At 50.7% G+C, this 70,739-nt stretch overlaps 2 protein-coding genes across 2 annotated transcripts; one reads left to right on the forward strand and one right to left on the reverse strand.

Moving 5' to 3' along the window:
* The first annotated feature begins 19,498 nt into the window (after positions 1-19,498).
* SNPH (syntaphilin) lies at positions 19,499-32,700 on the forward strand. The gene is given in 5 exon segments (XM_029222294.1): positions 19,499-19,793; positions 19,795-19,916; positions 20,591-20,698; positions 25,009-25,158; positions 28,279-32,700. Coding segments are annotated over 5 exon segments (1,620 nt in total). The 5' UTR covers positions 19,499-19,733; the 3' UTR covers positions 29,459-32,700.
* Positions 32,701-33,253: 553 nt separating this feature from the next.
* Positions 33,254-52,253, reverse strand: SDCBP2 (syndecan binding protein 2). Its single transcript, XM_029221344.1, has 9 exons — positions 51,893-52,253; positions 42,582-42,720; positions 41,848-41,914; positions 41,115-41,215; positions 37,221-37,379; positions 36,385-36,560; positions 36,134-36,305; positions 34,031-34,122; positions 33,254-33,772 (listed from the first exon to the last, which is right to left on the reverse strand). The coding sequence occupies exons 2-9, from the start codon at positions 42,633-42,635 to the stop codon at positions 33,718-33,720; spliced, it is 876 nt and encodes a 291-aa protein (XP_029077177.1). The 5' UTR covers positions 42,636-42,720; positions 51,893-52,253; the 3' UTR covers positions 33,254-33,717.
* Between the last annotated feature and the right edge of the window lie 18,486 nt (positions 52,254-70,739).

The raw sequence follows: 70,739 nt of genomic DNA on the forward strand, positions 1-70,739 counted from the left end.
CACAAATGCCCCTCTTCTGCACGGCCTCAATCGCTTCTCTGCCCACTGGGTCCCAACCCTTGTCCAGGTGAATGATAAGAGGGACACCACATACCAGGTGCAGGGATGTGTGACTTAGTGCATCCTCCTACCGCTCTGTGAGGAAGGTATTATTATAGAAGAGGAAATTGAGTCACAGAGAATTTAAGCAACTTGTCTGTTATATGCGGCCTAGCTACCAAATATCTGATTCCAGAGCCCACCTTCTCTCCACCCCTTTTTCTCCCTTTGCTTTTTCATCCTCTTTCTCTCCCTATTTCTGTTCTCAGGCCTGTGAGTATCCGTTCGTCCCTCCTCAGCACTTAGCTGGGCTCTTATGAGCAAGATCACCAGCCCTGGGCCTGATTGGAGTGAGCCGGCCTAAGAGCTAGAGAAAGGCATTTTGTTACTTCAGAAATGTCCCTAAGGGACCCTTGGTCCCATTCTATCCCAGGTCAGCAGTATACCTTCCACGGGCCTTTCCTTTCTACCTAAATTACTTTTACTCACCCCAGTTCCCTCTGCTTGAAATTTTCTTCCCACCACTACTGCTATCTCCCCATGTTCCCATTTGTCTCAAGGCCCAGCTCACATGCCATCTTTCAAGGGTCCCTCTTCATCAGCTCCTTCCCAGAGCCCAGGCTCCTAGTCACCAGACCAAGATCTGTGCTCGCAGAGGACGGAGAGCACCTGACCCTCCATGCCCTCCCATTCCCTGCCCTGCAGAGAGCAGCCCATGCTGGGCAGTACCCAGGGCCCAGCCTGGAGCTGTAGGACACCTTGAGCCAACTCTCTGTTTTGTGGCTTCCTTCTGGAAGGAAGTGGGTGGGGCCCGTGCCTGGGAGAGGATGGGCTTCAGAGTTTGTTAGGACTGGCAGGAGATCGCCATTGTAAGGAATCCCAGAGGTTAGCCTTCAGATGAAGGAGACCAGGATCCAAGCCTAGACAGCGTCAGACCCCTCGCCCTGCTCTCTGAGTGGTCGAGAACAGAGAGCATGGACTTTGCAGTTGGACATGCTTGGTCTCGAACATGGGCTTACTTTGTGACTGTGGGCAAGTCACTTGATTTCTCTGACCTTTTGTTTCCTCAGTAGTAAAAATGGGCATCGTAATCATAATCCCAGCCTCATAGGAGCAAAGCTGGGTAGAGAATTAAACTAGATTAGAAATCCCATATGTGTAAAGCCCCCAGCACAGGGTTTAGCACACAGTAGGTGCTTAATAAATGCCAGTACCCTTCCATGCACAGTTAGAAGGAAAGAACTTTACAACTTCTCTAGTTCTCCAAAGATCCGATACATCTTCAGTTGGTAGTGAGCTCCTCTCTCGCTGGAGGTCTTCAAACTGGGTCTGGGTGACTGCAGAACAGGAATGTTATTCAGAGAAGTGAAGCTTCAATCAGATGGATGTTGGGCTTTGAAACCTTCAGATTCTTTCCTGCCCTGAATTTCTGCAATTCTGTGAAGACTTTGACTCAGATCTCATTAGTCAGTTATTAGAAATCAGTTGGGGTTCAGCTTGGATGTCTGCTTAGCACAGATACAGGACAGAATCCGGCTGGAGTTGCGAGCTTTCTCCCAAGAGGTGGCGAGGCTAGAAACAAAATCGGGTCCAAGAAGAAGAGTTCTCATAGCTCCTGTGAAGGGAACCTGCCTGGTATATTTGGGGCATGAAGCTAAATGTTTAGGCTGAATTTTGGGAAGGCTTCCCCATGGCCAGTAGCATGAACTGCCCAGGGCAAGGCCTGTGTTTGATTTATCTCTGAATCCCCAGTGCCCAGCGCAAGCCAGGCACACAGGAAGTACTCTGGACGAATAATGAGCAAATGGCAAGTAGCCTTGGTGTTTCTCACAGATGGAATCCTGAGTTGAGAGACTCTTAGGACTCCCCTGGAGGCCAAGTGGCAGTTTCATACTCAGTGCATGTACGTCCGTGTGTCTGTGTCCAGGTCCCAGGCTTCCCAGAAAGACTCCTCCTGCTTCCTGCTGCCCTGCCTTCTTCTCTTTCCCCTGCCCCTTCCCCTCCTTCCAGCTTTATTGATGTACAGACAACATACATCAAGCTGCACATACTCAAAGTGTACAGTTTGGTCAGTTTTGACATAGTATGTAACCCATGAAACCATCACCACAATTAAGATAGTGAACACATCCATCAACCCCCAAAGTTTCCTCTTGCACCTCTGTAATTCCTTCCTCTCATGCCTCCCTCTCCCCTCCCTTGTCCAGGCAACCACTGACCTGCTTTCTGTCACTATCAATTACTTTGCATTTTCTAGAATTTTGTATAAATGGAATCATACAGAATATACTCTTTGGGAGGCGGTGGGGGTCTGGCTTCTTTCACCCGGCATGATTATTTAGGGATTCAAGTTGTTGTGTACATCAGTTTATTCCTTTTTATTTCTGAGTACACCATTGTATGTAAGGGTAAACCATGATTTGTTTTGCCCTTCATCTGTTGATGGACATTTGGTTTTTTTCTAGTTTTTTGTTATTATAAATAAAGCTGCTGTGAACAATTGTGTATAAGTCTTCGTATGGATATACCTTCCTGTTCTCTAGGGTAAATACCTAGGAGTGAAGTGGAGCGGCTAGATCATTTGGTAAATATATATTTAACTTTTAAAAACACTGCCCAAGGGTTTCCAGAGTGGTTGAACCATTTTACATTCCCAGCAGCAGTGTATGACAGTTCTGGTTTCTCTGCACCCTCAACAGTACTTGGTATGATCAGTCTGTTTAATTTTAATCATTCCAATAGGTGTATAGTGGTATCTCCTTATGGCTTTAATTTGCATTTTCCTAATGACTAACGATGTTGAGCATCTTTTTGTGTGCTTATTTGCCATCCATATATCTTTGGTGAATTATTTGTTCAAGTATTTTGCCAACTTTTTTTTTTTCTTTCTTTTTTTTTTTGTGGTACGCGGGCCTCTCACTGTTGTGGCCTCTCACTGTTGTGGCCTTTCCCGTTGCGGAGCACAGGCTCCGAATGCGCAGGCTCAGCGGCCACGGCTCACGGGCCCAGCCGCTCCACGGCACGTGGGATCTTCCCGGACCGGGGCACAAACCCGTGTCCCCTGCATCGGCAGGCGGACTTTCAACCACTGCGCCACCAGGGAAGCCCCAACTTTTAAATATTTAACTATTTGACTGTTGGTCTTAATATTATTGAGTTGTAAGAGTTATTTATACATACTCGATACAAGTTCCTTGTCAAATATATATTTTGCAGCTATTTTCTCCCAATCTGTGTCTTGCCCCAGAGAGCCCTGTGGGAGTTTCAGACTCAGCGTGCGTGTGTATGTATGTGTGTGTGTTTGTGTGTGTGTGTGTGTAACAGAGAGAGACTCAGAAAGAGACTGGCTTCCTGAGAGATTGCAGCCTCTGAATTCAGTCCTTCTCTACTATCATGTGGAATCACAGGACAGCACCTAGAGGTACTTAAAATTCACACATCTCCACAGCTTTCTTTTGCAAACAGGGGGCCTGAGTCCCTGAGACCATGGGGTGTAGCGTCAGAGCCCACACAGACCTCTGATCTCTAGAGGAAGAGGGCCCATGCTGGGTGCCTTGATGCCTTTGATTCCGGTGACACTTGGTGAAGCAGGTCACCTTTCTCCCTCACCTTGTATGTACAATGGGCACGGCACTGCCTTTCTGTGGGTGAGAGGCAGGTGCAGAGCTCTGTAGCTGACCGTCTCAACTCCAAGGACAAGGAGCATGTCAGCACCATCTATTGTCACAAAAGGCATTTGGGAGACAGAGGAGGAGGAGCCATATATTCATTAAGGAATATTTGTTGAGCTCCATGCTGGGCCAGGCTCGAGATGCACTGGCTGGAACAGTGCAGGGCAACCTTCTCTGCTCTGCTCTGGGTGTGTGGAGCCTGGTTGAGGGCATCACTACCTCTTCTGCCAGTGCCCTTTCACAGCTCGCCAGCAGTGCACATCGCTGCTTAAGCCAAACGCCTCTGTGTCTATGTGTCTGTGTGTCTGTGTATGTAGACTTAGAAACCCTCAAAACATGGAAGATAGTGATCCACAGCGGATGTGTGTAAACAGCCTGTGTCCTCCTGGTAAAACAAAAGAGCACGTGCAATGGGGCCACCGTGACGAGAGCTGTGAACTCTGTCTCCCGTGGAGCCACACATGGGCTTGGAAGAGAAGCAGGTAGAAGAAGCTTGGAAGGGCTTTCTAGGCAGAGGGCACTGCATAGGCGAACGCATGGTGAATCCATGAGGTGAATCAGTGAGGATATTTGGGAAGATGTGATGGCAGAGGCCAGGTGATCACACAGCTCCATGAGGTGGGGGCATTGTCTCCATTTATAGACGGGGACACTGAGGTACCAACTCAAAAGAAGGGTGCCCTCAGGCCTGTGAGTCAATGGCAGAGCTGAGCGTATAGGTTCCCAGTTCTGTGCTCTCTCTCCTGTGCTAGGCTGTGTCCCAGAGTAGATGGACAGTGGCCTCAAGGCCATTTTCCTGGTACTAGGTTGACTGTGCATGGGGTCCTCAGGTCCCAGATCACCTGGTTGGCTGCCTGACTTCCTTCAGCTCGTGTTTGCTAGCCCTTGATTCTGAATCTGGCCCTGCTTCTGGCACCTGGGAGACTGAGCCACTGAAGGCGTGATGCCCACTTCTCTTCCGGCCTCGCATGCTGGATGACAACTAGCCAGACTCTCAGGCCCGGTGCTTATGCTCACAGTACACAGGCCAGAACTGCTAGCGCCACTCTGGATACTGGTGTGTTTTAAGCTGGGTATATTGCCAACCCTGAACAAAAGTAGGGTTCTGTTATTAAGGGAGAAGGGGAGACGAACATTGGGTGGGCATCACCCCCACGTACCCAGAGGCCTGGGCATCATCACGGTTCTTCCCTCTCCCTGGTTTCCCACGGCCCATCTCTTTTGGTCCCTGTCTACTCCCTAAATTTCTCTCGAAGCCATCTTTACTTCTCTCACTTCCTTTCCTCTTCTCCCTTCTTGGCTTTCCTGGTGCCCTTTCTCATCTCTTCCAGCCCATTCTCAGCAGAGCTGGTACAGGGTTATCGTCTACAATCTAAACCTGACCTCGTCCTTCCTCTGCTCAGAACTTTTTCTGTAGGCTCAAAAGGTGCTCCCCCAGTGCCTGGTCTCCCCTCTGCTCCCCTTTGTCCCTACACTGTCTGGTCTCGTGTACCCAGCCCCTTGTATCTCCCCTTCTCCTGCATGTTTCTGTAATGTTGACCCCCCTTCCCTGCACTGAAGCTGGAATGCTCCTCCACAGACAGCTGTGCATCCATCTGCAGAAGCCTGCTCCTGAGTTCTGCAGAGAGGCTCCCTCTGTCCTCCGCCCAGCCCCTCCCTGACACACGCTTTGTTTACTGGGACTACTGGGGAGAACCCAGCGCACATAGACGCTTGGTAAACATTGACTGAAATGTCCCTGCCAGACCTGCCACACAGGTAAGAAGTACTCTGATTAGGAGAGAGGAGAAGCTTGAGGGGACCTGCTTTCAATCTTGGAGCTAGGCCACTTTCGAGCTACGTCTCTCCAGGAGGCCTCAGTTTCCCTCTTTGCCATGTGAGGTGAAGACACTTGTCACAAGGCCAAAGAGACACAGAAAGACCGTCTTTGGTAATTCCTGTTTTGAACTCAAACTCCTTGCCTTCAGGAGGCAAGGCTAAGTGCCTGTGGTTTTGTCAAGGGGAAACACAGCTGCTGTGCATATGTTACGGGGGGAGAATCAACTAGCAACTCAGCCCTTTAGAAAAGCAATTTGGCAGCATATTCAAACTTTTTGACCCTATAAATCTACTACTGGGGGTCCTTCCTAAGGAAATAATTCTAAATACAGAAAAATAATAATGCACGAAGATGTCTGTTGTAGCATTCTTTTTGATAGTAAAAAAGTCTATATGTTCAACAGAGGGGGATGTTAAGGTAACAGTGATGTACCCATGAAATGGACTATTATACAGCCCATAAAATACTTCTTATAAAGAATATGCCATTTCACGGGCAATTCATAAACCATGTTAAATTTTTAAAAAAGATATAAAGGTGCCTCTTACCATGTTTATAACTATGTAAAAATAGCAAAACCCACCTCCAAAATAGTTTTTCTTCTATGCTTAGAAAAAAGCTAGGAGGAGCAGCCGTCAAATTAATCAGTGGTTTATCTCTGAGTAGCAAAAATGGAGGCTTTTTTTTAAAAAAAAAAAAAGATGTGTGCTACTTTATAGCTATAATAACAACATTCATAAATAGAACTATATTTAACATTTAACAATTACCCAGTTGGAGCTAATTCCGTGACCTTCTTGGGGTGAATTATTCACTTGTCTCTGGGCCTTGGGTTATAACATAAGGGAAAGACATGACTGCTCATTGGGCAGTGTGTGCCAGGGCTCTTCACAAGCATTATCTGATTAAGTCTTCACAGTTGAAGATTGAAGATTTAATGTTGCAGATGAGGGAGCTATAGCCCATGGTCAGTCCTCTGCTGAGACCTAGGTTTTCCAGCTAGATTCTGCTCTAGGAAAAGCCCCTGCTCTGCGCACCTTCCCGGGGGCCCCTGCGATTACGAAGATCTTTGCCTGCTCAGGGGAAATGTCAGGGCAGAGGGACACCTGAGAGCCCTGTGTCAACAGAGCCGGGGAGGAGTTTATCTTACAGGGTGGGGGAGGCTGGTATTTGCCCGCAGGTGGGAAGGAGAGCTTTCTGCTGACTGCAGCCAGAGCTGCCGGTCTCTGCTTTACCTTTTGGCACCAGCAGCCTTTTCCTGAACAGGATTTGCCCCTCAGCCCAAGTCCCCCGTTCTGTGTTCCCAGCCTCCCTGTGTGTCCAGCACCCTGGGTTCAGAGCTGCAAGCGTTCAAATCTCAGCTCCACCAGTTTACCTGGGGCCTTGGGCAAGTGCCACCCCTTCCCCCTGACCTCAGATCCTCTATCTATAACATGGGATTGGACTAGACTGGAGATTCCAAACTCCAATGCCAGGCAGCTAACAAACAAAACAGCCCAGGTAAAGAGCACAAGTGCAGGTAAGAACTGGCAAAAAGGGGCCACTCCTCAGCCTCAGCCCGTAACTACCATGCAGGAATGCAGGCACAGAGCTGCAGGATCTTTGGGGTTAAGACAAGCTAGAAATCTGGGTTTCTTTAAGTAGGCAATCTCTCAAGTTATAAATGTTGACTGAAATTAAAATACACGTACATGCAGGCCAAAGGAGAGTGGTCTTTAGGCACGATACAGCCTATGGGCTGCCAGTTTGGGACCCCTGGAGTTGCCTGTCTCTGAGCACCTTCTGGCTTTGACCTGCTGGTCTCTGGCCTCCTGGCCTCCAGGTGCTCCTTGAGGCAGCGCTGGGCAGAGTGAGGCCCAGGCCTGCGAGAGCAGGGAGGCCAGTCTGCTAAGGAGGGGGAGGCCCTCAGTTTGGCTCTCCTGGTCCCCATACATGCCCTGTACAGATAAAAGGGCTGAAAAGGCTCTGTCCTGCTGCCTGCCTCAAGCCCTACCCCTATCCCTGCGCTTGGCAGCTTGACCTGCACAGCCCCACTTTACCATCGTGACAATGATTAACCTCACATACGCGTAAGGAAACTGGCCCTGATTATGACAGGCCTGCAGGCACACAGCTCCCCGCTGAGCTGGGATTTGAATCCAGGAGTGTTTGGCTGTACCCCCCGAGCTCCTGCATTTAGTCCTCACGGCCCCCCGAGGGCTCGGCTGGTGCTGGTGCGGATGGCAGTGTTGAGTACACGGAGCTGAGCACACAGCCGAGCGTGGTTGTATATGTACTTGTGCATGAACACGACCAGACCTGTTGTGTGCAGATCTGGGTGCTGGGCACCTGTGCTTAATACAGTCGGTTCTTGTTATTTGCAATAGTGATGCTCTATAAACCAGCTGTGAACCCTGAATTAGTACAAAACCATTGCTCCTGAGGGAGAATACAGAATTAGGCTCCTGGGAGCCTCTGGTCACAACATTTTCATCAACTGATCAATACATAACCTTGTTTTATTTATTTGTGTTTCTGTTTAAAGACACCTTTAATATACATTGTTGATACATTCACATTGAATTCGTGCCAACAGCACTATAACTCACACCTGGACGAACCTTATCTGACATTTATTTTCTCCATAAGGCACGTCACAGCCTTCCTGAGCTTAGGAACACTGGACAGCGCTTCAGCACTATGCTTGCGGGCCATTTTAAATAGCAAAATTACCCCTCCACACCAGCAAAGCACAAAATATGTTCAAAACATAGCTCTAAAGAGACCACAAAAAGGACACTTGTTTATAGTATAAGAAAGGAACCAAGCTAAGTGAAGTGTGTGCATTTTGGATAACTGTGTACTCCTGGAAACTGTGCAGTTTAAAATACTATTTTTTAAAATCAATTTTATTTAAAAAAAAAAAGAAAGAAGAAAAGAAATGAAACGAGAGGTTGCCTTGCTCCACTCAGCTGGGAACATGGGCATCAGGCAACTGAAAATTTTCACCGCTCTGTGCATTCCGCCCATGACTGTGAAGGAACTGGGTATTGATTTGGGGCTTATGAATACATGTTAGCAAGTAGATGATTCACAACTACAGAATCTGCAGACCATGAGGATCCACTGTAATGCTGTATCTTTCACTTTTCTCTGAGGGCTGCTGTCAGGATTTGGGGTTGTTGACACAACGAATTGGATTTTCTGAGTGCGGAGATGTAATTTAGAGGGGCAGCTGGAATCGTTTGAGTTCCACTCTGAGTATTACCACCTACTTGCTACGTGCCCTCCTGCAAGTTCGCTGGCCTCTGGAGCCTAAGCTTCCTTGGTGGTAAAATGGAGGGCACACCCCTAACGCGAGGGTGAACTGAGAGGGCAAATGTGGAACACCCAGGACAGTGCCTGGCGAGAGGCTGATTAAATGACAGCTTTCAAACTGTGCTTTCATGCTTTCCCTTAAGATGCAGTTTTTAAGGGTTTTGTACTCAAGACCCTGCTAGATACTAAGGATTCGGAGATGGATAAATCCCTGGCTTACCAATCTAGCAGGAGAGACCAGCCCACCTAAATAGGACGCCACGTGTGAGAAGGACTATAATAATATAAACTAAGTACTGCAAAGCTGCAAAGCTTTTCTTGCCCCTTTTTTTACTTGCTAAGAAGCCCGCACTTACTTGGGTAGTGATATCAACCCAAGTGAGTGCAGAACCACTTATTCATCCAGCAACTATTTGTTGAGGGCCTGTGGGGTGCCAGGTACTGGTCTAAGCGCTGGGAACTAAATTAAGAACTAAATGGGCAAATATTCTTACCTTCCTAGAGCTTATATTCTAGAGACAATAAACAAAGTACATAAATATATTAGGTGTTGCTAAGAACTGTGGAGAAAATAAAGCATGGGGAGAAAGAAAGGGACCCCTGAAGTACAAACTATTATAATATTTCAGATGAAGATTTTGGAGTGGAATAAAGATGTAACATATATGAACAACATTAAGAACAAGACTATTTAGGTGAATAAATAAATACTGTTTATGGAGTGCTTTCCCTATGCCAGATCCTTGCTAGGCATTTAGCATGTATAACTGCTAATCGTGACTGTACTTGTGCACAATATCTGTAATTAGCTCCATTTTACAGATAAGGAGACTGAGGCTTAGAGAAGTATAGTGGTATTCCCACTGTCATAAAGATAGTGGGTGGTGCAGTTTGGAATTCAAATCCTGGCATATTTGAGCCCAAAGCCATGGTTTCCTTTTGTTAAATTAGCCTCCCAGCAAAGGGGAAAAACTCATTCTGAGACAAAGGGATTTTAATATAGACATAGATTTTTGCAGAGTCTCCCTTTGAAAACATTTTAAAATGCTCATTTTAGCTAAATTAAGGGGTGGAGCAGCTTCTCCAGAGTAGGAGGCCTTTTGGGGAGAGAGGTTTATAATTACCCACCCTCTTTCAGCAAGTGTGAGCCGTGTTGGGCGCTGTCAAAGGCCCCAGATCTTAGTGAAGGCAAAAGAATTCAGCTTGATGGGGGAGGTGCCACTGGAAATCAGTTGGACAGGAATCAGCTGCTGAGGACAGCAGGGAAGCTGGCAGCTGGAGAAAGAAAGCGGGTCTGGGAGGAGAGGGGAAGGATGCTGATTTGGGATCAGCATGGCTCCTGGGCTAAACAGGAACAGTTGGGTGAGCTGGGCCTGTATCTCCATACAAAGCCCCCAGGAGCCTCAAGAAGATAGGTGAGACTTGGCTTCCAACAGGAGCAGCACGCCCACAGTGGCTGGTGGGATTGGAATCAGCTGGCCCACCTTCAGTCTCATGTCCCCTGTTCCTACAGCTCACATTGTGGCCTTTGGCAAGTCATCAGCTTCTGCTTAGAAAATGTGGCAGTTGGACTAGATTGTCATGAAATGCCAGGAGAGAGAGCGAGAGCGAGAGAGAATGCAAGAGACAGCATGAGTTTATGTGGTTCCCTGCTTTGGATTCCCAGGAAGATAGAGCTCTCTGATCTCAGATTGGGCGGGGGCTATCTCCATGGAAAGGAGCTGTGGTCCCAGGCAGATCAGATGACATCTGAACATCCCTTTAGCCCTTTGGTCCTTGTGTTCCATGGGTCCTTCAATCTCATGTCAGCAGAGCACAGCACATACAGGGTAACTTGGCTGAGCTCTGAGGCCACCATCTTTCCTTTATCTTGGGATCCTCCTTGCAGATTCACAATAGGCAGTCCTCTATCCCTACAGCAAATCACATGCAATAATGTTTCTTTCAGCATTCATTTTAGGGAGAGCTTTATGCCTCCTAAAGAACTAGTCTGCCTCCTGCTCTCCCCTAACTATAAGAACAAGAAGACTGGGCATAATTTCTCTTTTTGCTTTGATGGCCAGGAAGCTCAGAGTGGAATCTGAACCTCGTTATTGCTGCCACGTTTGCATGTGTGGTCAGCCTGTGGTATTCCCTTCTTCCCCAGGCCTCGGTTTCAATGTATATTTTACTGTGTCATTTGTGAGCTGCCTTAAAATTGGTGAGACTTCTGTTTTACCCTTGGCTTTCCTTCCATGACTTCTTTACTCAAAAAGCCGCCTTCTGTTCTTATTTTATCAGACTCCTGCCTGGATTCGAACAGGGGTGTGGGGTGGGGCTGCAGTGCAGAAGCTTTGTCACTAGAGTCAGGAGGTGAGCTCCCAGCCCAGGCTTTGTGCTGCACTTGCTGAGCAACTTTAGACATATGGCGTGCTCCCTCTGGCTTTCAGTTTCTGTCTGTAAAACGGTGGGCTGTGACAAAGTCTACCCAGCATTCTTTCCATTCTAGAGCTCTGTGAGTGTGTTATAGCTCCTGTAGGTACTTGGGATAAATGCAGGGGAGGGGTGCACCCTAACTCCAGGATCCTAAGAACCGCAGCAGAGATCTGAAGAAAAGAGAGTCCATGGGGTCATGCTTTAAAGCTGGAACCTCAGGAGGAGGCGGTGGCAGGAGAGGAGCCAGGCTGCGGCTTGACAGCTCTATCAGCCGGGAAGCCCAGGGAAGCGTATGCTGTGGCCAAGGTCGTTGAAGGACCTCCACCTGCCAGGAGCCACTTGCCAAGCAGCTGCCAAGCTGGGGCTATCACCAGGGCCCCTCTGTCCCCCACACCTCCCCATGGCTGTCTGCAGAGGGGCAGCCTTGGCACAGCTGTGGAGGGATGGAAACCACTGTTGCCCCTGCTGCCCCTCTCCATGTAGGAGGCTTGCCAGGCATTGGCCTGGAGAGCCACCCCAGGGCAGTCGGCTCGGCAGAGGGTGCCGGTAATTTCAGAGTCACCACCTGGGCTTGCTCTGACTTGCACTAAAGCAAGGAATAATACCTCTGAGAAAGGAGAAAATATCCCCTATAAGAGGTAGTGGTAGCAGTAGTAATGGCAAGAAATGTTCTGTCCTCTATTTGTCTAGAATTCCCCCGTTGCTCCATTCATTGCCTTGGTTGGATAAGGCAGGGTCAGGAGGGTGGTTCCCACCGAATGCATGAGGCAGCTGAGACTCAGGTCAAGGGTGCAAGGTCACCGACAGGGACCATGTGATGTGGCTTGAGGAGCTGAGGGTCTCTCAGTGCTGGGCTCGCACAGCACCGGGCTAGTGAGCAGGATGCAGCAGCTGTTGGAAGAGTTGAACACAGTGGTCCTCATGGTGAGGGCTTCCCCTTTGCCCACATGGCTGATTCTTGGAGGGACACGGAGAGACTTACACTGTTTAGGGAGAAGACACATGAAGAATTTCTTTTTGAACAATCTTCCTTGCTCTGCTCACCTCCTGTTTCTGTGATGTCCACTTGCTTTTTTTCAGGAATATATTATTTTATTTATTGTCTTTTTATTGAAGTATAGTTGATTTACAATATTGGGTTAGTTTCAGGTATACAGCTTAGTGATTCAGTATTTTTTTCAGATTATATTCCTTTAGGTTATTACAAGATAATGGGTATAATTCCCTGTGCTTTATAGTATATCCTTGTTGCTTATCAATTTTACATATAGTAGTTCGTAGCTGTTAATCCCATACCTCTAATTTGTCCCTCCCCCTTCCCTCTCCCCTTTGGTAACCACATGTTTGTTTTCTACATCTGTGAGTCTATTTCTGTTTTGTATATAGATTCATTTATATTAGTTTTTAGATTACACATATCAGTGATATCATATATTTGTCCTCTGTCTGACTTATTTCACTAAGCATAATATTCTCTAGGTCCATCCACATTGTTGCAAATGGCAATACTTCATTCTTTTTTATGGCTGAATAATATTCATTTTGTGTGTGTGTCTGTGTGTGTGTGTGTGTATATATGTATATATACCATTCCTTCTTAATCCAATCGTCTGTTTATGAGACTTGGGTTGTTTCCATGTCTTGGCTATTGTAAATAGTGCTTCTGTTGAATGTTGGGGTGCATGTACTTTTTCAAGTTAGTGTTTTTTCTGGATATATACCTAGGAGTGGAATTGCTAGATCATATGGTAGTTCTACTTTCGGTATATTAAGGAACCTCCACACTGTTTTCCTCAGAGGCTGCACCATTTTACATTCCCGTCAACAGTATACAAGGGTTCCCTTTTCTCCACATGCAATGTTCTGCTTTTATGGAAGCATGAGGAGCCCAGGATACGGGGATGTAACCCCCACATCTCCACCCTGGTATTTTAGAGTCCCCTGGGAAAGTAGATTTTTGCTTTTTCATGCAGCATAGAGGTATGTGTCCCAGTTCTCTTGTACTATGAGACAGTCATGATGCAGTAGAAATGCAGGCACTCGTGACCTAGACGTCCAGGTGTGACCTTGAGTGATCTCGAAAGCTCCACAGCTTCAGGTTTCCCATGTGTCCTGTGGATCAGTCTCCACCTGGCCTCCCTCCACAGGGAATTTGTGAGGATCAGATGAGGTTGGGGATATGCCAGACCTTCAAAGGGTCAGTCTTAGTCGCCTGTCTCCTCCAGGCTGACCCAGAGTCAGGAGGACCAGGGCAGTACCTGCCCTGGGCCCAGCTGCCTGAAGTCAGGTAGAGGCAGGAGGGCTGCTTCTAGTTCCTGTCCTGTCACTACTTGCTGAGCCATCCTGGGCCATTCCCTTCCCCTTCCTGAACCATGCCTGTCCTTTTACAGTGGTTCATTTTAAATATATATTATATAGATTATTTTTGTTTTTTATTGATATATAGCCACATACTATAAAATCCACCCTTTTAAAATGTACAATACAAAGGGTTTTAGTATATTCACAAAGTTGTGTATCTGTCACCACTATCTAACCCTAAAACATTTTCATCAATCCCATTAACAGTCATCCCCTCTTCCTCCTTGGCCCAGCCCTTGGCAACCGCTAATCTGCTTTCTGTCTATGGATTTGCCTATTCTGGCCACTTCATATAAATGGAATCACGATATGTGGCCTTTTGTGTCTGGCTTCTTTCATTTGGCATAATATTGTCAAGGTTCATCCATGTTGTAGCGTGTATTGGTACTTTATTCCTTTTTATGTCTAAATGATATTCCATCGTATGTATAGGCCACATTTTGTTTGTCCATTCATCCGTTGATGGACATTTGGGTCATTTCCTCCTTTGGGCTGTTGTGAATAGCGCTGCTATGGACATCCCTGTACAAGTTTTTGTTTGAACACCTATTTTCTATTCTCTGGGGGTGTATACCCACTAGTGGAATTGCTAGATCATTTGGTAATTCAATGTTTTACTTTTTGAGGAACTGCCAGACTGTTTTCCACAGTGGCTGTACCATTTTACATTCCCATCAGCAATACACAAGGGTTTCAATTTCTCTGCATCCTCGCCTGGACTTGTTATTGTCTGTCTTTTTGATTATAGCCGTCCTAGTGGATGTGAAATAGTATCTCGTTGTGGAAAATATATATTACTTAGATTTTTAACCGGCAAAACCCTTTTAAAAATGTAGTCTTACTTCAGACCTTCCATATGTAGAACAGGTACAAGAGGAGTCTCTCGAGATGAAATGGGGAAGGAGGCCTGAGCCCACCCCCTCATAGTCCCAGAGACAAGTTCTCCAGGTGGTTTGAAGACCACTGGCTCTTGGTGCCCTCCAGGCTCTGGAATCTGAGTCGAACCACCAGAGACTACCTGCATAGCAGACGCCTCAGCCCTCACGCCCATCCTGGTTGCCTTGGGAGCCCTCGCAACATTTGGCCAAGCTGTGGGTCTGCCCTGCGCTGTGCTGGGGTTGCCACAGTGAGAAGGAGTCCAGTGGCTCCATCTATGGTTCCAGCTCTGAGGACAGCTTGTGTAGCAAACAGGAAGCAAACTGGAGAAATGCCACCACTGCCCCCCTTCCCAAGTCTAGGAAGAAAGGTCCTGGTTTTGCTGATAGTAGAGAGAAGCATAGTGGCTGATGAGGTCGTGAAGCCAATGGAAGGTTTGCCAAACTCCTCAGCCATGAGTAGCCCTCATAGCACTGATCCTCTGAGGTCCAGAGAGGTCGGCTGGAACACTCCCAGGCCCGTCTTCCATGTCCCGCTTCCCTCTGCATTAGCATTCTAGGAGCACCAGGCGTTCTACTGTTTGAGGGTGGAATGTTCTGCATTCTAGTGTTGCCTTGGCAGAGACAAGATTCCTCCCAAGTTCTGTTCTATTGGTTGCATTGCTCTGCTTTCCACAATTGTGAGAGGCTTGAGTCATCAGACACAGATTGTTCTGTTCCTTTGGATTTTAGGATAGCTTTCTTCTCTTATTGATGGCTAATTCTTCGGGGAAAAAAGATAATTTATAGTGCATACAGGGACTTTCACTTAGCTAGAATATTAGATTAACCTAGTGCCTGGTTTCTCCCCCATGACTTGCTGATTGAGCAAAATGCCATAGTGTCTCTTTGAAGAATGCAGCTTCCTAGTTTTACAGATGTAGAAACTGAAATCCAGGAGTCCTAGTAACTGAAAGGGAAGAAAGCCTCAATTAGAACTCTATTTCATTTACAGCCCTAGAATCAGAGAATGTTGGATCCAGAGGTGTCTTTGAGACCATCTAATCCAACCCCTTGGTCTATCAAATGTGCCTGTTTAACTCATTGCGTTTCTAACAGTTGTGTGTTGATTGTGTTTATTTTTATGAAATTCCTCAGAGGGGGGTGTTCCCTGAGTTTCAACCTAAGGCATGGCACGCTAAGTGGTCAAGAGAGTAAGTGACGGGTGAAGTCCCAAGACGAAAGTCCTGTAGGGCAGAGCCTTACAGAAAGTGTGACGTGTGCATGAGGGCAGGGCAGGGCAGGGCAGGGCACGTGCTGTCGGCTGGGCAAACGGCCTTTGCAAAGATGTGGGAGCAGCGAACAGGGCTTTCCTCTGGGGTCAGCAAGCAGCTGAGAGCAGGTTGGAAAGGGTATAGACGAGAGGGCCTTGAATGCCAGGATCAAGAGTTTTGCCCTAATTTTTACTTAATCGGGGGCCTCTGATGAATTTTGAGAAGGCTCCAGGCCCCTTTCTCCATTGCTCCTGCTGCTGCCCTGACCCAGGCCCTTCTAATTTCTTGATAACCTCCTAACTGGTCTCCCTGCCTCTATTCTTGTCCCTTTCCAGCTATAGTCCACAAAGGCCCCCTACGCAGGGGCTTTCTAAAACGCAAGTCTGATTGTGTCTGTCCCCCTTTTAAGGCCCTTCCATGGCTCCCTGTTGCTCACAGGACAAGATCCTGGCTTTTGTGGCTCGGTGTGGCCTGGCCCCACCTTCCTCTACAGCCTCAGGCCCACTGTGCCTCTGCCTCCACTAGGCCCCCTAGTTTCCTGAGCAGCCATGCTATTGAATTACTCACGGCTTTTGCCCACGCTTCTCCATCCCTCCCGTTCACTTTCTCTGCCTGGTGACCTCTTATTCACCCTTTAAGACTTAGTGTAAATTTCCTTTTGGAGACGCTTTCCCTGACCCTCCTGAAGCCACTATTATGCCTTGAGTCTTTCTGTTTTGAAGCTCACATTGCATTGCAATTATCTAGTGCCAAAATCCTGGGAGTTCCCATTTTCGAGTGTTTATTGTGTGGTGGGCACTGGGCTAAGCCCTGTGCATGCATGATCCTGTGTTATTCTCACAGTAACCACATGAGGTGCATTCTGTTACAGCCCCACTTACAGATGAGGAAGCTAAGGCTCAGAGAATTGGTGTGGCTCGCCCACTGCCTGCAGCTGGAGGGTGACAGAGCTGGGATTTGAGCCCAGATATCTTTGACTATTTCTGACTCCTTCCATCTCCTGTTCCCTGGATCCTGCTATATCTCCTGAACCCCCACTGTTCGGTGTGTGAGGCACTAATCAAAGGGGTAGATGCAGCAGGGTTGCCATGGTGTGGGCAGGATCGGGAAATGGGGCTGGGCTTAACCTGGGGTGGAGGTGATAAGCAACTGTCAGCCCAGCTCCCCACAGCTAGGGGTTTCCTTTCCACCTTCCATTCCAAGCAGCTACCTGGGGACAGGCCTGCGGGACTCCAGGCCGAACAGGTGGCATGGAGACAAACGGCATGGCAATCTGCCTCCTCTCTGGGGCCCAGAGAGGAGGGAGGACCTGAGAGAGCCCAGGGTGCTCACTGACACTTCTGGGCTAGATCCTGGGGAGGCAACTCCCTTTGGGCCTGGGTGTCTTCTGCCCTCCCAGAGGGACCCCAGCCTGCAAGGTCCCGTCCCAGCAGGGGAAATGCCACTTCCACCTCTGTCCCAGATGAATGGCTGGCTTTGGCCTCCCAGGAGACTGTCTGCTCCAACCAGGTACAAATGCCATCCCCTTCCCACCCCCACCCCCCTGGCCAGAGAGGAAGGAAGAGGGAGCGAGAGAGGAGGGAGGCGTGGGGTTGCCAAGCAAGGTAGGAGCAGGGACAGCGACAACAAAGCCCTCATTGTATCAAGGCCACACGCAGCTCCAAGGCAAAGCAGGCATCGTTCCCGCCTCCCAGGACCTGGGCCCAGAGCTCCACCCGGACTTTCTGAGCTCCTTAGCAATGCTCACCAGAGCTGGCTTGGAACAGCGAGGCCCTGCCTCAGCTCTGAGTCCTGCCTCTGCTGAGAAGTCCTCCTGAAATCACAGCATCCTTCCAAAAGCCAGAAGTGGTGATGGGAGGATGGCCAGTGAAGCCAGGCTGGCTGGGGCTAGAAGCCAGGGTCTGTTGGACGTGCAGCTGTGTGACCTTGGACCCAAATGTGATAAAAAATCCTGCCTTGAAGGATTTTTATTTGAAGTAATGGACCAAGGCACATAAAAGCACTCAGCACGGTCACCTGGCCGCAGAAGTGTTCAATCAGTGACAGGTGATCCTTGAAGCCCTCGTCCACCCATGAGCAAGGACTGTCAGCCCCTCCCAAGCTGCTCCTAGTTGAGGCCCTCCTGTGCCCAGGAGGTGGTGAGCCATTGGTGGCCTTCCTGGCAAGTGTGGAGTAGCACTGTTGTCCCCTCAGCCCCTGTCTCACTGTTCCTCCTCCAGAAGCCGGCCTTGCAGTTCCAGGAGGCCCCGCCTGGGCAGTTGGGGCATGGTGGGTGGGATGCATCGCCAAGCTGGGGCGAGCAGCTCAGGTGACAGGTGGGGTGTCGGCGGCTCCTGTGCCTGGCACCTGACACCTCTAGGCAGACAATGCTGGCAATGTCCGAGCCCTCCAGGGAACACGCCACGTCTGTGTCACAGCCAGGAAACAGGCCACCTGAGTAGCGCCGTTGTCCACTCAGGACGCAGCCCCGCCCCTGGCCGGAATGACCGGGATCCCCAGAGGCCCTGACGTGGGAAGGGGTGGTGCCCTGGGCAGGGGCTCTGGGGTTTGAGACCCTAGCCCCTCAGCATCTGGTGTTGGCCTGGTTCAGCTGTTGGCCCTGCCACACTGGGGCTGGGACTTGGGCAGGCCGTTCCCTCTCGGGTTCCTCATCTGTAAAGGGACTAATCACAGCACTTCCTCATAGGGTTGTTGGGAGGAGTCGATGGCATAATGTACGTAATGTGGTTGGCACGGGGTCTGGTGTGGAGCAGGGCTTGGTCACTGCTTCTCTCCCCGCATGGGGGAAGGTCCAGCACACTGTGTCCTTGGCTGAATCTCCTGTAACCCAGGCTACTGTCCTTAGTTCTCGCTCTGAGCGTGGAAGGAGGGGACTAGGGTCTCTGGAGCTGGCACAGCACTAGCACATTGGCTGCAAAGAGCCCAGGCCTCTCCACCTTGGACTCCAGGAGTTCTGGGCTAATGCCCTGTGCAGGCCTCCTTCCACAGCAGCCAACACCAGCCCAGGATGGGGCCTCTCCCCTCCTTAAACTTCTGTAGGGCTGGCTGCCCTTGGAGCCCAAACCTCTACCCAGGAAAGGGGCCTTGGGATTCCTGGGCAGGAGGCCAGGTCTGAGTCTCTCTACTGATTTGTCAAGAGGGCCAAGGATGGATCTCTGCAGGCATGGTCACTTCCTACTGGGTCCAGCCTACAGAGACACCCCCTGGGAGCAGGGAGGAGTCCTCATCTCCCATCTGTCTCCTTCCTCATTTGCTTTGAGCCTGTGCCCTGAGTTCCTGGTGCACCCCACAATGAGCATGAGCATTTGCATGGTTGGGTGTGGGCATGCCTGTGTGCAGCGTGTGGGCAGTGGGGGGCGGGGCAGGTGAGGGCTGCATGTCCTGCATTGTGGGCAGGCCCCCTGAGCATGTTCACTGAGCCATGTGTGGCATGCCTTGGAATGGAGGGGACGTGGTACCTTTTCATATTCGCGTGTATCCATATGTCTTTCTACACGTGTGTGGTGTGTTGGTCTGTCTTATCTCCCCTGTAGACGGGAAGCCCCGAGCCACGCACCAGCAGGCACTGTGACAAGGTGACATCGAGACTAGCGCAGCCTAATCTGGGGTTCCTGGTCCTGCTCCAGGAGTCCTCCAGTCTGCAGCCTCCGCCGAGGGAGGATTGACCAGCGTGGGGGTGGGGGTCCGAGAGTCAGGGGTCTGGGGGCCTGGCTTATAGCTTAGAGGACTCAGTGCTGGGCCGAGCCAATTAGGAGGCCCTGCCCCAGTGTCAGTGACCTTGGGTGAGGCCTTTGTCTCTCTGGGGCACATTCACTCATGTGGAGGACACGGGGTCGGGCTGACGATTTCTGCCCGCCCTGAGGCTCTGATGATCATGATTTTACGTCGGGTGGTGGGGTGAGAGCCTGCTGCATTTGTTGGTGGAGGCAGCTGTGGCCTGAGCCTGGCCTGCCAGCCCCCAGCTCGGTCCTGGGTGTCCTGCTGAAGGGTGAGAGGAGAAGCCATGCCGGGCAGCGGCCCCAGCGAGAGGATGACGTGGCCGGGCCCGGCCCCCCCCCCCGGCCCCCCCAACCCACCCTCTCTCCTCAGCCCCGGGGACACCGCCCATCCCGCCCCTCACCCGGACCCACAGCCTCATGGCCATGTCCCTGCCAGGCAGTAGACGGGCCTCTGCTGGATCCCGCAGGTGAGTTTCCCCAATGCCCGGAGCCTTGGCCTCTGAAGGTGGGGGCAGGGAGGGTCTCTGTCTCCAGTCCAACACCGGCTTGTTTTTGAGCAAGTTGTTGCCCCAGTTTTCCCATCTTTAAAATGGGTTTGCTGACACTGGCCTCAGGAACTATTTATGGGCTCAAATGACACAGTGGGTATAAAAGTTTTCTGAAGACTTAAACCATTGGATCCCTGCCGTCACCAGTATTGTTGTTCGATCTTCACAGTTACTGCAGGGACGGCATGCAGCCTTCCACCCAGGCTCCCCTGGCCTCCCCGTGCGCCCCTCCTCCTGCCTGCCCCATTCCTCTCCACCTCTGTTTCAGTCCGTGCAGGGACCTTTCCCTCTGGGCTTGGGGGACCCTGGAAGTTGAGGACCCTTGGTAGGGGTAGCTGGGACCCCACCCTTGGCCCGCAGCCCTGCTCAGCCTTCTGGGGAGTCCTGAGGACCGGCCTCCTTCTGGTTTTCCACCTTGATTTGCACTGTCTGTTCTGTCACGCCTGTCTGTGCATCCCCCCGCCATGCTTCTCTCCCCGGCGGTGACCCTGAAGTGGGGGCCCTTTGGGCCGCAGCGGCCTGGCGGTGTTCGCCCAGTGTCCGCAGCTGCCCACCAGCCAGAACGAGCACCTGCCTCTTCTTCCTGCCTCCAGGCGCACCTCTCCCCCCGTGAGCGTGCGGGATGCCCACGGCACCTCTTCCCTCAGCAGCAGCAGTAACTCGGGCTCCTGCAAGGGAAGTGACAGCAGCCCCACGCCCAGGTAACCAGCTACTCCCTCCCACCCGGCCTGGCCAAGCTGGCTGGAACCCTGAGTGCCCTGGGGGGTCGGGGGAGGTGGGCGTTCTAACCATCCCCAACTCTAGCACACTTCCCCGCTGTGTGACCTTGAGCAGGTCACTTCTCTCTGAGCCTCAGTTCCCATCTGTAAGATGGGTGTGATCATACCCAGCTGCACGTAACCAAAGTCAGTAGCTGAGACAAACTGGGGATGATGCTTTCAAAACAAGGGTCCAGAGGCGGGCAGCTCCCCGAAGTGCCAGGGACCCCATCTCCACCATCCTTGGTGTACAGCTGGCTCCTACACCTCCAGGCATCAGGTCAGCATCCAGGAAGGAAGAAGGTGGAAAGACCAAAGCCCCTGAACCCCCAGAGACTCGTGTTTTTGAGACAGGACACGTTGCCCAGGAAATTCTGTCTATGCTGTGCTGGCTGGTGCCAGGTATGACTGGCCACAGGGAGAGTTAGTGGTTCCCAGTGTAGGGCCACCCAAGCAAACTGGGAGTTCTGTTGGAGAAAAGGCAAGAATGGATATTGGGAGGCAACTCACGGCGTCCGCCAGCCTGCTCTTCTAGGTGGTACACTGTGAGGGTGGCAGACTGGAGTTGTTCTAGAAAGTGAAGTGTGTTACAAGTGCAGCATGTGCTTTGGGCTCTCAGCAAAGAGGAAAGGCAGGATCGGGCTGGGGAGACGGGTAAGGAGAGCAGTGGGTCCTCAGAGACCAGGACGTGCAGGCTGTGATGGCGGCGCCCATCCTGCTTCCCAGGAGCGCGAGGGGGGAGCACGGGCTTAGGATGTGATTCAGTCTGAGTCTCCACTCCCTCATCTGTAAAGTGGAGCTCACAACCCGGAGGCTTCAGGGAGTTGATATCTGCACCCACCACACGCTGCTGCTGGCCCGTAACGCGTAACCGCTCTCATTAGGACTTTGGTTCAACTTGAGAATCGTAGGCAAGAGAAGGCCAGGAGACTCTGGCCTGCAGCTCCCATGGCCAGAGCTCCTCCTGGGAAGGCTTGTCTTGAGTGAGCGTCATTTGTGCGACCAGATCACACTGAGGCGGCAGTTCTGAGTTTTCCACCATGACACGCATGATGGGTGACACACATATGCCGGACCCATGACCCAGCATCCTGTCTGTAACTGCCCCCAGAACGGGGGTGGTGGTGGTGTGTGAGTGAGATTGATGATGCATTAATTTACCTTTTGAAAAGTGTATAGTTGGCAACTTTAATACTTTTTTATTGGTAGCAGATTTTTGCCACACATGTCATAACTGCAACCCATGGGGGCAGTCCCAACCCTGAGGCTGAGAGCTGCTTCCATGCAAGGGTCTCCTTGCCACCATCAGAGTTGCTGGTGAGCAGTGCCTCGGCTCTGCCAGGTGTTCCAAGGTGTGAATAGCTGAGGGACATGAATTGTAGTATACTTCTCTTCTCAGGTACGTATAGTATATATGTAAATATATACTATATTAAAAAATATTTTTCCCACAAAGAGCTAGTGACTAAAAATATATGAGTGTTAAATGTTATATTGAGAAGGAAAACTCGTGAAAGCATATGGAAAAAAGTTAAAATATTTACTTCCTTTATAATCCTCAGCTCTTACTAGTTTAAGTAATCCTGGTTCCTCTACCCCGGCACAGGGAAAAGGCCTCTTTTTCTCACCACAGCTCTGGGTCCCTCTCGTCATAGCCTTTGCAGGGCACCAGGATGTCTACTGGCGTAACACATGGGGCTCAGGGCCCTTGCTGGCTTCCTCTCTTTTGGAAGGAGATTTCTTAGAGCCCATCAGAGGGGACCCCAGGGTCCCACCCGACACCGCGCCTCTTCCCCTTGCCACACAGAAAACAAGCCAGTGTGTGACCTGACTTGAGTTAAACTTAGAGGCCAGGAGCTGAGTGAGTAGAAGAGAATCGTTTCTCTTTCCCTCCACTTCTGTCCACACTTTCTCTTCAACAGTTTACGATTTACAAATACTTTTTCCTCGGTAAACGTTAGACAGCTTCCCCAAAACTTTTAAAACTGCCTCCAACTTGGCTCCTTCAGCAAATGGGCCCCACCAAGGCCTGTCTTTTCTACATCCATAAAATGTGATTGCCTCTTGCTAGACCTGGGACTCCCTGTCCCCTAAAGGAACAGAGTTGGATGGCGGCAAGGCCTCTGCCAAATTGTGTGAGAACACGCCCAGGTGTTTAAGCCAAAATCCAAGAAGGTTTCTTCCCAAACGGAACAGCCGGCAGGAAGCTGTGAGTTGAGGTGGCCTGGCCGTGGTCTGCTGGTGGCATGGGGTGCTCCCCTTCCCTGGGTGAAAGCCTCGGCCCTCCCTCCTCCACTGGGTGGGAATTCTTCCACCTCGGCCCTGGTGGGACCAGGGCATGCTCACCACACACACACACACACACACACACACACGCGCGCGCGCGCGCGCACGCGTCTGCGCCACCCTGTGCTAGGGTGTTTGTGGCTGCAGGGTACAGCTGTGAACAGGGCAATGCCCAGAGACAGCCAGTGTTCCCGTGTGTGCTCACGTGTGCCCCCAGAGCGTGCACATGCAGATGGAAAGGGTCTGCCTGCGTTTGTGTGAATGTGTTCATGGGCTGCTGTCCTAGAGCAGTTGACCCTGGACCGACCAACAAGGGGGCTGGGGTACTGACCCCTCGTGCAGTTGAAAATCCGCGTATAACTTTTTACTCCCGCAAAACGTAACTGCTAATATCCTACTGTTGGCCAGAAGCCTTCCTGATTACGTAATTAGTTGACTGACATGTATTTGGTGTGTTATATGTATTATAAACTATACAGTAAGCCCCCTACATACAAACGAGTTCTGTTCCAAGAGTGCATTCATTTTAAGTCCAATTTGTTCATAAGTCCCAGAAAATTAGCCCAGGTAGCCAACTAACACAGTTGGCTCTATAGTACTGTACTGTAATAGGCTTATAACACTTTTCACACAAATAATACATAAAAAACAAGCAAACACAAAAAATAAAGAAAACATTTTTAATCTTACAGTACAGTACCTGGAAAAGTACACCAGCCATGTGAACTAACTCATGTGATTGGACATGGGAACACACGTTCATCTTTGAAAGTGTGCAACTTGAAGGTTCATATGTAGGGGACTTACTATATTCTTACAATAAAGTAAAAACCAGAGAAAAGAAAATGTGAAGACAATTATAAGGAAGAGAATATACACTTATAGCAATATACTGTATTTATTGATACTGTAAGTTTACATTGTTTTTAAAATGAGTCATCTATCAGTACATCAATATTGTCTTACATGATACAAAACACTGTAGCTGTTACATGTATTACTAAGACTAGACATCAAAAATGAAAAGATCATGTGAAAAAGAAATTCGTATTTATTTACAGGTATAGTGTGCATGCGTTGATAACAGAGAAGCTAGCAATGGTTGCCTAGCTTATCTAATGAATGAATCATTATAAAGGTTTTATGGCATGCAGTATTACAGTCATATTCAAAATATGGTATTAGAAACATTGTTACATTTTTCTAAAAACCTCTTACCTGTGATGATAGGCTGATAGGCATTTTCTTCAATTGGGAGAGAAAGGCATACTGTAGGGTAATGTGATTCTTTGAAAGCAAAGTTGTAGAACACTAAGAAAACGAACGCATTATTAATATTATATCAACTATCACCCACCTGACGCCAGTGTGAGGACAGGCTGCTGCCTTAGGACCAGTCTTGCACACAGTGTTCTACACGATGAATGCTGAGGCGGTAGTGATGGTGACAACACAGAAACGGCTCAAACGGTTGCTGCCATACAGTTACTAGATTTTCACATGAAATCACTCATACACATACACAGCAGATAAATCCTGGCCCACCATGCAGGCCCCAGGATAATTACACGGAGGGGGAGACCTCTCCCACCCTCAGCCTTGGTCTCTGGGTTGGGAGAGTGGACTCCTGAGCTCTGGGCTGCGGCGCTGGGACTGGGCTGGCGGAGGGGGCGCCACCCCGGGTGGCGCCAGGCTGGTGCACGTGCTCTGTGACGTGTCTCCCCAGCCCAAGCTAGAGGAGCCCTGAGCTCCCCACCCTGACGCTGTGCTCGAAAGAGCCTTAATGAAACCCACCTCCCAAAGGGGCTGCGTGTTCTCGTGCCCACAGGGGCCCCGTGGGGGAGGCCTGGCCTGCAGCGCTCCAGTGGCCAGGGGACCAGGATGGGTAGGCGGGGCCCCTAGCTCCTGGAGGCACAGTGCCTCGCCAGGCCCCTTCCTCCCTCCCTGCTGACAAGCGTCCCCGGCAGGCGCGCCATGAAGTACACGCTGTGCAGTGACAACCATGGCATCAAGCCTCCCACCCCGGAGCAGTACCTGACCCCCCTGCAGCAGAAGGAGGTGTGCATCCGGCATCTGAAGGCCCGGCTGAAGGACACGCAGGACCGGCTCCAGGACCGGTAAGCGGGTGGCCAGGGAGGGCCCTGCAGTATCCCTGGGAGGAAGGCGTGGCTGGGGGGCTCCTCAGCTGCTCCTTGAAGCATCAGGTAGCTGCTTGGGGCCAGGCTGGGAGCAGTTTCCCCTGCGAGGGTCTATCAGGCCTCCCACCCACGGCAGTGCTCTCCCAGTTGTAGCCTGGCAGCCCCATTTGGCCACTTCTCGTGCCCTGGCTCCTTTCTACCTGGGGAGGAGCGGCACAGGGCACTCTTCCTGGCTGACCTGTCTCTGTGGGGGAGAAACAACCCCTTAGCCCTCCTTTGCTTCCTCCCAGGGGGTCACCAGGGGCTCGTGACCCACCAGTTCAGGCCCCAGAAGCCTTCCTCCTCATCCACGTATAGATGATGTAAGATCGTGAGAAACCTTCCTCTGAGCTCCCACCCAGCCCAGGGGTCTCCCAGGAGCCCCCGTGGGCCCGTCTGAGCTCGTTCTCCAGACCTGATCCTCCCGGCCTCCCAGTTTCCAGACTGGCGGCTTCATCTTTATGATCGAAGCTTCAGGGCTGCCCTCTGATCTCTTCATCACCTACCCGTCTTCTCCAGACTGTGTCAATTCGGATACGCAGCCGACTGTGAGCTGGACAGGGTGCCGTGCAGGGCGCTGGAGGGCAGGCGGGGAGGCCACCACTACCACGCCTTCCTTCATCTTTTCTTTCGTTCGTTCTTTGTAATATAACTGCTTTATTGAGATGTAATTCACATACCATACAGTTCACCTATCTAAAGTAAACAATTCACTGATTTTTAGTGTATTCACAGAACGGTGCAACCATCAACAGTATCTAATTCTAGAACAGTTCCATCACTCCAGAAAGAAACCCTGTTCCCAGTAACAATCACGCTCCATCTCTCCCCAGCCACGCCGTCCCTGGCAACCACTAATCTTTCTGCCTCTGTGGATTTGTCTATTATATTCCATGTAAATTGGAGCACACAGTGAGCGTGACCGTGTCTCTCTTGACCAGAGCTCTGCCAGGTAGCTGATCCAGTTTGTATCTGTTGTGTTTTTGAACTTGGAGAGGGTAGAGGTGGCATTCTGTGGACCTCCTTGTCTGTAGAGCTAGGATTTCTATTTATATTTCCCACTGTCTTCTCACTGATGCCCTGCGTCTGCTTGGCCATTTACACTGATGTCCTCAGGAAGCAGACAGCCCATCTCCCTGCTTCCTTTCTAGGGCTGCCCTGTGGCTCAGAGCAGACAGTCTGCCCTGTGTGGTTTGGGCAGGACGCCCTGTAGTGGACACCGCCTGCACCTCAGCTCCCCGGCCTCTCCACCTGATACTCTTGTAGTACCTGTGGCCATTCTGTACTTGCTGTATTGTCAGCCTCCTCACAGGCTCTGAACATTCAGTCTGATACCTCTCATTCCCGCAGTAGCCTACTTCCCCCTCAAAGAAGGAGCTCTGCTTCTACACTCTGTGCTTTCATATATTGTGTCCCCACTTCTAAGATACCCTTTCTCTCATCTTGCTCCCTTGGAAAACTCATCCTATAAGACCCAGTTCAAATGTAACATCCTGCAGCCCCCTGAGACCTAGACAGGGCTGGGAAGCCATAGCTCTGGGGTCCTGCTGGCTCCCAGGAGGAGTGGGGCCCAGCTGAGCTGAGCATGCCCAGTCCCTCCTTTCAAACTCACTCTTCCTGCCAGGGCTCAGAGTCAGTGAGGAGGGTTATCCTAGAATGAGCCCCCCACCCTGAGGCAGGAGGAATGAACGCTATCCCCACACCTGTGGGGATGTCTCTTATCATGGCTCTTGAGCAGCTCCAGGTTCCTGCTGCCATCCCACGTCCATCACCAAGCTGTATCCTGTTGGGCAGCCCTTCCCCTCCTTCCCCTTCCAGTTGATGCCATTGCTGACCTTGTGGCCACTGCAGCCCTGCAGGCCCAGTCCCTTCAGTGTTTTGTGGAGTGAGATTCCTGGGCCCATTTCCTGAATTTCTAATTTGACTTTGAAAAGTGCATGGTGCTTGATCTGGGTTGGTCACTCTGCTGGACTCATAAAATCCAAAGTGATGGTCGTGCCTTTTGGATTTTATTTGTGTGAATGTAGGGTTTGGGCTGAGTGGCTGCGTGTGGGCCGGATCACTAAGACGTTTGCCGAAGGAGGAGCACCCAGGGTGGGAGTTCAGTCCCATGAAGGAGTCTCCTCCTTTCTCACTGCTTTTGGTCCATCCTGTTCAGTCTCACCCTGGCTTCACCTCTGGACTTGATGGCATCATTTTCTACTTCACCTCCTTCCGCTGCACCCCCTGGATTCATCTATGCCCCAGGGATTTTAAAAGCCTGTGAGTTTCTGGACAAGAGTCCTCTGACCGTCTCGTTTGCCTGCTCTTGCCTCTTCTTTCGGGAATAGCTCTGTGCCCTTTCCAGCAATCTTCTGGGTCTTCCCTCTCTACAGTAGATACAGAGAGGAAACATCTAGCATGGATAAAAGACAGCCACTCTGTTCTCATCATTCTCGTCTGACTCATCCACCACTTCTCATCCCTCCACCTGAGGGAAGATGTAAAATTATCAGCTACCTTCAAGGCAGCAATTCCTCTCATAAAAACAAAGTGGATCATCACTCTCTCCCCGGGGTCTCTGGCCGAGTAGCCCTCCACTGAAAATTTCCACCACCGGCTTTTGTAGGAGGCCACATCCATTTCTGCAGAGTAGAGATTTTAGGTTTAGTTTTTGTTGTTTTATGTTAAGATTTTTAAATGGATGTATTAAGTTTTTATAGCGAGCGGTAGCATCTTTAAACTGAGAATCTTTATCGTCTACTGTCTTCTCTGGGTAGTGGATATAAATGTGGACAGTTGTCTGCATTTTGGCTCTAGGGGGTGGGAAGGAGATGGTGGCTCATTCTTGTCCCTGAAGAGGAGGTCTCTCGTGTCCTGAGCCCTGGCCCCTCTCCCATCCCCACTGCTTCCCCGATGGAGTAAAGAGGGTGAGGAAGGAACTCTGAGTCGTTCCTTTGTTTTCAGCTCTGAGGGGCAGCAGCAAAAGGCCCTGTGTCCTTGGGGACAGCCCCCTCCTTGTCTGTCCTTGGTGATGGTGACAGGCCAGGCGGTGAGCATGTGTGTCTCATCTGCTCACAGGGACACGGAGATCGATGACCTGAAGATGCAGCTGTCGCGCATGCAGGAGGACTGGATCGAGGAGGAGTGCCACCGCGTGGAGGCCCAGCTGGCCCTGAAGGAGGCCCGCAAGGAGATCAAGCAGCTCAAGCAGGTCATCGACACCGTCAAGAACAACCTGATTGACAAGGACAAGGGGCTGCAGAAGTACTTCGTGGACATCAACATCCAGAACAAGAAGCTGGAGACGCTGCTGCACAGCATGGAGGTGGCCCAGAACGGCTTCGCCAAGGAGGACGGCGCCGCCGAGTCGGCCGGCGGGTCCCCCGCCCGCTCCCTTACCCGTAGCTCCACCTACACAAAGCTGAGCGACCCCGCTGTCTGCGGCGACCGCCTGCCGGGTGACCACCCAGGCGCCTCTGTGGAGGACGGGGCTGACAGTGGCTTCGTGGCGACCGACGACACTCTGAGCCGGACGGATGCACTGGAGGCCAGCAGCCTGCTATCTTCGGGGGTGGACTGCGGCCTCGAGGAGGGCTCCTCGCTGCACGGCTCCTTCAGCCTGGGCCCCCGCTTCCCCGCCAGCAACACCTACGAGAAGCTGCTGTGCGGCACGGAGGCTGGCGTGCAGGCCAGCTGCATGCAGGAGCGCGCCATCCAGACGGACTTCGTGCAGTACCAGCCGGACCTGGACACCATCCTGGAGAAAGTGACCAAGGCCCAGGTCTGCGGGACAGTCCCCAAGTCAGGGGACAGGTGCCCGGAGTTGGATCCCCACCCCCTGGGGCCCAGAGACCCCAACTCTGCAGTGGTGGTGACGGTGGGTGACGAGCTCGAGGCCCCAGAGCCCATCACGCGGGGGCCCACCCCACACCACCCCGGTGCCAACCCCAACCTGTCGGTGAGCGTGGCGTGCCCCGTGGAAGAGGAGGAGGCGGCCGCAGCCGAGGAGGAGCCCAAGAGCTACTGGAGCCGCCACTATATCGTGGATCTGCTGGCGGTGGTGGTGCCAGCCGTGCCCACGGTGGCCTGGCTCTGCCGCTCCCAGCGGCGCCAGGGCCAGCCCATTTACAACATCAGCTCCCTGCTGCGGGGCTGCTGCACCGTGGCCTTGCACTCCATCCGCAGGATCAGCTGTCGCTCGCTGAGCCAGCAGGGCCCAAGCGCCAGCACTGCTGCAGGCGGCAGCTCGCAGCTCTGAGGCCCCATCCCGGCCCGGGCTCCGGAGGCCTGACTACCGATTGTAGGGGTGCCGTCCTCCCTCTCGCACCTTCCCGTGGGGCATCATCTTATTTATTTAGTTTTGGGTTTGGAGGTGGTGTTTCCAGAATGGTAACAGTGTCAGGGGCTGGGAGCGGGGGGTGGGGGAAGGTGTCCCAAAAGTGCAACAGGAGAGAAGGGAAGAGAGACCAAGGGCAGGGAGGCACAGGGATGGGACACACTGCAGAGAAAGAAGGTGGTGAGGCCCCCAACCTGGCCCCCCTGCCCACCTGGCCTCTCACACAGGGCAGCCCCTGCTCAGGAAGTCTCTGGTGTGCTGATCTGGGGAGGCCGGGCTTAACTTGTGTGCCAAGCCTCCCCGTCCCCCACCCCCATGTCCTGTCCAGTTCCCTGCCCACCCCAAGCCTTCTCTCCCAAGCCACCCCTTGCCCTCAGCCCAGGCTTCTGGGCCGGTATTACCTCCTCAGATGGAGGCAGCTGCGACCCAAAGTACAGGCAACTGACCGGGACTCCGAGCGGGTCTGGAACCACTTGGCCTGGGCTGAGCTCCATCCCCTTCCGGCTGCTCCCCGCTTTGGGAGCACGGTCAAGGCCATGGGCTGGAGGAAAGATGGTGATGGGCAGAGGGCGGTGTGGGTTCTGTGTCTGTCTGTTCGTCCCAGAGCTTCCCCACATCTGTTTTCCTCCTGGCGCTTCTGAGTGTGTCAGATAATTTTGTGAGAGCCAGACAGGCGAGTGCCGGGGTGTGAACGCTAGCCTGAGCCCAGCTCCTGTCTGGAGACGCTGCCAGCAGGAAAGGAGGAGGCGGGGGCTGGCGGCTTAAGGGGGCAGCTCCGGCCTTCTGAGACAGGGCCCTGCAGCCTGGGAGGCAGGGCTAGACTCAGCAACCACCAGCTGACTGCTCCAGGCCTGGCTGCCCTGGAGCTCGCCCTGATTTATCCGGGGACCTTAGGACCGACTTCTGCTTTGCACTGTGTTCACTTTGGGGCTTGCTTCTCACGCATCCCAGGGTCTCCTGTGAGGTGGCTGCTTGCTTTCTAGGATGAGGATTCCTAAATCTTACACCTTTCTGCCTCTGAGGGGAATTCCAGCGGGATGAATGGCAAGATGAGGTTTTGAAGCCATGATGTCCGTCCAGGCCTAAGCAGGGTGTCCTGGGATGTTTCCCAGGTAGGGGGTGGAGTGGGGCTCCCAGCCCAAGCCCAGTCAGCCTGGGAAGGTTCACTGGCTCCCCCTCCTTCCCCGGGACCACATCTAGGTCCCTCTGCAAAGCTGCTGACATGTTATTTGCATTATTATTTTACAGAGTAAACCCATTCCTCTTCCTCTGCAGGGCTTATACCTATCTGGTCATCCCACCCACTCTTCAGAGTTAGGCCCTACATTGTGGCGGGGGGAGGGTGTTGGTGGGACCCTGTATCTCACTCACCCCTCTGGCCTAGGGGCCACTCTGGTTCTGCCAAGGTTGCTTGCCCACCCCCGCTGCTCCGACAGCTGTTGCCTGACGCATGGGCTCTGCCCTTCCTCTCTGTGCCACCTACTTGAGGGGGGATGCCTGCATGCACTGGGGGTGGGCAGCCGGCCCAGCCATCGTGGGGAGAGCCCCTCTGCCACGCGCTTTGTGCCTCCAAAGCTCCCCTTCCTCGCTCTGGGCCTCAGACCTGCCATCCTTTGTGGAGCACCCCTCCACCCCAGTCGAACCAAACCCAAACTCTGGGGGCCGGGCAGGGCTGCCCCACAGGACCTGGGGATCGTGACGTGGAGGGGCAGTGGAAAAACCCAATCCAAAGCCAAGCCAGGACTGGCTGCGGACCCCGCCTCCCGTGCCGCGTAATCACGGAGCTGCGTGGTGTCTCCTTAGAAATAGTCAAAAGCTTTGCCGAGAAAATAAATGTATGACTATTATATTTGACAACGTAAAATCTATATATTTTTCACCACTGGAATCTAGTCGAGCTGCGTAGCCCCTCTGCTCCGGTCTGCGTCTTGCTGTCTGTGGCCTTCCTACTGTGTCCTGTGTTTTGATGGACGTGGTCAGGGCCGGGGCTGTGGTCCGTTCTGTCCCTGATGCTGGAGGAGCCACTCGTGGAGAGCGTGGACCGAGGACTCTGGACAAGGTGAGCGGAGCTGGCACCGCCCTCTGCTCCTGCTGTGGCTCAAGACCTGCCTGTCTGGTCAGAGGGCCTCCAGCCCACAGTGTTGGGGGTGCCTCTCTTTTGGGGGGTCTGGTGGGACCTTGACGGGCTTTGCCTCTTGTCGGTGGAGGAGGCAGCTCTCTGGCCCAGGCCTGGGACAGACGCTGGGACCGTGTCGGCCAGGCCCCGGCTTGTGCGTGTGTGTGTGTGTGTGTGTGTGTGTGTGTGTGTGTGTGTGCTCGGTATCCTGCATCTATGCAAAAGGGGCAGCGCTGCCTGGGCAGCTCCCAGGGGCGGAGGCGGAGGCACAGCGGCCCACGGGCTCAGGCTCCAAGCCCTGACTGCAGGACACAGGATGTGGGACCAGGAAGCAAGGCCAGGGCCCGGGGGCCTCCCGCTAAGTGCTCATCCTCCAAGGCTCCCCTTTTCCTTCCTGCTTAATACCACCTCCTGCTGGGCTGTGACCTTTCCCTCCCGCCCTCTGCTTCTGCAGCAGAGATCTTTGGGGTCTCCCCTGTCCCCAGCCTCTGGCCAGAGCTGATTAGATCCTAAGGGACCATGTTCTCAGGAACCACCTTCTGGAACTGCTGGTCCCTTGGGGTCCCACCTCCAGAAGTGGCTTCTCCTAAGCTATAAGGTCCAGGCCAGAGCTGCTTTGCTGCTCCTCTCGTCCAGGCTCAAAGCAGAAATCAGTCTGGGGCCGGGACTCTGCTCAGAGAGCTGGCCTCAAATGGAGTTTAATCCCAAATATCTCCCAAGGGGATAACTTAGCTTTTCACTGAATACCCTTCCCAGTCGCCACTAGCACAGGGGTATCTGGCAGCACCTTGGGGGGTGGGGTGGGGGCAGATGACAAGGTTCTGGGGTAAAGGCCTACAGAGGGGCCTCTGCCCAGGGAAATCATTACCCCCTCTGACCTAGGAATCAGTGCACACAAGTCACAGTGCACTGCTACATTCAGCCATGCCCATGTATCAGGGGATACAGGAAGGGGGGAGGTGGGGAGGGGTCTTCACTTTTGTCTTCTTTGTCCTTTTGATCAGACAGAGTTGTACCTACAGCAGACAGCTCTGAATTAAAGCATGAAAACACAACAAGATCCTTGGCCTGTTTTCTTTATATTGTATCTTTTGGGGGTGGGGGCGAGGGGGATGAAGGGGGCTCACACTTGTCCCCACCTGCATGGGAGTCATAACACGCATCCTGGGAAAAGCTGAGCAGACAGATCTTCCTGAGGTTGAGGGAACCAGAGAGCTGCGTGCTCCTGACTCCCCTCCAGGGGGTCACTTGGCGCACCCCACGCCCCCCGTCAGACCCGTGGAGCCCTGTAAGTGCACGTGTTCCATCCTCTCCAGCACCCTTGAAGTGGTCCTCACGCCCGTCCTGCAGATGCGGAAGCCAGCTGCAGTCGCTGAGCAGGGGTGCGCAAGAGCCAGGGCCCCCTTCCAGGGCCCCACACTGTCCCCCTCTAGTCACCCATGCCCCGGACCGGCGGCGTGTGACGGTGGCAAAGCCCAGTCACTGCTCTCAGAGGCAATATGTAGCAAAGGCCTTGGTCTCACCACTGCTTAAAAGAAAACCAGCTCTGGCATGTCATGAGACAGAAGATTCTGGAATTTCAGTTACTTTTGAGGAAGGGATTTTATGTAAAATCAAATCTTTATTCAAAGACAGTGACGGGTTATAACTAAATACAGTTTGTGACAAAGAACAACTAAAGGAAAAAGAAACAATTCTCCCAAAAAAATGTATTTGTTCTCTCAAACCATGGAAATGTTTTACTGGTAGAGGCAAAAGTTTGAAAGGGACCCAGCTGCAACTTTAGGAAGTGTTTAGTCGGCCTGCCTACGTGCCCAGCATTTAAATCGGCTCAGAGAATCACTGCCTGTGGGCCCTGCCCCTGCCTTAGCCCAGTTAAGAGGCTGAGGCTCCAAGGAGGCCAGTGTGTATAAAGGACAGGCCCATGTGATCCAATGTTGCCCCACCCAGAACGCGCCCGCCTGGAGACAGCCCCGCCCCCAGGCAGAGGCCTCCTCAGTCTGTCCCCTGAGGACTCTCCCCTTCCTGCTGGAGGGTGAGAGGGCTGAGCTGCTCTCCCATGGCTTCAGATGTCAGGGATGGAGTGGTCCATGGTGTGGTGGAGCAGGGCTGGGGACAACCTAGATACAGCAACAAGGACAGTCGCCAACACTGGCAGCACCTTCCCCCATCCCCGCAAAGCCTGTGCATGCCTTGTGGACCCTCACTTCCGAGTCTAAGACCTTCAAATCACCAGAAGCCACTGGCTAGCGTGAAGGGAGGCAAGGGCAGGAGAGCAGAGGGCAGGCTGGTCTGGGCTCTGCAGGAGCCTTGAGGAAGCCGGGGTGGACGGGAGGTGGGGAGCTGAGGGGGGAGGGGCAGGAGGTGACCAGCCTTACTTTCTGACCATGTGCGCATAGATCACAGTGGGGATGATGGCCAGGTTGATGACGTTCCCAGCTGTGGCCAGAATCTCCATGACTTCTTTGTCCTGGAGAAGGGGTGAGTGAGCGGTCACCCCGGGGGCCAGGGGAAACTCTGAAGGCACCTCTGTGGAGAGGTCAGCACGGCCCCCGCTGAAGGATGCCACTGACATTCTGACATCAGGGACAGGGCTGCCCCTCAGGTGAACAAGAACGTGGGCCTCCCACCTAAGGCCCTGTCAGTAAAATGAGCGTGCCCCTCCCCCCCCCTCAGCTCGAGGGCCTGTGTGGGCCTGACACCTAACAGGGCCTCACAAACGTGACTTTCCCCAAAGAGCCCTGGGAATCTCACCAAGCACACATGTATGCCGTTTCCCAGGACCCCGTCACACTCGGGTTCTGGACCCAAAGCACAAAGAGAATAACCGTGCAGTGGGGGCACAGCAGGGGCTCCCCCACCCTCTTCCCTGGGCTCCTGTCAGCCTGAGCCGAGCCCATGTGGTACTTCTTCCTCTTACATCTTGTCGACTAGTGAAAAGAGAGGCCCGCAGAAGCCATTCAGATCATGGGGAGAACAAGAAACAAAAGGCGTCTACACAAAGTGTGCCAAACAGTCCAAAGACAAACGCTATGGCCATTAGAAGAGCCTCTGGCCCTTACTCAGACACCATGACCTTTACTTTACGCAGGTGTCTAACCCAGGTATGTGTTTTCTTAGCTGTTCCAGGATAAATGGGAGAAGATGTGCTAGGTGGGACTAGTGATGGCCACAGAGTAGAAATAGACAGACCTTTGAGAAGATAAATGATCTCAAGAAGCATAGCTATCTGGGGCCATTCAGCAAAGGGACAGGCCCAGTCCTTAGAGCCTTACGCCATTGTTTGGTAGGATAACTGATAAGTTCATAGTGAAGCCTTGAACCATCAGTGAGGACGAGAGAATCTGCAGCACATTTTACAAGGACTGCTCTCCAGAACAGTTAAGAACAAAGAACTGTCATGCTTTGAAAGGAGTGGGTTCACTAACACCCAGTAGAGCCAGCCACTCGGAACTGGTGTTACTGCACTCAGCCTTTTAGCTACAATGGATTCCCTTTGGATTGTCATGCCTGATCCCCAAGGAAGGGGAGAGATGCAGCAGGAGGGATGTCAGACAGACATTAGGAAGGACTTGCTGATCACAATGCTCATGAGCCAGCAGAACAAGCCTCCAAGGAAGGTGGGGAGACTGTCAAGCACAGGGAGGAAGATGTGCGACAGGAATGGTGATGGTGATGGCCCTTGTGAAGCGGAGGAGAACTGGCTTAAAAGACTGTGCCACCTGTGGAGTGAGATGCCACCGCCCAAGACACCTCTACCCGGGGAGCCCTACCTGTGAGCCCCAAAGCCCTGGCTGCAGCAGGGCAGGGACCCTCACTCTGAATCACAGCTGGGATTAAGAAGCACTCTTGGTCCTGGTGGTATCAAGTCGGGATAAACCACTCTCACTTATCCAGGGACCAGAAGCGGCGTGACTCATCCTCCTCCAGGGTCCATTCCCCAAAGGCACCCACCCCCGAGTCCAGGTCACAGCACTGGGCCTAGATCACTTGCTCCTTCTGTATTTAAAGATAAAACTCGCCACGCAAACCCCCTTGGGAGGGCAAAAAAAGGAGGTCAGAAATGGACTTCTGAAGAGCGATTTTCTAAGATATTCCTATTACTGAACAAGATCCAGGATACAAACAGAAGTGCCACACAGAGTAGGGAGGTGTCCATGCAGCCAGGAGCCACCTGGGCACCTACGTCCTTACACAGGTCATCAACTCCACCCCCACCCCCACCCCCCGGCTCCCTGTCACACCTCTGGCCTCCACGTGTAAGTAACAATCGCTTGTATTTACTGAGCAATTACTTTGTGCATGCGCTGTGCTCGAAGCTCTGTGCACCTTGTCACATCGAATCCCTGTAGCAGCCTTAGGATGAGGAACGGAGGCTGGGGTGGGGGCAGCAGCCCACCCGCAGACACGAACCTGCCCACCACCTGGCGTGTCCCAGCCCCTGACGTCCCGGGACAGAGCCACTGCTCTGCCTAGCTTACCTTCAGCCCAATGACGTTCTGCCCATTCACCTCGCACACGTAGTGGTTGATGAGGAGCCCGTTGCGGGCCGCAGAACTCCCTTTGACCAAAGAGATGATCTTCCCCTTCTTGATGACGAAGCCGATGTGGCCTGTGCTGTCCTTGTGCATGGTGACGGTCCGCTGGAATGGCCTGGCAGGGACGGACAGTGAGCTGGGCCTGGGGCGTGGCTGGGGGTGGACAGAGAGGCTCCTGGGACCCAGCTACTCACCTGTCCCGAACAACCATGACAATCTTCTCAGCCGACGCCTTCTTCACCACCCGGTGGGCTTTGTCTGTGCTCCACCCGACACAGTTGCGCCCATCAATCTGCAGGATCTGGTCCCCAAAGCACAGCCCCACCAGGGACGCGGGGGTGTTGGCCTGGACCAGCTGCACAAAGAGCCCCTGGGGGAGGCGGTCCCCACAGTCAGCTCTCCCGGCCCACCATGAGCCCAGCTCCCTCCTCCAAGCTGCTGTTTGCCTCCCGATCCTCCCAGAGCCTGCAGGGCACTGGGACTGCAGCTCTGCGCAGCAGACAAGGGCAACCCCATTTTCCTGGCGAGGAAACACTCCAGGCCACACAGCTAGGAAGCAACGGAGTCAGGAATTCAACCCCAACTGGAGGCTGCACCCCCAACCACTGGACTACAAGGCCTCTCACACTGGCATCCAGGGCCCCCAGCTTCCACTGTCTGCAGACAGCCGCCCAGAAGCCAGATCCCTTTGACTGGGGGACAAGGAGGCAAGGAGCCCACGGAGGGGCAGGTAGAGGATCCCTGGCGCAACCCAGAGCCAGCCCTCGGGCCTTGTAGGAGCGGCTTGAGAGGAAGAGCCTGGCCTAGGGGTCAGGTGGGCCTCGGCTCCCAGCCCGCGCAGCCCCTTCCTTACTGTGGATGGGGCTCCCCGCTCTGCCTCCTCTCCCGCTGGTGGACGAGGCGGCCAGAACCCCGGAGGCGCGCGGAGGAGGGCGGGCAACTCGGGCTGCGGGCAGGCGCTGTCCAGCACGCGGGCTCGCCCTCCGCCCTCCGCGGGGCCCTTCCTCTCCCCCCCGACCCCCAGTCCCACCTTGTCGATGGCCCGCAGCCGCAGCCCCGTCTTGCCGCGCTCGTCCTTGCACAGGTGGATCTCGCGCACCCCGGGCTTGACCTCCCCAGGCAGCACGCCCAAGCTGTTCCCGGACACCGGCGCCACCACCTGGTCCGGTGAGGGGCCCGAGGCCGCTGCCTGCAGACATCAGAAGAGCAGGCGGTCAGCCAGCGCCTGGGGCCTCGTGCCACAAGAGTCCCCGGGGTGGGAGCAGGGATGGGGTAAGGAGAATGGAGTGGACCCCAGGCCGCAGTCCACCCCAGCTCACACACTTTCCCGCGTGCGGGCGAGAGGGAACATGGCTCAATGACGCCACTAGGGGGCGTCAAAGTCCACACCCCTGAAAAACAGCCGGGAAAGTAGGGAGAGAAGAGAGGACAGGTAAATAGGAAAGGGGTCCTCGTTTTCCAAGGCAAACTGGGGTCAGGAGAAGAGCCCTTTAAAATCCACTTAAAAATAAAAGTTCCACAGAAAATAGTGAACGATGGGGGGAAATGGGCTCAATTTGATCTCTGCCTTGAAAAAAATTAAGGTAAAAGTACCAAAATGAGTGAGTGCTTTCCCCCCTAAGATCTGGAACAAGGTCAGGATGTCCACTCTCACCACTACTATTAAATACAGTAATGGAAAACCTAGCCAGAGCAATAAGGCAAGAAAAGGAAATAAAAGGCATATAGATTGGAAAAGAAGACATAAAATGGTCTCTATTTGCAGATGAGATGATACTTCACTAGAAAATTCCAAGGAATCTACAAGTAAACTCCTAGAACTCATAAGTGAGTTCAACAAGGTCACAGGATACAAGACCAACATATACAAAAAAATCAATTGTACTTCTAAATACTAACAATGAACATGTGGAAGCTAAAATTAAAAATACAATACCACTTACAATCACTCAAAAAAAAAAAGAAATACTTAGGTGTAAACCTAATAAAACATATGCAGGAATTGTATGCTGGAAATGAAAAAAACACTGATAAAAGATATCAAGGAAGACCTAAATAAATAGAGAGATATTCTGTATTCATGAATTGGGAAAACATAGTAAAGCTGTCAACTGTCCCCAGATTGATGTACAGATTTAATGTAATTCTTATCACAATCTCTACAAGATGTTTTGTAGATACATGCAAGGTTAGTCTAAACTTTATATGAAAAGACAAAGGAACTAGAATAGCTAAAACTATTCTGATAAAAAGAATAAAACAGGAGAAATCACTCTACCAAATTTCCAGATTTATTATATAGCTACAGTAATTAAGACAGTGTTGTATTGGGGCGCGACAGACACATGGATCATGGAGCAGAAGAGAGAATCCAGAAATAGCCTCACACAAGGAGGGGCAACTGCTTCTTAACAGAGGTGCAAGAGCAATTCACTGGAGAAAGAAGAGTCTTTTCAACAAATGGTGAGGGAGCAACTGAACATCCGTGGGCAAAATGTGAGCACTGACTCCACAGGTTATACACAAATTAACTCAAATTCAACCATAAATTTAAACATAAAACTATAGCAGTTTTAGAAGAAAGTAAAAAGGAAAATCTTTAGGACCTAGGGCTCAGTGAAATTTCTTAGGACACTAAAGCATAATCCACAAAAGAAAAAAAATCAATAACTTGGACCTCATCAAAATTAAAGACTTTTTGCTCTGCAAGAAACCCTTTTAATACGATCAAAGGAGAAACTACACAGTGGGAGAAAATATTTACAAATCAAATATCTGACAAAGGACTCTAGAATAAAGTCTCAAATGTTGACTTAAAAAAAACAATCCATTTAGAAAATGAGCAAAAGATATGAAGAAACATTTTACCGAAAAGAATATACAGCTGGTAACTGAGCACATGAAAAGATGTTCAGCATCACTAGCGTTAGGGAAATGGCAAATTAAGACAATGATAAGTCAATGCTACACACCTACCATAATGATTAAAATTTAAAATAGTGATAATACCAAATGCTGGCAAGGATGTGAAGAAACTGAAAACACTCATGCATTGCTGGCAGGAAAATAAAATAGCACAGCCATTCTGGAAATAGTTTGGCACTTTCTTTTTTAAAGAATTAACCATACATTTATAACACTACCTAGGAATTACACTCCTGGGCGTTTATCCCAGAGAAACAAAAACTTGTATCCGTACAAAAAGCTGTACACAAACATCCATAATAGCTTAGTTTATAATAGACAAAAACCGGAAACAACTAAAATGTCCCTCAAGAGGTTAAACAAACTGGGGGTACAGACACACCATGGAACACAACCCAGCGATAAAAAGGAATGAACTGTTGATACAGGCAACAGCCTCGAAGGATCTCCAGGGCAGGATGCTGAGTGGAAAGAGTCCATCTGAAAAAGTCACACACCGCGTGATTCCACTTACATAACCTTCTGAAATGGCAAAATTATAGGGACAAAAACACGCTAGTGGTTGCCAAGGGGCTGCGGATGGTGAGAGGGAGGCTGGGAACGATTATGAAGGGACAACACTAGAGATTAGAGATACCCTTGTGGTGATGACATAGTTCTCTATCTTGATTGCGCTGGTGGTTGCAGGTGATAAAATGACATTGAACCACAGACACACATTGTACCAATGTAAAATGCCTGGTTTTGACGTTATAGTGTAGTTACATAAAACGGAACTACTGGGAAAACTGAGTGAAGAGTACAAAGGACTTCTCTATCTTTGCAACTTCCTATGAATTTATGATTACTTAAAAATAAAAAGTTAAAATGAAATAAAATAACTAAAAAATTTTAATTATAAAAATGCATTATCTGTCTTTTTTTTTTTGCGGTACGCGGGCCTCTCACTGTTGTGGCCTCTCCCGTTGCGGAGCACAGGCTCCGGACGCGCAGGCTCAGCGGCCATGGCTCACGGGCCCAGCCGCTCCGCGGCATGTGGGATCTTCCCGGACCGGGGCACGAACCCGTGTCCCCTGCATCGGCAGGCGGACTCTCAACCACTGCGCCACCAGGGAAGCCTTATCTGTAATTTTTAATCAAAATTTAGGTTGTCCTAATTATTGGGCCAAAGAGGGATTAAATCGATGGATTAAAATTGGACTATATGCAACATGAGCTACTTTGCTTCTTGTGTGTACTTCCCTACACGACTGTCAGGAGGGTCATTTTGGAGAAACACCCCAGGGTGTTGCCAGTTTTTCTCAGGGTCCCACATGTCCTCATCCTTTCTGATTTTTCCTGTGAAATCCTCATTTGTCAGTGTGGCAGTTCTCATCCTCATTTCCATCGATTTCATGAAATCCTGCGGCCTTAGGAAGATTTGCATTTGCACTCTGCAGTCGATTTGCACTGGACCAGGGAGGGGCTGGCAGACAAGGACACCTGACAGATGGTCCGCAGGGAGGCTGGAGCTGATTGGGAGAGGGTTTGGGACTGATTCTATAGGTGAATACATTTTCAGGAGTGAATATTTCAATGTTATGATTTCCTTTGCTCCCTGAAGCCATGTGGAGCAGGAATCAAGCGTTATTGTTTATTGGGGAGTGGGGCTGGGAGACAAGCCCCTTCCCACTGGGCTCTGCCTAACCATGCAGCTGCTGTCAAGTCACAGGCAGCCCTTCAGTAGAAGCACCCAGGCCCAGGCCAGGTTTAATGTCCTCCCTTCTCCTCCAGCAGGCTCAGGCCAGCAGGTCAGAGGTCAAAGGGCAGGCAGTGGCCCTTCAGCCCCAAGGCCCTCAGGAAACCACGAAACCCCACAGCACTTTTAATGAAGGCTGAAAATACGAAGTGCCATCAAAAAACAGAGGTGCAGCAACGCTGGGGAAAGAGGAGATTCAAGTCTGTTTAAATGGTAAGACCAAGAAGGAGGGCCCACATCAGGCAAGAGACAAATACCTACACTGGCACCTTCTGGAATCTGAGGCAGGTTCTGCTGGACTTCGTGGCTGGAGAACGAAAGACCCATATAACCTTCCAGTTCCGACAGGTTTGGATACAAAACTGATGGGAAGGGAAGGAAGGAAGAAGAAAGGTGTTACTCCGGGCCTGAGATTAGCCACACCTGCCTGGCTCCCAGGTGGTCACTCATTTTTATTAAGAAACAGGGCCTGGGGATGCTGTTTACTCCCAAGAATGCAGTATACCCCTGAGTTGGCTCTGCACTCCCAGGAACGCTCGCTGGCACTGTGGGTCCTCCCCTCAGACGGTCTGCTTTCTCCAGGAGCAGCCTGGGACGCTGAGTACCTCATGTATCACTTTGGTGTTCAATTTAACTGACTTTATTTGGCACCGGCCAGACCCGAGGGCAGATCTGGGGAACTGCATGGTGAGGAGGAGAAGAGCTGGGCCTGAGTTCAAGTTTGCTACCACGGGGCCTGAATCAAGACGGCCACGAGCAGCTCCAGGGCCACCACACACATCCTGGTCTCCACATGCAGCCTTCCTTGGTGGCCCCAAGTCAGGGCAGTCAGTGCCCTCACAAAGCTGCGGGTTTCTCAGTGTCCCCCTCTAAGGGTTCTAGGAAGGGTCAACCTGCATAGTGCCCACGGCTCAGCGGCAGGAAGGAGGCAGGCTCTCAGAAATGTCCAGCAGAGGTCACTCTCAGCCAGGAGAACCCCAGCCCACTCACTCACCTGACGGCTCGGAGTCTGTTCCCTGCCCCGGCAGGGCGGGCATCCTGGGTACGGCTCTGGCCTCGGCCTGGGGATGGATGGGGAGTGCCAGTCAGCTGTGGCCATGAGCCCCAGAGCCCTTGAGGCCTGGGGCTCCCTGAGGCTGGGGGTCAGGGCATTAGGTATGCTGGCGGCCTGAGGGGGGGTGTCCATGACCCTTGGAGTAAATATGGCCTCTGCAGATGTCCACGCTTCTGGAGGGAGGTTCTCCCAGGGGCCCGCGACCCACCAAATGTCACAACTCATTTACTACTTGAGGCAGCCAAGGCAAATTTTCAGTCGAAAAGTCCCCAATTCTCAAAACCCACTAGGACCTCATGTGGGATGGAAGGAGAAAAGGGCTTCTGGGGGCTGAGTAGGCCAAACGCCACGGCCACGGGGTTTACTCTGGAAGCTTGTCCTAGAGCACGGGTTCTACACGAACCCGGATGGAGGAAGCTCTGGGATAGAGCAGGCACCAGACAGGCCGGTCTGCTGCTGCTTGGTCTTCTCCACCTGCTGTAATTCCATTGCCTTGGCCTCTGGACACCTGCTCTGCTCAGCAGGCCCTGCAGTGGGGACCTGCATGCCCTGGGGCCAGTCAGGAACTCCCAGGGGTCCCCAACACTTGACCCAAGACAGGCCTCCCTTAGCTACCCTGGCGCAATCCAGAAGGCCCCGTCAGGGGACCCCAGGCTGGTAGCCTGGCACTTTACCTGCATGGCTTGGTCCACCTTCAGGTCCTCCAGAGATGGGTACAGGGTGGACATGGCTGCTCTTTGGAACACCCTGCAGGGCACAGAGGGTGAGGAGGGCTGAAGGCTGAGAGGAGGCACGGACGTGTGCCACTCAGCACTCTCAGGACGAGAAAGATGTCACAAAGGTATTATTATCCCCATTTTAGAGATGGGGGAGCTGGGATTTGACCCAAAGTCTGTTTGGTTCCCAAGCCTGTGCTCTCAACCCCGCAAAAATCCCATCCCACCATGTTCAGCCGACTCTGGGCTTTAGAACCTGAGACCCGGGGTCACCTATAGCACATGCCGACCAGGCAAAGCAGGATTGGGGGCCACGTCCTTCCCTGTCCTGTTTCAAAGGTCAGACAGGCTTATGAGGTCTGATCACTCAAGACCTAGATCCAGTCCAGCTGGTGGGTAGTGAGTACCTGCTGTATACCCGGCCACCGTTAGGGGTTTGCACAGCATCGCCCCACAACTACGCAGGGTTCAGTCCAGTGTCAAGTGGGCGGGGACTTAATATTACAACAGAAAGGCAGCAGGCGCTTTGGAAGTCCTCCCCAGCCCCCACACGCCTCTCCATCTCTGGGCGTTTGAGGTCCTACTGCATACCAGCCATTTCCGGTCTCACTGGTGACTCTTGATCTTGACCACAATGAGGTAAGGCCAAAGGCAACTCTTAAAAACATGCACACAAACTGTAGCAGAATTTATACACTCAGCAGAGTATTGCTCCAGAGGGAGAAGGAAATGGGGGGAAGCACGATAAACATTTACTGAACGCCTTCTACCTGTCCAGAGGAGAACCAGGGACCTCGGAGCAAGGTACCAAAAGAAATTCAAAGAAATTACCTCCCAGAAATGCTTTTTTCCTTCCTAGTTGAAATGTGAGGAAGGAGCAGTTTGTCTTTCTGGATTCTTTTCCGTTTACCCACTAACACATTGTCTCTGTCACGTCTCCGGGCCTTTGTTGGGCCAGTCGTCACTAGCTGGATGTCTCTGCCCCGCCCTCCCACCCTGGCTTCTCAGACAATGAGGTCACTGCTGCTCCCAAGGGCCCTGCCCTCAGAAGAGACTCTGGGCCAGCCTCCGGCCCTGGACTCTTCAATCATCCTCAGTCTGTCTTCCCACCTGAACTGCAGTTCCTTGGGGTCAAGGGGTGTCCTATTCACCCCACTGGGCCCACATTCTCCGGACCAGGTCCAGATCCTCTGGGCATCTCCCCTGAGTGACCCACAGGGGCTGAGGTCATCTTCATCCATCACTGTTCCTCGTCCTTCCTCTGTACCTGCTGCCTTGACCCTTGTATCAACCTTAACACTCCCCAACGACCTCCCCCATCCCTCCTAATCTGCCGTCAAACCCCATCTCTCCCCATCCCATCCCTAATCCCCATGCTGCCTGCAGACCTCCACCATCTCCCCGCCCTTCTGCAGGTACCACGACATCTCCAATGAGTCCTAGCTCCTCTATTGTTGTTCTCCAGCCGACAGGCCCTTTCTGCATGAGCCTGGAATGTCACGCCCTGCTGAAAACCCCCAGTGGCTCCACACTCTCAGAATCGAGCCCACGTTCCCTTTACGATTCCTCCAAAGATTGGAACTGGTGGCTCAAAGGCCAGACGCAAACATTGTAAAGCAATTATACTCCAATAAAGGTGTTTTTTAAAAAAATCTGTTGCCAAGTGCTTTATACATTCAAACTAGCCCCCTAAATGCATAACTCAAGACGCTGCTTTTTTTTAAATTAATTAATTTTATTTTTGGCTGTGTTGGGTCTTCATTGCTGCACGCGGGCTTTCTCTAGTTGCAGCGAGTGGGGCCTACTTTTCATTGTGGTGCGCAGGCTTCTCATTGCGGTGGCTTCTCTTGTTGCAGAGCACGGGATCTAGGCACGCGGGCTCCGTAGTTGTGGCTCAGGGGCTCTAGAGCGCAGGCTCAGTAGTTGTGGTGCACGGGCTTAGTTGCTCCGAGGCCTGTGGGATCTTCCTGGACCAGGGCTCGAACCCATGTCCCCTGCATTGGCAGGCAGATTCCCAACCACTGCTCCACCAGGGAAGTCCAAGACGCTGCTTTTAATAATCTAACTTCACATTGCTCCTGAAAAACACGACATTCTGGCAACACTGGACCGCTGCTGAGTGGCTACAGCTGAGTCGCAGCTGGCTCCCGGGCGTCCCAGACCCCACCAGCCTCTGCTGTCTCTTACATCAAGACCGCTTTACTTACTGGCAGTGAGACCCTATAGACATTTGCTTGCACCGCCCCCGCCCCCCCCCCCCCGCCTAATTCTCCTGCTTTCTTTCTTTTTTTTTTTTTTAAAGAAGATGTTGGGGGTAGGAGTTTAATTAATTAATTAATTTTTGCGGTGTTGGGTCTTCGTTTCTGTGCGAGGGCTTTCTCTAGTTGTGGGAAGCGGGGGTCACTCTTCATCGCGGTGCGCGGGCCTCTCACTATCGCAGCCTCTCTTCTTGCGGAGCACAGGCTCCAGACGCGCAGGCTCAGTAGTTGTGGCTCACGGGCCCAGTTGCTCTGGGGCATGTGGGATCCTCCCAGACCAGGACTCGAACCTGTGTTCCCTGCATTAGCAGGCAGATTCTCAACCACTGCGCCACCCGGGAAGCCCTCTCCTGCTTTCTTTCTTTCCACACGTCCTTCTCCCAACCCCCAACCTCAGCTTCAGCCATAATGAGCTGCTTTCAGATCCTCGAATTAATCGAATTTTCTCATGTCCCCAGGCCTTTGCATGAATTATTATTCCCTCTATTTGGAATACGTTTCTACCCCCTCCACTGCCTACCTAGCTAACTCCCAATTATTTTCAAGTCCCAGACCAGAGGGCTCTTCGTTTAGGAAGCTTGCCTTGATTTGTGCTCCCCCCGCCCCCAAACCCCCCTCCTCACCCAACTCATGTTCTTACTCTGTTGATCATTCACTACTCCTGTAGTTGCCTCTTTGTCTACCTATTGGGAGTTCCAGAAGGGCAGGAACTGGACCTTCTAATTTGCTATGGAACTCCTAGCCCCTAGCACGGACACCAATGCAATAATATTTCCAGAAGCAATGCCTTCTGCCCGGGCTTCCACTTTTCTCCTTGTAAAGTAAAGCTCTGATGTCCTATGGACATGCACCTTCCTAGGATGGAAACAAGGATGAGAGGTCCCAAACAGGTTTTGTTCACCTCTCACAGGCCTGGTTTTTTTTTGTTTTCATTTGAATTAATGCCAACATTTTAAAATCTGGAAATATAAAATTCTTCACTTCTAACTTGTACAGAAAAGAAAAATCACACTATTTGGCAATGCAAGAGCAGGAATCATGCACGGCAACAGTCAGCCAGGCCCAAGTCGCAGCCTGCCATAACATGGGGCTGCACGCACCTCCTTGCTTCCCGAAGTGCCCATCCAGCTGACTTACGCTGCCTGCTTGGCTCCTGCAGGCAGGCAGCTGCAGATCTTTGCCTTAGCCTTTGGGGCAGGAATGATCATCTCAAGAGGACAGGGATTGTCCCAGGGGGAGAGAGAGACTGGCCCTGGCCTCCTTTAAATCAGCTGAGGGAAGAGACCACTTTGTCTGTGGTCTTCTCCACTGTGCACACACTCTGGGAAACTTTTATCTCGGGACAGTCCTCAGGAGGTACCATCTGCCAAAAACATGCCCTGCTACCAGGATCACACGTGAAAGACAGGTGTGAAAATAAGAGGCACCCCTGCCCTGCTTTTTCAAACACTGAAGCAGCAGAGCGGTTATGTTTTCTGGGAGAGCAGAATCAGAGATCTACTTCTTGGAAATCACTCCCGGGCTAAGACCACACAACCCTTCCTCTGTGTCTGGGACCCTTTCACCATTGCCGCCTACTCTGGGTCTCAACTAAGGTTTGGGCTCTGGGTGGACTCAAGAGGCAGGTTTAGCGGTTCATGATATAGTGGGGAATGGCTCCCTGCCGGCAAATATGCGTGTCTCATTCAGTCATCCATCTACTCATTCACAACATTGGAGTGTCCACTGCGTGCTAGCAACACTGGATCTGTTTCAGTCATGCTGATCCCTCTGCTTGGCACACCACCCTTCTCTGCATGGTGCTCTTTCAAGGCTCAGCTCAAATGTTTCTTCTCTGGTTGGCTTTTTCAGACCATGGGACCCCCTGCTAGTTGGCCGGGTCTTCATGTGTTCCCAAACTGACTTGTACCGCCCCTACTGTCAAGTTATTTATCATATTGTATGATTACTATCTGGGTATTTCCTCATACTGGGCCCCAACTCGGAAGGGTGGGGACTGTGTCCTGTTCACCACCCTATGCCTCCCCACCAAAACAGCACCCAGCACATGGATGCCGGCAAAAATTGCTATTCGACTGAATAAATCAGTGGTTTTCCAAGGAACAGATTGGAAATTTGTGGGGGCAGTTTTGGGTGTCACACGACTGAGGGGACACTACTAGCATTTAGGAAGCAGGGAGTAGAGACCCGGACCTCCTGTAATGCACAGAACAGCTCACCCCAACAAAGCGGTCCTGCACAACTTTCCGATACCCTGCCAAACCTTCATGGAGGCAAAAAACCTGTTTATAACCTGTTTTATATACAAATACAATGAAACTTTCCCTGGTTTTAATATACAATATATTATCCAGAAATGTATACACCAGCTTAACCGAGGAAGTTATTCTTTGTTTTGTTCACTATTGTGGAAAATCACTGTCTATCCTTCTGAGCACAGGTGAGTCACCAGAACGCACCCATGTGTGTCTGCGTTTGTAGCTGTCACAGTGATGGCACGCCTGTATACAAATACATTTAATCTTCGACTCAAGATACCACATAGAGGGACTTCTGTGGTGGTCCAGTGGTAAAGAATCCGCCTTCCAACGCAGGGGAAGAAGGTTCCATCCCTGGTCGGTGAACTAATACCCCACACAGCCAAACAAACAAAAGATGCCGAATGTAAACTTTGGCAAAATTTAGTTGAATACTATTAAATCCAAACTTTCTCATTTTAAGTTAGGTACAGACGTGACCGGGTGTCATCCAGTCTGAGCTTTTACATAGTGAAGGGCATATTCGTTTATTATAAATTACTTTCATTGCTCTCATTTCTCCTTTATAGTAGAGAGAGGGCATCACGTTTATTTTTTTTTTAACCCAGGCGGCAGCGGGAGGGAGGGGCGGACACTGAACCATCACTCAAGACGAACCCGCCCCCTCCCTCAGCCTCAATTTCCCGCTTTTTGAATGCAGCCAGACACAAAACTCCGAGCACTCGGGCACCGGAGAAAGCCCCAACGGTTCCTAGGGCCTGTTCTTCACCCCAGGCCTCAGTTTCCCAATCTGTCCAACGATCTTGGATCAAAGCTCTTCAAACGACTCCCCACCCCGACGCTCCGGTAACTCCAAACTCCGCCTGAGGCGACCTCCCCTGGTTGCTATGGGTTACAGCGCCTGCGCAGAAACCACGCCAAGCCGCTAGAAGGCGCTGGGGCCGCTAGGGCGCATGCGTGTCACCCACACAGGGCTGCGCGTGGCTACGGACGCTTCCCAGGATATCCTGCGATTGTGGGGTGGCAAATGGCGGTCTCCTTGCCCCGCGGGTTGCTGGCCGGCTAAACTCACCCGGCTTCTTGCTTTTTCCAGGCGCTCGTGGCTGGCGCGCGCGCACACATACACACACACACACACACACAAAACAGGTAAAGCAGCAGAGTAAGAGATGGGAAGTCTCGGTCAGGGTCTGCGTCCGCTCTTTACGCGCCTGGAGTCTACGCGGATCAAATCGCGCTTTAAAGGGGCGAGTGTCCCTTCGCCTCCCCACGCCCCGGACCCTGGTCCATTAACGGCTTCCCGAAGGGGCGAGGGTGCGGTTGAGCCGCCCCCTGCTGGCTGATAAGATTCCGTTCTAAGGCAGCTGTGGGAGGGAGGAGGGCAAAGTTGACACGCCTGCGCTCCGGGCTGCCTGTTGCTCATAATGAAGAGGAAGCTCCCTCGCTCCCTAGGATTTCGGAAGCTCCTCGGATCCCCGAGTATGCCCTACCGTTGTGACTTCACCGTCCTTCCCACCATCCCAGGTTTCTTGCCCGGCCCTGACTTCCAGTCCTAGTGCTGAGCTGCACGTGCCCCGCCCCACTCCACGAAGATTTACTCTGGGATCCCACCCAAGAATGACTGAGTGCCTGCCCCCCAGGGTAGAGGTCTTGGGCTCGGCCAGGCAGATCACTTTTCACAGCAACAATGGACCCACTGCACATTTTTAGAGATTGAGGCAGTTGGGTTTGCGGGGTGCAGGATAAAAGTCTAGGGCAACGGGGAAGGCCTGGAGGAAGGTAGGAGACGCCTAGTGGACCGTGAAGGATGGGGTTCAGCAGGGTGAGAGTGCAGTATGTTACTCCAGGGATAGGGAGGCCCAGGCTCAAGAGTCCAGCTGCCTTCCAGATCTTTACTACCTCCTGCAGTTTATTCAAATTGAATTCATTTTTCCCCAGCTTTGCTGCCCGTCTACAGTGACACCACCAAATGCACCTCACGGTCTGAGCCAGAAATCTGGGAGTTATCCTTAGCTCCTGCTCTCCAGCCATACCCAGCTCTTGCCCTCAGGAGAAAATATGCGACTTCAACTTGATATTCCAGTCTCTATGATGTGACTCCTGGTACCTTCTCCACTGACTCCTGGTGACCTCCTCACTCTTGCGCACTCACCCTGCATTTCATTAATTCCAAACTCACCCTGCTAGTTCATGCCTCTGTACTTTTACAGGTGCTGATCCTAAAACTCACCCTGCTAGTTCATGCCTCTGTGCTTTTACAGGTGCTGTTCCCTTTGTCTTGAATGCCATTCACACCTCCCCCCAGCCACCACCACCTTGTTCATCTGGTGAACCCCTCTTCTTTTCCCCCCAAATCCCCAAAACCAAACACAGCGTTAGGCAAGCCTCCCTTCTCTAGACCGCAGAATCTCATATTTGCCTATTCATCATTCATTCCACTACTGTTTATTAAGCACCCACTGTGAGCAAGGTCTTCTGCATTTCCTGGGTTGGATTTCCACTGAGCTGTCTTTGTTTGCCTGTCGCCCTCTTTGGTCAGGAATGTCGCTCATTTCTGAAGCCCCAGTGCTGTGCCCACTGCGTGCTACACAGCAGGCATCCAGTTACTGTTCCTTAAAGAAGTAGAAAAGCAGACCCAAGGGGAAGAGAAAGCCCCAAAAAGTCCTTTGAAGAAAAACCCTGGCCTAGAAGGGGAGTAAAACCAGTGCCCTGATGAAGTAGATTGAAAGGCTGGCTCCTGCGGTCTGACAATGGAAGAGTTTGCTCAGTTCGGTGCTGATGACTTCCCGAAATTAACTGGCTCCTCTGAAAAGAAAGGAACCCATCTAACCTATCTCACCCAGAGAAATTTTCCTCTCCCACTGCATTTTCCAGGATTTCCATCCCTGAGCTGCTGCACTCTGTAATATTCTGAGCAATAACAACTCCCACAACAAAGCAGCAATCAGGTCCTCAGAGACCAGCAGGGCTGAAAAGGGGTCGCCAGCCCCCATCTTTGGACTTCGGAATGAGAACACTCCTTTGGAACACTTTGTTCCAAAGAGCTGAAACTATGGGACGCCCACTTGTTCCCGTGGACAACTCATCCATCCTTCAGAAGACAGTGTGCTGGAGGGAAGCGTGGGTTAGAGTGTCAGAGGAACAGCTCCTGGAAGGCCAAATTAGCCCAGGGATGTGGTGAGTCGGAAAAGAAGAGGCTGTTGCTAAGCCACCAGCATATACTCCCCTCCTTCTCTCAGGCTGTACTACCTGCTGGAGAAAAGCTGTGGACTTCTTCAAGGAGTGCGGACACTCCTGAACCCAGGCGCAGGAGAGGCAGAGCGAAGCCAAGGACCTTGGAGGCAGGCAGGATGGGTTCAGACTGCTGCATCTGACTTGGGAGAGCAAGCATGGACAAGTCCCTTCGGCATGTCATTCATTCCTTTGTAATATGGGTAACAATACTTGCATCACAGAGTTATTGTGGAGATTAATTAAAAGATTCTTAAATAAAAGAGATACGTACAGAAAGAACTAGTACATAAAGGGCATGCAGTAATCGTTAGCTATTGTTCATTCAGTACATTTACTGGGCACCTAAGTCCCAGTACTGTTCTAAGTACCAGTAATAAGGCAGGGAACAAAAGAAAAATCTGTCCTAGAGTGTCACTTTCTAGCTGGATTAAATAAGTGCTTATGCCACGTTAGGTGGTGGGAAGTGATGGGAAGAAAGATAAAGCAGAGTGGAGGGTAGAGCCTGGAGGTGCGGAAGAGCCTCACTGCCAGGGGGTGGGTGGGGGGGGTGACAGGTGGCTTTTGAGTAAAAGCCTAAGTGGGGAGGGAGAAGCATTGAGGCTGAGGGCAAGCCACTGCCCTCTGTTTAGGGAACATCTGACCAGTGAGACTGAAGTCACTTGTTCATAGGGGAAGTAGTAGGAGAGGAGACTGGAGATGTAGCGAGAGGGACTAGATCCTGTAGGGCCTGTGGGTCATGCTGACGGCTTGGCATTTACTCTGATGAGATGGGAGCCCCTGGAGAATCCTGAGCAGCAGAGTGACATGGTCTGACTTTCATTTGGAGGATAGATTAGGGGGCACGGGTGGACAGGGAGCCCAGGCGAGAAGTGATGGTGGTGCAGCTGTTAGTAGTTGGGGCCACCGTATGTACAGCAGCCAGTGCAGTGCTGGCCCAGCACACAGCAGCCCCATCTTAAGCACCGTTTTCTGAGGCTTGCTGTGTGGAGGGCATGTTCCAGCCCCTTATATCCATTGCCTCATTCAGTTCCCCTGATTGCATGGGAGTTCCCGCAGGAGGAAACCAGTGTTCAGATCAGGCCACTGGCCCCGTTCCCCCAGCAGGTTCTCCTTGCCATGGTAGGGAGCTTGTTAATGGAAACAGCTTCAGGCAGAGAAGTAAGTGACAGAAACTGAGGCCCCCACTCAGTTCCCTGTGGGAGTTGCTCTTTGGCTTTCCAGGAGCCCATTTCAAGGAGCAAAGTGTGGGTCCCATCTCCGTGAGAACGGACCCAGGCAGTGAGGAGGAGCCTGGAGCCCTAGTGATGTCTGGATAAATATCACCCAGCCCTTGAACCTGGCCCGGGGCTGGGCTCAGAAGAGGAAACCCCAGTTCACATTTCACTGCCAGAGAAAAGCACCTTGAGAGAAAAAGGCCTGGAAGTCCCAGAGGGTCGGGACAGGCAGGGAAGAAGACAGGTGAGAGCAGGTCTCCCTTATCCCTGTGCCCACCTCTAAGGGCCCCTTGCCCCGCTCTTACCTGCAGGCCAGGTGCTGCTGCTCGTCCTTCTCTAGCCACTGCTGATGGAGTCTGGTCCCCTCCCTGGAAGGTGGCGGCCCTTGTCCCAGCTGGGTTCCTGCTCCCTGGTCAGCTGACTCACTCAGGACTGGGATGGGCCCAGGTAAGGACCTGCGGCTGACTCAGCCTGCTCCTAGGTCACCAGGCTCAGAGGAGGGCTTTGGCCGTAGTCTGGATGTGGAGGTGGGGTTAGGGGCTCACAGCTCCTGTTGAGAGGGTGATGAACCAAGACTTCTTGGCCTTGAGGAAATCGGATTTGGATTGGACAACCAGTCCTGCTGAACTCACTGAGGGCAGTTTGATGGGTCTTAAAAAATGGCCATACCTGGGCTTCCCTGGTGGCACAGTGGTTGACAGTCCACCTGCCGATGCAGGGGACACGGGTTCATGCCCCGGTCTGGGAAGATCCCACATGCCGCGGAGCGGCTGGGCCCGTGAGCCATGGCCGCTGAGCCTGCGCGTCCGGAGCCTGTGCTCCGCAACGGGAGAGGCCACAACAGTGAGAGGCCCGCGTACCACAAAAAAAAAAAAAAAAAAAAGGCCGTACCTTGTGACCCAGCATTTCCTCTTGTAGGAATTTGTTACAAGAAAATAAACAAGTAGGCAGTGAGGTCTCAGGGCCCACCGTGTTTCTTATAATAGAGAAATCTAGAAATCCCCAAATGCCCATCGCTAGGGTCAGTTAAATAAGGCAGCATCTGTGGAAGATCACAAAGCTGGCAACGTCATTAAGGAAGAAGCCATGAGGAAGTGTTCCGGCAAGACATTGAAAAATCAGTATCGTGATAACCATCTTGTGTTTTGTCTTCATTTTTTGAAAAGTGAATATGCACTGAAAACAGTCTGGGAGGGCGTATCCTAAAACGCTGGAAATCCGGATGGTGGGATTGTGGGTGGGGTTTTGGTTTGTACTTTTGTGTCTGTTTCAAGGTGGTGGGGTTTTGTTTTGTTTTCTTTTGAAGTTAGTTTTTGCTTTGAATGTTTATGATTTTTGTAATCAGGGGGGATCAAATTAAGGTTAATTGTTTTAAAAAGGAATTTAGATGGGTTGTCTCCAGGAAGGACAACTAGGGGGCTGTGTGCTGAGGTGGGAGGGGATTTTTGAATAGCGCACTTTTTGGTGCCTTTTAAATTTTGAAAAAATTTAACTTTTGACTATCCCTCCAAATAATCATATAAAATTAAACAGAAAAGGGGGAGGAATTTAGCTGAGGTCCTGGTAGGTTTGGATATATAGAGGTGCCTGTCACACCTGGTGCCTGGGGAGGGCTGCACCCCCCATGCTGGGTGGTCCTGGGAGGAATGATGCAGGGCAGCCGCCCAGGGTGGGGTGAGCATCGGGGCTGCTCGGCAGGCCAGGCGGGCCCACATCACAGTCCCCATGACGATCCTGGGTGGAGGGGCACTAGCCTTGGGCGTCAGATGCCGACCGGGGCCCAGCTGGTGTTCAGCCCATGCAGGAGACACTGCCAGCCTCAGGGGCTTACAGCCAAGAGGCCCACACTGGAGACAACAGCAAGAAACAAGAACCATGGCAAGAAAGGCAGTGGCCAATAATGAAGCCCTCATGGCCTGCAGAGTACGAGATCCTGCCCCAGGTGCTTCACAGTCATTATCTCAGTGGCTCCTGCCATCCCTGTGAAGCAGGTGAGAGGCAAAGTCCCTCTCTCAAGTAACACAGCTGCAGAGTGCCTCCAAGCTTCTGTTTTCTCTTCTGTGAGACAAATGCACTTGAAGCTGAGGTGTGGACACACCCAAGGGCTGAACCATATGGTCCTGAAGCATGTGGTAAACCATGAGTGATGGACCCACCTTAGGTCAGGTCTTTAAGACCAAACAAAAGTAGAAAATAGAGACCCTAAGTGAACCAAGTGACACCCCCTGCCCCCATACACACCTCAGTTCACTCAGCCAAGGTCTAAAAGGGGCCTTTTCCAGAAGGGTATGGAACTTGCCCGCGGTCACACAGCACATTGGCACAGATCTGGGACTAGAATCCACATCCCCTCACCTCCACCTACGTGCAGGGGCACTCACTCCATGCCCTGGTGTTACAGCCACCTCCACCTCTGACTTCTCTCCTGTTCCAGCCAACAATAAGTACTTTTTAATTTTAATTTAAAAATTTTTTTTTACATCTTTATTGGAGTATAATTGCTTTACAATGGTGTGTTAGCTTCTGCTTTATAACAAAGTGAATCAGTTCCCATATCTCTTCCCTCTTGCATCTCCCTCCCTCCCACCCTCCCTATCCCACCCCTCCAGGCGGTCACGATCTCCCTGTGCTATGCGGCTGCTTCCCACTGGCTATCTGCCTTACGTTTGGTAGTGTATATATGTCCATGCCTCTCTCCCGCTTTGTCACAGCTTACCCTTCCCCCTCCCCATATCCTCAAGTCCATTCTGTAGTAGGTCTGTGTCTTTATTCCTGTCTTACCCCTAGGTTCTTCATGACATTCTTTTTCTTAAATTCCATATATATGTGTTAGCATACGGTATTTGTCTTTCTCTTTCTGACTTACTTCACTCTGTAGGACAGACTCTAGGTCCATCCACCTCACTACAAATAGCTCAATTTTGTTTCTGTTTATGGCTGAGTAATATTCCATTGTATATATGTGCCACATCTTCTTTATCCATTCATCCGATGATGGACACTTAGGTTGTTTCCATCTCTGGGCTATTGTAAATAGAGTTGCAATGAACATTTTGGTACTTTTTGTTGGCATCCCTTGCCCAAAGTCCTCAGTGGCTCCCTACTGGAGGGGGAAGCAGGGAGCGTGAGGATCAGAACTGAATTCCCGGGCCTGACATTGACACTCACGGTCCAGCCCCATCGTTACCATTTCAGCCTTGTTCCCCCAGTGCTTCTACCCCAGCCAAGCCACAATCCTCTCCACTCCCACCTCACACTTCCATACCTTTGCCTGTGCTGCTGCTTCTCCCAGAATGCCTTCCCCCTGCCCCCATTCCACCTAGCCAAACCCACTGAGCTCGTCTTCCAGGAAGTCTCCCTGTCACCCCCATCCACGTGGCCTGTCCCGCCTCTGAGCTCTGGATCAGACTGTGCTGTCCCGTTCTGTTCTTTCATAGTAATCATCTTGTATTGTTCATCTGTCTTAGGCTACAAATTAGACCCTAAGTTCCTTGAGGGTACGGCCTAGTTATTAGATCTACAGTGGCTATTTTCAAAATGAAAACTGGAACCTGTGCTCTGACCAGGGTATGTTTCTGCTTTGTTATACATTTGTATGAACAATCTTCAAAGTCTAAACCATGGGTATCCAATATGGACCATATGCTTGGAAACTCTCTAACAGCACCCTTCACAGATCTGAGTAATCGGCCACTTTACCCCTTCCTGCTGAGCCCAGGGGTGGCTCAGAATCCTCTCACAGTAGTGTTGCAGGTAGCTAGTGCCACCTGGATTTGGCCTGTGAGATGAAACCTCTGTGCCATCTGGAATGGGCACTCCCTGAGGGCAGGGACTTGTCTGTGGGGTTCTTATCCATAGGGCCTAGCATCATGCCTGGCACATAGTAGGCTCTCAGTAAGTATCTATTGAGTGAATGAATGCCCCTCCTAGAAAAGTCAATCTCAGTTATAAATGTAATGGCTAACTCATTTAAAATATGGGCTGGGCTGGGGCATCAGATCTGTGTCCCAAATCTGTGACATTCATTGCACAAGTTACTAAACCTCTGTGAGCTTCGGGTTCCACATCTACAAATGGAGTGTTGGTACCTGCTTTACAGGCTTGTCCTGAGGATTAAATGAATCATGCTCAGTGCCTAGGACATGGCTGGCACTCAATAAATGTAAGTTTCCAACTTCCTCTTGGAATGAGTCCAGCTACAAGTTACAGAAACAAAAGTCATCGGTTCAAGTGAAAATGGGGGTGCTTTTTGGGGAAGAAGGGGGAATGGCTGCTGGGCAGAGAGAAGCACCAGCTGTGCACTTCTACCCTCTGCATGGAATCGGGATGGCGTAGAAAACCCAGGTTACATCACCACAGCTGCATCAGTACCACTGAATGATAACAGGAAGTGCTCTGTCTGCATGCTGGGCACTCTGCTGGGCATGGGGTAGAACCCGGTCTCACATTGTTCCCAGCAGCCCCCAGATTCAGAGAGTGGAGCACCTTGCCCAAGGTCACACAGCCTGAGCGTGTGAACAGGCCTTGGCTGTGAACTGAATGGAGCCACTGGGCCTCCGGGAGCCTTTCCCATCCCCACGCAGCTGAGTCATGGATTTCCCAGGTGGTGGCCAAGGGCCCTGGTGAGTCAGAGGCCCGGTGGGGGGCTGACCCCCTCACACTTCACCCCACTTAGTCCTGCCCAGGACCCCAGCCCCTTGCTTGGAAGCACAGGCACCTGCCAGAGACCACAACCTATAATGCCCTTACAGTACCCCAAAGTGATATCCTAAAGGGGCCACGGCATATTGTATAGCTGTGGAATCCCAGCCTGCCTGGGCTTAAATCCCTACGCTTAGGCCACGTGACCTTGGGCAGGTCACTTTACCTCTCTGGGCCTCAGTTTCCTCACCTGTGAGATGGGGAGAATGATTTCACTTTGTATTTATTAGCACAGACAAAGTACTGCGGGGCTCATGGGAAGAGCCAGCTAAATTTGAACTATTATAATATGCACATTATTGGATTTTTGCATTATCCAAGTGAGAAAAATGTATCCACTACTGTTCTAAATGTGATCAAAGATCAAACAAACAGAAATTACTTGTATCCTTTCTGGAACATAAATCCAGGTTGGATCCTCCCTGAGACAGTCACTGTAGAAGCTTCCAGCAAGAGGGAAGCTAAGGTCCTCAGAGGTCCCACTGCTGTGGTGGCCTAGCTATCTGCGCCCTCCCCTCCTCTGTTCTTGGACTTGGATCCTGTATTTCTCCAAGTGCACTGACCCCAGCCACCTGCAACAAAGACCTCTGGGCAGGGAACACTTGCTAAAAATACAGATCCCAGGGGCACAGCCAGGCTTGCTGCATCCGGCTCTGCATTTGACTTACCTTTCCAGGTGATTGAGATGTGAACTATAACGTGAGAATGGATGTCCTGCTCCTTCCTGACCCAGTTTCTTCTCAGATCCAATGCCTACAGTGAGCTAAGCATGAGGCAAGGGGCTTTCCATCCCTTACCTCCTTTAAACCCCTAAAACATACAAAAAATGACCATTGGGGAGTTGTGACAGATAAAGGAACTGAGGCTCAGAGAGGTATGCTGTGGGCCCATGATCACATGTGGTAAGCCGTGGAACTGGGATTTGAACCCAGAATCTGTCTTCTTTCCCCTTGCAAATGCTGCTCTCCCATAAATGTGGCTGTGCCTGAGTGCCCTCATTAGTCTGGGCCGGGGTCTAACTTTGTAATTTGCTGGTGAAAGCTGGTTGCTACAGCCAAGCTTCTTGGCCAGAGGCACAGGAGGAGCATCTAAATATACACGGGCAACTTGGGGCAGGGAAGGTGTCAGCATTTGGGCCTGAGGAGGGGAGCCAGCTGGGGTTTGTGATCACCCATCAACAGAAACCGGCTGTGGGTTACTTAAGCAGGAAGGGAACTTATTAAAGGTTACTGGGGAGCCCATAACCTCTGAGAGACTCAGAGAGCCCAGCCTGGAGGTCTCATGGCCAGATCACCCCTCAGCCCCCCACCATGAGGCACTGACATGGCAGCCTGTCCCACTGACACCCAGATCTTGGCCAGTCCCTGCAGAACCTCTATCCCTGGTGACTCCAGACACTGGATGTAGGCACTGCCAAAGTGGGTCTGTGTGCCCCTGCCTCTTTGGCCATGGATTCCCTCAAAGCTCTGTGCTGGGGGGTGTGACTGGGGGAGTCTGGGTCCTGTGCTCAGCCCTTATACAAAGCGTGCTGGTAAATTGAGGCTGCTCTGTCGGAAGTGTCATTAGGTGGGGAATTCACCAGACATGGGAAGGTGGCTTGAAAACAGGGCATCCAGTAAGAATGCAGATGTCCAACTGAGACCAGGAACGGGTGGTCAAAGACCCACCAGTTGCCGAGGGCTGCCATGCACCAGGCACTGTGCCAAGTGGTTCACATCTGTTAGCTTCAATCTTTAGCTACAGAAATAATGCCCAGTTTACAGATGAGAAAGCTCAGGCCCAGGATCATAAGATGCGTGAGTGACAGGTCACACTATCGAGCCTGGGTCCATCAGACACTTGAGCCAGGGCTGGGGACCACCAGGACATACGTCATTGCTTTCTGCTTCCTGTGACTGGGACCAGCCCCCCACCCCTCCAGACTGCACACCTGCCTTTCACCCGCCTCCTGCGCGCCTCCTAGCTCAGCAGGCTGACCCCTCAGCATCCCTGGAAGGGAGGCAGGGTGAGTACTATTATCCCATTTTATAGATGGCGAACCTAAGTTGGGGGGAGGGATTTGTCTAGATCAGGAAGCAGTCATTGTAGGTCTGGGGTCTCCCCACACCGGCCTTCTCTCACTTACTCTCTGCCCCATTTCCTGGGGAGGCCCGGCTGCTCTTCTGAAGGCAGCTTGGAGAGCCAGCTGAGAACATCCCACCCCACTACCTTAGCCTGGCAGAGAGCCAGCTTCTGCGGGAGGCTGTGGGGTGGGAGTGCGGGGGCCCTGGTGCAACTTGGGCAGGAGAAGGAAGGTGAAGAGAGCCCCGTCAGCTGCGGCCACAGAGGAGACAGAGGAGAGGCTCAGGAGAACAAAGGTTCTTCTACGCACAGGTCCCAGAGACAGGAGGCACGCGTGCCACGTGTGGAAAAACCCAGGGTGCTCAGGAGGGGCAGGGGAGAATGCTTAGGCCACAGCCTTTATTGGGGTTGCCATGGGAAAGACAAGACAGGGCGGGGTGAACAGTTTGGGCTAGACTGGTCTGAATAATTATAGTGGGCTCGGAGCTGTGCTCACCTGTGCAGGGGCAGAGGGAGCAGCTATGTCTTGGGGGTGGGGTGGTGCTGCACTGAGCCCAGCGGGGACCCACCTGGCGTGAGGGGGCTGAAGAGAAGAAAGACATCTGACACCCCAGAGCCTGGGGTTGTCATGCCAGACAGGCCTTCCAATCCAGCCAGGAGCCAGGTTCCTCTTCTGCAAAATTGGAATAGTATTTCCCATCCAGCAGATTTTAGTGAAGATTAATTAAAATACACGAGTAACATGGGGAAATGTGCCTTTATACTCCCAGCAGCCTTCCACGGAAGGAAATAACTTTTCAGTGGAAGGCCCTCTGCCCTCTGAGCCCTTTGATGAACTCGTGTGGGAAAATTTGACAGCAGGAGCTTGGCGAAATGGAGCTTGGGGGAGGCAGGTTGGAAGGGGCTTATTTTAAAAATTGTGCTTAAAAAGCGCAAAATATTCTTAAGATTTCTTTGGGGGTGACCTTGTTTATATGGGATGGTTTGGGGGGAGTTGATGGAGATTATGGGGGCATCCAAGCCCCCACAACTGCCCCTATCGAAACTGGGAACAAATCAATTGTTCTGTATAACAGGAAGAGAAGGTTTGGGGGTTCCTGTGGCAGTCCACAAGATGCAGGAGCAAAAAGAGGGGAGCAGGAGAGGGAAGGCAGCGTGATGACAGAGGGTGGCGTGTACATAACCGTCAGGGAAGTCCTCTGGGTGCATGAAGGCAGCAGGAGGCTACTCTCAGAATAGGGTGAGGCTTTGAAGGTGAGATGTGATGTAAGCCCCAGTTCCTTCCCACTCCTCAGGTTTTGAGCAAACTCCCTCTGATGACAGGAGGCTCACTCCTGCACAGCGGTCACTCAACATGCTGCTCTGTGCCGTCCATGTCACATCAAAGCCAACCGGTGGACCTGGAGGCCTGCTCTGCTTCCTGGGCAGAGGACGGTGAGAAAGCATATCAAAAACCGGATCCCGGGCTTCCTTGGTGGCGCAGTGGTTGAGAGTCCGCCTGCCTATGCAGGGGACACGGGTTCGTGCCCCGGTCCGGGAAGATCCCACATGCCACAGAGCGGCTGGGCCCGAGAGCCATGGCCGCTGAGCCTGCGCGTCCGGAGCCTGTGCTCCGCAACAGGAGAGGCCACAACAGTGAGAGGCCCGCGTATTGTAAACAAACAAAAAAAACCCGGATCCTGGTCCTGCCCGGCACAGAGAGACACGCCAATAAGGCTTGTATGTACACTTCCAGAAGCCTCAAATGGCCAGCCCCAGTGTGGTGGCGCGGCTCCTCCTCTGAGCGGAGAAATGGGGGACAGGGTGGCAGAAAGACAAGAAAGAAACTTCCTGAGATCTGGAGTTATCCCGTTAATCTAGGTGTGCAGGCCACGTGGCAGATAGGACAAACTGAGTCCTGGAGGGCTCAGCTTTCCCACAGTAACCCAGCCAGCCAGTGGTACAGCCAGGGTTCTACAGCCGTTGGAGGATAGAAACTGGAGCACAGAGAGGGGAAGGCCTTGCCCAAGGTCACACAGCAATTCCATAGCAGAGCCAGGATGCAGGGACTCCAGGTCCTATCTCTTCTGGCTGCCAGCCTGGGAAAGCTGCCCAGCCCTTTCACCCACTTTTGGCCTGTGCTGGGGGAGAGGTGGAGCGGGTGGGATGAGGAGAGGCAGCGTGATCTAAGAACTCCACGCAGGCCCAGACACTAGGACTGAACCGGTCCCCCTTGCGCCCTGGCGAGCCCACCCCAGAGAGACAGTACCTGCGAGTACAGCCGTGCCCAGGGTGGGAAGCCAGGCGTGGGGCTCGGCCTTCTGCACATGTGATCTCATTGAACCCTCAGACAACCCTGTGAGTTGAGCACCTCCGCTGTTTTCGATTTTTCCAGAGAGGAAACTGTGGTGAGTAGGACCAAGGCCTCGGGACTCGCAGTCCAGTGCTCCAACCCACGGCGCTCAAGGCGGGAGGGGCCTGGCGGAGCGCCACACGGGGCGGGTCGCGGGGGCGGGCCCCTTATCCCGGATGCGCCCCCAGCCGGCTGGAGCTGCCCCGCGGGGTTCCCAGAGCAGGGCTGAGCAGGAAGGCGGGAACAATGGGCAGCGGCTGCAGCGGGGCTGCTGGTTTCCGGAGCAGGGGTGGGGCGGGCTGGGGCCTGGCGGCCACAAAGACTGTGGGAACGAGGTGCCTGCGCAGGAGACTAATGAGATTAACGAGTAACATCTTTTGAGCACTCACTGTATGCCAGGACCTGCCTTCAAAGCTTTAGAGGAATCCGCACCTTATCCCTATTTAGCCCCATTTCACAGATGAAGAAATTGAGGCACAGAGAGTTTAAATAAAATGCCCAAGGTAAGTAAGAGGTGAAAGCGAGATTTGAACCTAGTCAAAGTGTGGCTCCAAATCCTATGCTCTTAACCACCATAAACTCTATACACCCTACCCCACCCCCACATTTTCTCGTAAATTTCCTTTTTTCACTTAAAGCATTAACAGCTTTCTATGTCATAAATATAGTCCTCAGCCTTGTTTAAAGTCCTAACATTCTGAGGACATGTTGTTCATGCACCCAGCCCCCACCCCCTACGTCTCTCCCACCATTTGAGGCGCCCGGGTTTCCACCACTGGTGCCCTATCATTGAGTTAGGTTTGGTTCCTCTAACTTAAATTGGTGGCACCCAGGGGTGGGCTCGTGGGTGCTTAAGAACCTCCTAATCTCCATCAGAAGCACTTCCACCACCTAAAAAGACGCACCGTCTAGATAAAATGACGTGTTTATTATGCAAATGAAACTTTAAGACCGGCCTCCTTCCCACCCCAATTAGACTGCTGCACCCAAGCTCCTCCCACAGAGAATTTCCGGAGACAGCAGGCTGGTGGGTTCGTGCTTGCCCGGTTCCCAGCGTTGAACACAAGGTGAGGAAACACTGCAGGTTTCTTAGGATCCGGTTGGGTGAAGACCGGCCCTTCCTAGAGCCGCGGGAGACACGGGAAGACCCAGCCCGGCCAGCGGTGGTGGCTCCAGAATCTCCAGAAGGCCTGGGTAGCTGGAGCAGGTGGAGGTGCCGGGCTGGGGCTTGCATTTTATACGAGATTAAGGCGTCAAATTGGCACCGCCAACGACTGGGAAGGCACGTGAGAATCTAGGGCACCTCTTACTCCCAACTGAGACAGACTGGGATCCCCAGGTGCAGCAGGGATGAGGCGGGGGATTGTTAAAGCCACTCCGCTACATCTGCTGGGAGAAAACCCTTTTCCCAAAGAGGCTGATGGGGCTTCTCCTCCAAAAATGATGAACCAGCTGGAGACCACCCTCTCGAAGCCTTCTTGCCCTCACAAGGTCAGCTGAGAGCACTGGATGGGGAACCAGGATACCTGAGATCTGTGTTCTGGTTTTATCCCCGTCCGGGGCTGCTGTATGGCTTTGGACCAATCTTTCTCCCTCTCTGGGCCTCTAGCTTCCCATCCCTACCACACCAGGGACCTCCAAGGACTCTTCCCACTCTGACAGGTGGTCTGACAACAGCACTTTCCCTTTCTGGGGCCACCTGAGCTGCCCAGGTGTATGATCTGGTACAAGTCACCTCTCTGAACCTTCCTTTCATCACCAATTTGTAATTTGGGTGTCACCCAGCATCCACTTTCCCTTCTTATGGTATCAAGCCCCAATTTTCTTCAGGGGAAGCCTTCCTCCTCCCACCTCAGCCTCGTGCAGTGGGTGGAGTTGAGTCTACCCCTGACTACAAGGGGATGAGAGTGACCAGGCCAGGCCGACACCCGAGTTCCATTCCCCGAGGCTCCGGTGAACTGTCCAGGGGGTAGTCATGCAGCCCTGTTCCCGTCACCAGCAGTCGGGCTTAGGACTTGTCCCAAATGTTGAGAAGAATGGAAGCATCAAACCTGGGAGGGCTGGCGGCTGGAGTTGCCTCTGCTGGGAATGGAGCCTTTGCAGAGCAGGCAGAGCTGGGGACTGGGGCGTCAGGGCTTGGCGCCGTAGCCTGATCCCTCCAGTCCAGCTGTGCCTGAAGCCTACTGCCTACCCTTAGGTTTTCCTTGTCCAAGAGCCAATAAAATACCTTTTTCACTTAAACCAGTTTGAAGTGGGTTTTCTGGTGCTCACAACCTAAAGAATCATGACCATTTTGGGGTTTACTTGATTCTATGACACCGTCAACTGTAAGATTTTTTTTTAAGAAAAATATATCTACAGTATTTAATAACTTCTCGGTGAAAAAAAGAAGCATACTAGGTGTGCCCTTTAAAAATGGAGAGTAGTATGTTTTTATTTCTAAAATTGCACATCACAGTCACTTTGGTGACTTGATCAAAGTTCTTCACATTCTTTGGATGAATTCCGCAATTTTTATTTTGCCTGGCTGATGATAGCCTCTTGAACACTCAGTAACCTTTTATTTCCGTGTGGCATCACTTTAGAAGTCACTTTAAGTGATAATTAAGGATCCAATCTGGTAAAATTCCATCAGGTTGGATCTCAGCCACCCGAGCAACTGGAAGCAGACGGTGAGGACACCAAACTCCCCCTCTGCCTGCTGGCCGGCATGTTCCTTGGACATCAGTTGTGGGACACATCCTCATTCCAGAACCGGTGAAATGTGTGTGTGGGACCCATGTGTCAGAACTACTGCAGTTACGATCATAACTATGAGACATTTGCTGTGGGACAGGCACTGAGCTAAGCAGAACGAGGTGGGACCTTGGACAAGTAACATCACTCTTCCTCAACTGCCACATCTGAAAGTGAGAATAATAGTTTCCCAGGGTCGTTGGGAAGGTTTAATGAGAAAAATCAATGTAAAACTCTTAGAGAAGCTTTGGCATATCAGAATTGCCCAATAAATATCAGGTATTATTATTTTGTTTCATTCTCACAACTGCTCTTTGAGATCAATATGATCTACTTTAAGGTTTAGGACACTAAGAACAGGGACAAGAAGTGTCAAGTCCAAGGTCACTCATCTGAGAAGGAGGTGGTGGATCTGGGACTCAAAGCCAGGCCTGTCCAGTACCCAGCCTTATGTCTGTAACTAATGCCATCTGGACTTCCGGCCAGTAGCGGGGCTCCTAACCCCAGAGGTTTGGGGTGGGGTGGGCCAGGGAGGGCTTGTGGGTCCAGTTCTTAGCCGGGGGAAGGGAAAGATCATACTCGCTCACCAGCCAAGCTCACTGCCCAGACCACTGTCTCAGCCTGATTCGTGAATCCTGGGCCTTTGTAAACTCCAGAGAGGAAACACCAAGGCCCAGGGACTTGTCCAAGGCCATATGGCCAGGGAGTGACCTGGGTTCAGGCTGGAACCCCTGTTCTCTGACTCCTCACATGGTCCTCATGCTTCACTGCTCCCCATAGACCCTCCTGGCACCACATCCTCCAAGAAGCCCTGCCTGACCACCCCAGTCCATGTCCCTGTTCATTTCTCTGGTAGGGTCTCAATATTTGCTGGCATTTCAGACATCGCCTATGGAGTCAGGCCAAGCTTGGATTTGAATCCTCTTCCTGCCACTTATTACCTATGTAATCCTGGGTTCTTTCCCCCTCTCTCTGAACCTCAGTTTCCTCACCTGTAAAATGGGCTACAAAAGCCCATCTCATGGGGTCGATGGGAAATTTCAGGTGAGGTCAGGGCTGAGCACAGCCTGACTAGGAATTAGCCTTCATGATCAGCTGTTTTCTCACTACCCCCTCCTGTATGCAACATAGTTATTGTCATTAATAATCACAAAATAAATAATAAGAATAATGTACAGAAAAGAAATTCAGTGTGAAAATGTTTTTATTAGACTTCACATTTAAATAATTGTGGCAGTGAAAAATAAGGAACTAAATCAACAAACACAGTATTATAGTACAAAAAAAAGGAAAACAGTAATGAATTAATACTTTTAAGTCATATTAATTTTTTTTTTTTTTACAGAAAAACAACACATTAAGAAATGCTTCCAAAAAAGTGAATCCGAGAAGTTTGGAGTGCGATCTGCACATGGAGCGATGGCGTGAGGTCATTCGGGCTCCGTTTCTGCCCCTCACGGTCACAGCGCTGTCAACTGCTTATTCACTTGCTGTTCAGGTGCAGGGGTGTGCAGGACACCGGAGGGAGCACCAGCTGTGTCTGGAGTTGAGTTTAACCGTTACAAAATGTTACCAAACTTGAAACGAATGCCTGTAGTTGAATCTGGGTGTGTTGGGAGCCAAGTGTATGATGAAGTTCTCTGCATTAGCTTCCATGCAGAACACAGTGTTTATTACAGGAAAAGTAGTTTTAAAATGTATTAATAGCCTATTATTAAAACTTAACAGTAACTACAGGGACTATTTAGAACCTAGACTAACAAAAAATTTTTACCAGGAGGAGAAATTTAAGCACTGACTTCGGTTAGAATTGCCAGTGCAGGGTGATAATAAAAAGCAGGCGACTTTCAGTGGTTTCATTATTGCTTCTAAACTCTACAGATAACACCCCGCTCATTGCCTGCACTGCACAGCCTCCCCTTGCCCACCCTTGGCCCTCCACTGTGCTCATTCCCTGGTAAGTGTCATTTTGATGATCAACACAAGCTTTAACCATTGGGCACCCCCAGAGAGGGGTGAATGAGGGAAGGAGGGAGGGAGACCAGAACAGGGAGCCATCGCCTCTTGAGTCCCAGGCCTAACTCCTTATAACAAGCTGTGTGTCTTTAAGAAGTCACACCCTCTCTGTGTTTCCAATGGGATGGGTTATCCCTCCCCTGCTTTACTCAGCCTGGGTGATGGAGAGGTCGGGCCTAGGGGCAGAAGCAAGTGACAAATGCATGCCTGCTCCAGCCCTGGACACCCCTCTAGGAGTCGAACCCACGCTGGCGCAGCCTCGCTCTCTGTTACCCGTCCTGCTTCAGCTGCCTAGCTATCCGTAGGCCTTCAATGTGCTGTAATGCCCCCCTCACGTGAAGGGGCTGATCTCCAGTGCCCTGGATGCCCCCAACTGCCAGTGACCCCTGCCACTGGAGTTGCCTCATGGTTGCCACTGTGGCCACCTCTTTCCCAGCCTGTACAGAAATGTCCTCCCAGTGTCCAGCTGTTGCAGAGGCCCCACAGCCCCGGACTGGGGCCCCAAATGACCTCCTCTTTCAATCCTGTCACTCGGCCGTCTCCTTTCTTGTAGGCTGTGCTGCAGGGGAAGTTGGTTAAGAGGCAGCCTCATTCCCTGCTCCGAGCCTCTGCTCCCTTTCCACTTTTAATCTGATGGCCGTGGGGACACCAGGCTGCCTGGAAGAGAATACACACTCAAATGCACACCCTAATATCAAAAGGATTTAGCCAAGGGTACAGATCTCATGGAAGCAAGGTGGCCACAGGGGCAAGAGCAGGTGCAGCAGGTGGCGGCTGGGCTTCTCCCTTTCCCTGCAGGACCTGGCAGTTGTTGCTACTTTCTCTGAGTGGTTATGATCCTTCCAGAGCAGAGAACAAGGCTGAGTGCTTGCTATGCCACAAGGTCTTTCACATTCACATTCCCTCGAATTCCAGGAGAACCAATATAGTAACATAGGTAGTTCCTCAAAAGGAATGGTTACCAAGGTTTGTTACTAAAGTTTGTTTATCCTTTCACCAACGGAAGGACATTTTGGTTGCTTCCAGTTTTAGGAGATTATGAATAAAGCTGCTATAAACATGCATGTGCAGTTTTTTGTGTAGACATGTTTTCAATTCAGTTGGGTAACACCTAGGATCCTGCACAATTGCTGGATCGTATGGTAAGAATATGTTAGTTCTGTAAGAAACTGCTAATCATCTTCCAAAGTGGCTGTACTGTTTTGCATTTGCATCAGCAATGAATAAGCGTCCTTTTTGGTCTGTATCCTTGTCAGCATTTAGTATTGTCAGTTTTGTGGATTTTAGCCATTTCAAAAGGTATGGAGTGATATCTCATTTTAATTTGCAATCCCCTAATGACATATGATGTTGAGCATTTTTTCACATGCTTATTTTGCACCTGTACATTTTCTTTGGTGAGGTGTCTGTTCAGAAGTTTTGCCCATTTTTGAATTGGGTTGTTTTTTTTCTTACTGTTGAGTTTAAAATGTTCTTTGTATATTTTGGATACCAGTCCTTTATCAGATATGTGTTTTGCAAATATCTTCTCCCAATGTGTGACTTACCTCTTCAATCTCTTAACATTCTAACACAGAGCAGAAGTTTTTACTTTTAATAAAGTCCAGTGTAATCAATTTTTCTTCTATGGATTGTGCTTTTGGTGCTGAATTTAAAATTCATCATCAAACCCAAGTTCACTTGGATTTGCTCTAATTTATCTTCTATAAGTTTTATAGTGTTGCATTTTACATTTAGGTTTAAGATCCATTTTGAATTTACTTCTGTAGTAAATTTAAAGGCTATGTCTAGCTTCACTTTTTTTGCCTATGGATGTCAAATTATTCTAGCACCATTTGTTAAAAAGACTTCTAGAACCATTTGTTAAAAAGACTATCCTTTCCCTTATTGAACTGCCTTTGCTCCTTTGTCAACGATCAGTTGACTGTATTTGCGTGGGTCTATTTCTGGGCTATTTATTCTGTTGCATTGATCAATATGTCTATTCCTTCACCAATCCACACTGTCTTGATTACTGTGGCTTTATAATAAGGCTTCAGAGTCAGGTGGTGTCAATCCTGTGACTTTTCTTTAGTATTGTGCTGCCCGTTCTGGATCTTCTGCCTTTTCATATATACTTAGAATCAGTTTGTCAATGTCAACAAAAAAAGTTACTAGGGTTTTTATTCAGATTGTGTTGAATCTATAGATTGAACTGGGGAGAACTTACACCTTAAAAATATTGAATCTTTTTATCCATGTACAGGGAATATCTCTCCATTTATTTCTTTCTTTCATCAGAGTTTTATAACTTTCCTCATGTAGACCCTGTACATATTTTGTTAGATTTATTTAATCACGTTTGGTGCTAATGTAAATGGTATTGTGTTTCTAATTTCAAATTCCAACTGTTCATTGCTGGCATATAGGAAAGCAATCAATTTTTACATATTAATTTTATATCCTGTGACCTTGCTATAATCGTTTATTAGTTCTAGTTTTTTTTGGTCAAGTCTTTATGATTTTATAAATAGATAATCATGTCATCTGTGCACAGTTTTATTTCTTTCTTGCCAATCTGTATACCTTTCTTTTACTTATTGCATTAGCTAGGATGTCCAGTATGATGCTGAATAGGAGTGGTGAGAGAGGACATCTTTGCATTTCCTAATCTTAGGAGGAAAGCATCCAATTTCTCACCACTAAGTATGATGCTAACTGTAGGATTATTGTAAATGCCCTTTATCAATGTTTGAGAACGTTCCCTATTATTCCTAGGTCGCTGAGTTTTTATCATTAATGGGTGTTAAATTTCGTCAAGTGCTTTTTCTGCATCTATTGATATGATCATATGATTTTTCTCCTTCAGCCTATCGATGCGAGGGATTATAATAACTGATTTTTGAATGGTGAACCAGATTTCCATACCTAGAATAAATCTCACTTGGTCATGCTGTATAATTTCCTATACATTGTTGGACTCAATTTGCTGATTTTTTTGAGAATCTTTGCATCTGTGTTTATGAGAGATATAGGTCTGTAATATTCCTTTCTTATAAATGTCTTAATCTGCTTTTAGTATTGGGGTAACACTGGCCTCACAGAATGAGTTAGGAAGTATTCCCTCTGCTGCTATAAGTATTTTCTGGAAGAGATTATAGAGAACTGATATCATTTATTCCTTAAATGTCTGGTAGAATTAGCCAGTGAAACCATCTGTGCCTTGTGCTTTTTGTTTTGTGAGGTTATTAATTATTGATTCAATTTCTTTAATAGATATAGGTCTATTCAGATTATCTATTTCTCTTTTTATAAGTTTTGGTACTTTTTGTTTTTTAAGGAATTGGTCCATTTCACCTGTTATCAAATTTGTAGGCATAAAGCTATTCATAATATTCCTCTCCGATCCTTTCAATGTCCACATGATCAATAAACGTGACCCCTCCTTCATTTCTGATATTTGTAATTTGTGTTTTCTTTCTTTTTTCTTGATTTTTTTCCAAAGAACCAGTTTTGGTTTCATTGATCTCTGTTGATTTCCTGTTTTCAATTTCATTGATTTCTAGTCTAATGTTGTATTATCTCTTTTCTTCTGCCTATATTACTCTTCTTTCATTTATTGAGGTGGAAGCTCAGATAATTGCTTAATCAATAATTAAGCAAAAAGATTAATCAATAGTCTTTTCTAAAGTATGTATTTAATGTTATAAATTTCCCCCTGAGCACTGCTTTTACTGCATCTCCCAAATTTGATAATTGTATTTTCACTTTCGTTTAGCTCAAAATATTTTAAAATTTCTCAAGACTTCTTTGAGCCATGTGCGATTTAGAAGTGTATTGTTTAATCTCTAAATAGTTTGAGATTTTCTAGTTGTCTTTCTGTTATTGATTTCTAACTAATTCCATTGTGGTCTATAAGCAAACTTTGTATGATTTCTATTCTTTCAAAATTTTAAGGTGTGTTTATGGCCCAGAATGTAGTCTGTCTTGGTGAATGTTCCATGTGAACTTCACAAGGATGTGAATTCCGCTGCTGTTAAGTATTTTGTAAACATCAGTAAGATCTAGTCGATCATTGGTGCTATTCAGTTCAACTATATCCTTACTGATTTTCTGCCTGCTGGATCTGTCAATTACTGATTGAGAGGTGTTGATATCTCCAACTCTAACAGTGGACTCACTGTTTCTCTTTACAGTCCTATCAGTTTTTGCCTTGCATATTCTTTCTTGCTCTGTTGTTAAGTGCATACAAATTAAGGATTTTTCTTGCTTCTTATAGAATGACTCCATCATTATGTAATGCCCCTCTCTATCCCTGATAATTTTCCTTGCTCTGGTCTGCTTTGTCTGAAATTAATATAGCTACTCCAGATTTCCTTTGATTGATGTTGGCATGGTATATCCTTCTCCATCCCTTTACTTTTTAATCCATGTGTGTCTTTATAAAGTGGGTTTCCTGTAGAAAACATAGTTGGGTCTTGTTTTTTCATCCATGCTGACAATGGATTTGAATTGATCTTTTAGTTCGTGTATTTAAACCATTCACATTTAAAGTAATTATTGCTATTACTGTTTTGTAACTGTTTTGTATTCATTCTTTTTCTTTGTTTTCTTTTTTCTTTTAAAAATGTCCCCTCTTTTTCTGACTTTCTCTGGGTTTTAATTTTATGATTCCATTTTCTCTCTTCTCTCAATTACTTCTTTAAAAAAGTTGTTAACGGTTTCCGTAGAGTGTGCAATATATGTTTGCAACTAATCTAAGTCCACTTTCTTTTATGTTTTTAATTATTGAGGTACAACTGACATATAACATTATATTACCTGAAAGGTGTATAACATAATGATTTGATATTTGTTTATAAGTCCACTTTCAAATAACACTATACCACTTCATGGGTATACAGTACAGGTGCCTTATAACAGTGTATTCCCAATTCCTCCCTCTCATCCCTTGTAACATTGCTGCCATTCATTTCACTTTCCATATGCTATAATCACCCAGTTCATTCTTGCTATTATTACTTTGGACAAATGATTATCTCTAAGATTAGGTAGGTATACAAGCAACAAAGAGTTTATTTTACCTTCATTTCTTCCTTCTCTGATACTCTTCCTTCCTTATGTAGATCTGAGTTCCCAACCTGTATCATTTTCCTTCTCTCTGAAGAACTTTTAACATTTCTTGCAAGGCAGGTCTACTTAGCACAAATTCCTTCACTTTTTTGTTTGAGAAAGAATTTGTTTTTCCATTTTTGAATGATAATTTTGCTGGATACAACCTTCTAGGTTGGTGGTTATTTTCTTTCAGCACTTGGATATCTCACTCC

Source organism: Monodon monoceros, unplaced genomic scaffold, assembly GCF_005190385.1.
Source record: "Monodon monoceros isolate NGI ecotype Baffin Bay Population unplaced genomic scaffold, NGI_Narwhal_1 Super_Scaffold_13, whole genome shotgun sequence".
NCBI classification, from domain to species: Eukaryota; Metazoa; Chordata; class Mammalia; order Artiodactyla; family Monodontidae; genus Monodon; species Monodon monoceros.

Excerpts from the sequence above, each read along its gene's own strand:
- SDCBP2 (XM_029221344.1), bottom strand. The coding sequence starts at position 42,635 with ATGTCCACCCTGTACCCATCTCTGGAGGACCTGAAGGTGGACCAAGCC. Across the intron at positions 34,123-36,133 it reads AGAACGTCATTGGGCTGAAG|GACAAAGAAGTCATGGAGAT; the intron begins GTAAGCTAGGCA and ends CCCCTTCTCCAG. Across the intron at positions 33,773-34,030 it reads TATGCGCACATGGTCAGAAA|GTTGTCCCCAGCCCTGCTCC; the intron begins GTAAGGCTGGTC and ends TGCTGTATCTAG.